Source organism: Lathyrus oleraceus, chromosome 3 (genome assembly GCF_024323335.1).
Source record: "Lathyrus oleraceus cultivar Zhongwan6 chromosome 3, CAAS_Psat_ZW6_1.0, whole genome shotgun sequence".
NCBI lineage: Eukaryota > Viridiplantae > Streptophyta > Magnoliopsida > Fabales > Fabaceae > Lathyrus > Lathyrus oleraceus.
This window is the reverse complement of record NC_066581.1, coordinates 68190761-68262849: the sequence shown is the minus strand read 5'-3', so window position 1 is coordinate 68262849 and position 72089 is coordinate 68190761. Positions and strand designations below refer to the sequence as shown.

Below are 72089 nucleotides of genomic sequence, written 5' to 3'. Positions count from 1 at the left end.
TTTTTCTTGCTGCCTAGCATTTTAGGGCTTTACTTGTGTAACCCTTTGTATATATGTTGCCATATCCATATACTTAGTCTAATGACCATGAAAATTGATAGGATAGTTCTTAACACATGTAGCTATCTTTTGGCTTTGGTCCTACTAATTTCCCATGTACCATTACTGTTTACCATTGGATTGAAGTTAATGTACATTTTGTAGCTTCATTTGATTGTGTTTTTGCATGCTTAGACATGTTGAATTAATTCCCATAGTTCCACTAATCCAAATTACTTGAAATTTGACATGTAGCTTGTTGAATGTCCTCTGTTTAGGATATAATTTTTGTGGAATTTACTGTGTTGTTTTGATATTTTTTGTGATGTGATCTTGCTGATTGCTCATATGTGGTTTAACATTGCTCACTTTGCCTTACATGTTGCATAAAATGAGATGTGTACATAGTTTGGATATGGGACCAATTGGGATCCCTTTGTTATTGAAATAGCTTGACTTTGATCATGAATTGGTTGCTGTTTTAGGATTTTTCCTTCTTTTGGACCCTAGGCTAGTCCTAGTGGTCATGTTACTTACATTTGAATGTGATTGTGGCCTTTTCAGGTTAAGAAGTTAAGGATTAAGGCATTTGTTTCACATTTGGGATTGTGTTGCTTGACCTATAAACTAATGTGTTTGTTTTGTAGGATGTTTGAGCCTTGAGCTTTGTGCTATGCACACCATTGTTTGATTATGATTGTACACTGTTGATCATTATATTGTTGTCTGATTGTGAAAGTAGATGCTGATTCTGTTTGACTTTTGTACAGGTACACTTAGTTGCTCAGTTCTCTTAAGAACTTGCATTGCTTTGCTTATAAGCAATTGGCATTGAGGTATAGAACCTTCTTCTTCATGTAGTCTGGAGACCCGGCTGTTACCGAGCCGGGCAAACTGTCTGAAGTCCTCCTTAAGAGGCAATGCTTGTGTATGTTTATATTTGTCCTAAGCAGGTGAAAAGTCCTTTACATAAGGCAATTGGTGGAAGGTAGGGATAAGCAATCTATCCCCCACTATTCTGTGAGTCTTCTCATTGCTCCCATTACATGGTTGTAGCATTGAGATCCAAGCCCAAGATCTTGTACATTGTACAGTCGAGTCTATGTCCTGAGCGTAGAAGGGTCCCCCCATTCTGGACCCACGCTCCCTTGTCTGATGCTCTCTCTGACCAGAGATAGAAGCAATGAGGCACGCCCCTCATCACCTTTCATCAGCTTCACCTTAGCCCCTCAATGGCAAGGTTAAGAGCTAACCTTACCCCGATACAAAGGCTTGTTTGTTGAGGTTGATATGACCCCTCGACTAAAGCCTAACCCTGATGTTTGAGCCCCTTGTTGGTGTGTTTATTTCATGCTGTATATGTTTGTGTGGTGTGATTGTATCCCCTAGGTTTGCTAGACTCCGCGTAGTCTCGTTTGCATGTCAATTAAGGTAGCACGGTTCCTTCGTATAGGACTTCCTTTCTTGCTTGAGCTTTCCTAAAACACAAACAAACATTATCCCTTCTTAAGGATACGTCAACTCCTTCTACTACAGGTGAGTAAGTCTCCAATGGTCGAGCATCAGGTAGATTGCGTAGTGACGTTGTCCACTTAAAAAAACACAAACCAACCGGAATAGTTTAGCCGAACTACGGCAACTCTGATTCTCATGTCCAGATGAGATACGTAGGCACGAGATGCGATGTCTTGCCGAGTTTGACTAACCACTAACACTAATTCTTTTCTCTCGCCCTCGTTGCGATTGAGACCTCCCCTTTCTCTTGCCCTGGTTGCAATCGAGACCCTTCTCCTTGTGTGTGTTTTGGTTCGGATGCCGACGTAAGTCCAGTGATTGGCAGTCGGGCTCCATGTTTGCCTTCTTGAGTGCGTTTTGGTTCGGATGCTGATGTAAGCCCAGTGATTGGCGTTCAGGCTCCACGTTTGCCTTTGCCTGTATTTGTTTGTGTGCGTGTTAGCCGAGCTACGAATGCTCTGATTCTCCTTCGTCCAAAGGAGATACGTATGCATAGGATGCGACATCCTAGCGAGCATGTGCCGTTTCCCCAGTCGAACTACTTAGACTCTGATGTCTATGCTTGATAGACTAAGTAGGCCCAGGATGCGATATCCTGCCGAGTCAGTTTCAGTCTGTTTCTTGTGTCTCTCTCAGCCAGTGTGAGTGTGTGTGAGTAGTGTTTTAGCAACCATTTTCCTTCCTATTGTGCGTGGATCCCGTCGAGTGCGACGGATGCGTAGGGGTGCTAATACCTTCCCTCCGCATAACCGACTCCCGATCCCATTCTCTTTGGTCGCGAGACCACGTCTTTTCCAGGTTTACTCTGAGCGTTTCCTTTCCCTCTTTTGGGATAAATAACGCACGGTGGCGGCTCTGTTGTTCTTTGTTTCCCGCCGGTTTTTCGCGTGATGCGACAGCTGGCGACTCTGCTGGGGACTATTAGAGAAGTTGACCTGTGCTGGTCCTTCTTCCCTAAGCGAGTCTCTCCTAGCGCTCTCTAGGTTAGGGCTTTGGTTGTTATTTGCTGCTTTATTTATTGCATTCATTGTTTATTGTTTGCATGTATTGTTTGCATTAATGTTTGCATCCATTCATATTCATCTGTTGTGCTGGCTGTATTTCTCTGATTGGGGGTGGGATTTACTCGAGGTAAAAGGCCCAATACCCAGGCTATGAGTGCAATCTAGGAAACCTAGGAATAGAGTGATTCATGGGAAGCGGGTGGTATGGCGCCACTTAGCGGAACATTGATATCACGAGCAGTTCAGACCCTGGTGGGATATTATCGGTGCATACATCGGGTGTGCACAGGATGATATTCTGCGAAAGGTTATTTATGCTGCGTTTCTCTCGACCTTACCCTGGCCTAGATGACACCCGTGAGTGGGAGGGAATGATTATTACAGGTACAGTTGCTGACTGGTTGGTGACTTGTTGGTGACTCTTGGTACTGATGGTGACTGTGAATTATGGACATTTATTTCTGGGACGCCGGAGTTCTGTCCGTGGTTTATCAGCGGGTTCCGTTTATTTCGGATCCCCGGGTTGAATTTGAAAGTACCGGTTCAGAGGATCTGGCTGTCATCCGTTCAATGGATGTTCCTGTGATAGTAATGTAATCTCCAGTTCCGTTTATTTCGGAACTCCCCAAGTCGGATTTATGGTGACTCAGTTGACTGTGACTGGTCCAGAGATTCGATGGGTCTTCATATGACTTGGTGGCACAGTGACCTGCATTCATGCATTCGCATTGGTCTCATTTCGCATTCATCTGCATTCAACTCATGTCTGTCCGTACTCAGGGTCCATTATTTTAACAGAGACTCAGGTTGAGAGACACCAAATGTCAGAATGTTGTTGATGAAATTTTATCTGTCTCGATGAAACCGGAATCCAAGGACAGAATATTCCTAGTACGGACAGACATTGCATGCGTGAGTCATACTAACCCATTTGCTATTTTGTAGGTGTCAACCGGTACACATAGCTCGTCTGCTCAGACATCCTGCTAGGGGTAACAAATCCAAACTGATGGATCCACTCAACACCGGTAAAGGCAGACATGTTCGGGATTGGTTATCCAGATCAAGAGTCGTCTAGACCAAACAGAGGACGTCGTCCACCGTACATCTTCGTCAGTGCAGAAATGCTGAATTCTGATCATGCCTGTTTAGTGGGTGAAGAGATCGACTGTGACCGCGAGCTCGAGTTGTGGATGAAGTCGTGCGTACCAGACAATTGGAAAGCCTCCAAAAGCATCACTGTCACTCATCCAGAAGTGTAGTATTTCTGTTTTTCAATTTTTGTTTGCATGAAAGCCATACGTTTTGCCCGAAACGTAATGGTCCATTGTAAGGGCCATCTCATGTGTTTCATTGTGCAACATTTTGCATCAGTAATAAATGGATGTTTTTGTGATCAAAAGCGGTGTTCCCTGTTTTTCATTTTTTGCAGTTTTAAAAAATAAAAATGGCAATGTCTTTCGTTTTTCTTTTAAACTTGTCTCGTTCCAACCACAAAAGTGATTATCCTCTTGATCTCATTGATAACAATTTGGTTACACCTCTGTATGACTTCGACAATCCAAGCTATCATGCCGAAGAAGAAGGCGAAGAAGATCGTGATCTGCTGAAAATAGCCAGGTTGTTGAAACAAGAGGAGAAGGTGATTCAACCACACGAGGAGCGAGTCAAGATGGTAATCCCAAGTACCGCCGAGGTCAGAAGGGAAATGAAAGTTGAGGCCGCTTCAGAGGCAAGTCAAGAACAGAATGGTAGCCCTGTCGAAAGAGCAGGTTGATATCTTCACCTGGTTGCATCAAGGTACACCAGGGTGGAATACCCATGTTGTGGGGCACGAGCTACCACGAGAGAAGACTATCCTCTAGTGAAGAAGAAGGCCGGTGCCACGAATCAAAGGGCTACGGTGACTTTGTTTCATGATATGACTCATCGTGAAAGCGAATGCCATGTTGATGACATGATGACAAAGTCCCAAGTAGAAGAGGGGCATCCGGTGGACTTGATCAAGTTGTTTGACCGGTCGGGATAACTCACACTGTTGAGTCAGAATCAGTGCACTTATGGAGTGCTGTCCGGTAAGCTGCCGAGGCTTATTACGAGCGGATAAGAGGAATCAAGGTCGATCCTGCGGAAAAAAAAAAAAACAGTGCAAGGAACGCCTGAACCAAAAACAAACAAAAAAAGAGAGAAAAGAAATCAAATGGTCAGGTGGAATGATGACTGCCAAGGGGCATGGAAAGAAAAAATGAGTAGCAGGAACCTCTGATTCTGATGCCTTCCTTGGAAGAAACAACTGTTAATCTGGTACTTGACAGCCCTCAAGGGGTCTACGAGGTGTGTATGTGTCAACATGACTAGTCTTGTCGAAAAGAGCATGCAATTTACCTAAGCAAAAAGTTTATCGACTGTGAAACAATACACTCACTGCTCGAGAAAACTTGATGTACTTTGGCATAGGCTGCTCGCCGACTGAGACAGTATGCTGGTTCATACCACCTTGTGGATGTCCAAAATGGATCTGATCAAGTATGTGCTTGAGGAGATAGCGTCGAACGGACGGGTTGCGAGAGGGAAAATGGCGTCAACTGAATACGATATTCAGTATACCTCCCAGAAAGCAATCAAGAAGAGGGTATTGTATGGTTATCTCGCCCAACAACCCATTGATGATTCTCAACCAAGGAAGGTTGAAGTCCCTGATGAGGACATCTCGAGGTACTCAAATCGAAAGATTGAGAGTGACCGATCCCGGAGGAGGGGCCTGACCCTGAATCCGAACGGATTCTGATGTCTGATGGGGAGAGTTTAAGGTGAATGAGCTAGTGCTTCCCCGATAACAGTTGAAAGCGCCAACGATGGTGGCTGAGTACGAAGTTGGTATCCTGAGTGTCGTACCTCGATACGTGCATCTACTGGGGCAGCGCCTTCCTCATTCAGTATGAGATGGAAGTGATATTGCCTGCTGGAGGCTAGATCTCATTGTGGAGAGTCCAGATGGATGAGAAGTTAGAAAAAGGCTGAGTGGATGAGGACTCGGTATGACGCGTTGAACCTGATTGAGAAAAGAGTTCGTCAGTTACTTGTCATGGGGAAGTTGTACCCAATAAATGAAGCGTGTTGTTAACCGAGGAGTGCGACCTCGTGGGTAGCATGGAAGAGATGTGGTGTTGAAAAGGATCCTTCCTCCACAAGACGAACGTGGGGCAAATGGATAAGCAGTTATGAATGTCCATTCGTGGTCAAAAAAAAAAAGTCTCCTCTGACAGAGCCTTGTTGCTGACGACCACGGATGATGAGGATTTTCCATCCCCTGCGGATGCGGACGCAGTTAAAAGATACTTCGTGAAAAATTGACCCGCTGGACAAAAAAGAAAGAGTCCAGGCAAAAAAGGGGCATCCCGGCGAACCAAAAAAAAAAAACAGAAAAGGTTCGGGCAAAAGTTAGGGATAACGAAAAAACTGTACACCCGGCAAGTCGAAAACCCCACAAGGGCGACTTGGGCAAAAAAGGGTATCCCGATGGACTGAAACCCGAAAGGGCGGTCCAGGCAAAAGAGGGATTGAAACGAACAACTGCGTCTAGCATGATCGTTTGTGCATTGGTTAAGACGTCTCAGCTAATCTCCGACAGAAATCGATTGGAAGCGTCTTGTTCAGAAGGCCGAAAGTGAGGAAAGTCTTGAGGACATATGAGGTGTAACCGAGTTGGAACCCGATGAGATCACGGTTCCACATTGCCATTAGGATAGGTTTTTCCTTTTGTGCGCGATCACCTCTTTCCAGGGTTTGCCTCCTGTGTGTTGCTCAATTCTGAGCCATCCTTTTTGTTTCAGTCAATAAATGCGTGTTCAGTCAAATAGTTTTGTTTTTGTTTTCATTACCGCTTTGATTACGAAAACATCCGTTTATTTTGATAAGAATATTTGCATGTTGAAACATAGAGATCCCTTCCGATGCATGCTTACAAGATTGAAATCTGGAAATCTTATTCGGAAGTTTGAGTGACCAAGATGTTGAAGTGCTGGCACGCCTGGGGCACGCTTTTATCTAACAATCTCTTGTGCAGGTGCTGTTAGATATCTTCATTCGCTGGCAAGTAGTGATATGAAGCCTTTTGACAAAAGATCCCCACAGAGTCCAACATGGGGCAAAGGATAGACGAACAATGAAAGGACGACGAAAGAAGGACGACGATCCTGGAAGGTTTAATCAAGAAGACTCTTCGAAGTCTGAGGACCGGGAAGTTTGCATGAATCCCAGGAGTTCGATCTTCGTGGGATGGATCAGAAAAGTCTAGACGAGTCTGGGAGTTCTCAAAAGTGGAAAGTCAACACTGTGGTAGGATGGTGAACACCAGTGTTCGACGAATCGAAGCGAGGCCCGTGTCCGATAGGTCGTATTTCCCCAATGGGTTTAAGAGTGTTATCTCCCTGGCAGATTCGAGATCGGTGCCTCCTCAGCAAGCCTGAAGGTTACCATATCCCCGAGCGGAGCGGGTTTCAATGAAATATTTCTCCGGCAGAGTTCATCCTACCTGTGGATTGGACGGGCTTCCGTAACAGATTGATGGTTGCATCCTCAGCTGAGTGTATCTACCTGTGGATTAGATGAGCTTCCCCAGCGGAGTAGTATTTATTTCCCAAAGCAGAGTTGATCCTACTTGTGGATTGGTTGGCTCTCCCCAGTGAAGTCGCCTGATTATCCCTAGCAAGTCGTCCCGCTACTCCCAGCAAGGTTTGTCTTTCCCTAGCAGGGTGGAAACTGACGTGGTAGTGGAATCTTCAGCGCAGTTCTTGGAGCTCCCCGATGTTGTCTCTGGAGGAGACGCGTGTTTTTATGCATTCATCATGTAGATAAGCATAACATACTGCATCATTAGTGCATAGCATTTCCATGATCATGGGGCATTACGCTAAAAAAAAAAACTCATGCATCTGCATTGCAAGCATATCCATTAGCCCTAGGTAGTGGTGAATTGACCAAGAATGGGTCGTTGGAAAGAGTTTGGCATCGCTTAGATCGACTTCAGAATTGGGTTCCCCAGCAGGGTTGAGAGAAGTGACCCCGCAAGTGAGTGGGTATCCCCAACATTGTTACTCCCCAATTGGTAGCATCTTGCCAGCTTGGATCCATTTCCCTAGTAGATGTGGGTGTGTCTGATCTCTCCATGTAGAGTTGACCCTTTAAGCAGAAAATGTCTGTCATTTCCTTCTGCGCTCCCCACGAGTTGTGTCCTCGTGGATGACGGTTGTTTCCGTTCCCTCCCCTTGGGATGGGTTTTCCCTAGTGAGTTCTTTCCTCATTAGGATGTCTTGGTTCAGTATGCCTTTTGGGATCGATCCTGAATTGGCCTCTTTGGGCTGTTTCTTGTCCTTCCCTGGGGCATAAATGAATAGTTGCTCACTAACAGGCACTCATTCATCTTATCCTCAGCGGAATTTGTGGGCCTCTACCTACAAACCGGTAGTTGTAAGTCCTATCGTCGTGGTTTTCTACCTACAAACCGGTAGTTGTAAAATCCCACTTTCATCCCCTCACAGAGGTAACCTTTGTGGTTCATTCTGTCGGTTGGCTTCTACCTACAACCCGGTAGTTGTAAGTCATATCTTTGTGGTTTTCTACCTATTAGCTGGTAGTTGTAAAATCCCACTTCATCCCCTTGGTGGAGTTAACCCTGTGTGCTCATCTTATCGATGACTGGTTACTTTTCCGTGGTTTTCTGCCTACAAACCGGTAGATGTAATCCCCTCTTTGTGGTTATCATTATCCCGTTTGCGGTATTGATATTCTTTTCCCCTCTGGATACTCGCCTGGATCAAGCAGTATTGTCCCCAGTGGGTCTCTCCTTCCTTTAGGATATTTGCTCCGAGTTAGCAACTTTATCCTTTTTTGATTGGTCATCTTTTGCATACCTGGTCCTGGTACCCGATGCCTTTCTTTTCGGTCGTTTATCCGTTTAACAACCTGCAATCCGGTTATGGGTAATCTGCCATGCGAGTGTATTATCTACGTTTCGACGGCTATAGATGATATATCTCATGCACTCTCTGGTCAGTCTCTTGATGGCTTTCTCCAGCAGAGTAAGATTCGTATTCCCTATGGAATCGAATGTCCATCCTCTAACAAGACTGCTTTTCTAGCCCTCTTTAGGATGTGAAGTGTTTTGGAGCACAAACCAATTCACGCTTTGGTCGGTCACCTGTTTCATACCTACAACCCGGTATCCTTGGTGTTCCTTCCTGTTTGCTCGCTGTCGTGACCTTGTTCCCCGGTGAGATCCCCTGCAAGTGTTCAGCCTTGCCCTGTCATCTTGTGTATGTCAGTATCCTGTCAGCACCCGCGTGTGTTGTTTCTTTGGTGTCGGTAAACACCATCTTTCGGTGATTTCCAGTCATGCGTGGTGTTTGGTCTTCTTTGGTGTCGGTAAACACCATCTTTCGGTGATTTCCCAGTCATGCGTAGTGTCTGGTCTTCTTTGATGTCAGTAAACATCATCTTTCGATGTTCGTAACGTCGTCCTTCTTCCCTAGTGAAGATTCCTCCTCTCCGTTGGTGTCGATAAACGTCGAGTTTTTCCTATGCGTCCGTTGGCGTATAGTTGATATCTTTCCCCACAGGGTCGTCCCCAGAAGAATCCTCCTCTCCGTTGGTGTCGATAAACGTCGAGTTTTTCCTAGCCGTCCGCTGACGTCTAGTTGTTTATTCCCCACAGATCATTTGGTAATGCCAGATGATTCCCCTCAGAGTCTCCTCCTCTCCGTTGGTGTCGATAAACGTCGAGTTTTTCCTATTCGTCCTATGGCGTATAGTTGTACCCTTCCCCAAGTGGATCTACCTCCCCGTTGGTTTCGATAAACGTTGTGTTTTTCTCATTCGTCCGCGAACGTCTGATTGTGTACCCTATTCCCATTCATTCATTAATGTCTGGTTGATTTCCCAGCCAGAATCCCCAGTAGACGTCCTATTTGGTGTCCGGTTGTGGTCTCCCTTTCGTCCTATGACGTCTGGCTGAGTTTTCTCCTTCTCCCTTTCGTCCGATGACGTCTGGTTGAGTCTCCCTTTCGTCCTATGACGTCTGGCTGAGTTTTCTCCTTCTCCCTTTCGTCCGATGACGTCTGGTTGAGTCTCCCTTTCGTCCTATGACGTCTGGCTGAGTTTTCTCCTTCTCCCTTTCGTCCTATGACGTCTGGCTGAGTTTTCTCCTTCTCCCTTTCGTCCGATGACGTCTGGTTGAGTCTCCCTTTCGTCCTATGACGTCTGGCTGAGTTTTCTCCTTCTCCCTTTCGTCCTATGACGTCTGGCTGAGTTTCCTCCTTCTCCGTTGGTGTCGATAAACGTTGAGTCTCCCTTGCGTCCTATGACGTCTGGCTGAGTTTTCTCCTCCTCCGTTGGTGTCGATAAACGTTGAGTCTCCCTTTCGTCCTATGACGTCTTGGCTGAGTTTCCTCCTTCTCCGTTGGTGTCGATAAACGTTGAGTCTCCCTTTCGTCCTATGACGTCTTGGCTGAGTTTTCTCCTCCTCCGTTGGTGTCGATAAACGTCGAGCTTCTCCCTTTCGTCCTATGACGTCTGGTCGAGTCTTCCCATTCATCCTATGATGTCTGGTTACCTCTCCGTTGGTCTTGGTAAACGCTGAGTTTTTCCCCATTACGTCCGCTGACGTATGGTTGTATCTCTCCTTCCATTCATTCATTAATGTCTGGTTACCTCTCCGTTGGTTTCGGTAAACGTTGAGTTTTTCCCCATTACGTCCGCTGACGTATGGTTGTATATCTCTTCCCATTCATCCTATGATGTCTGGTTACCTCTCCGTTGGTCTTGGTAAACGTGGAGTTTTTCCCATTACGTCCGCTGACGTATGGTTGTATCCTTTCCTGGTTATCCCCAGTAGAGTTGATTTACCTCTCCGTTGGTCTTGGTAAACGTTGAGTTTTTCCTAGTTGTCCGCTGGAATCTAGTTGAGATTTCTGATCCCAGTCATCGTGTGTCGATGTCTGGATGTGGTTGTGCTTTTGAAGAGAAGATAGAAAAGGAAAAGAAAACAAAAATATATACCCAGCAGTGTGCAAATTTCTACGGTACTTGGTATTCAATCCCTGTTTACCCTGAAAGTCTGACAGCCGTTGCTCTCATCCATTCGGGTTCCCAGTTGATTGAATAGGGGCAGCTGTAGCACCTCAAATTTGCACCCTACCATGTTGTACATTCATTTCATATTAGGTCATAGCATTAACAATGTCCACTGCATAACATTGCATTGTCCATTGGCCCAAGTGCAAGCTCAGTTGATGAATCAGGTCTAACTGATCAGGAGAATCAGTCAGTCAAACAAGCAAGTGCCATTTTCATTGAGACAAAGCCCTAGGGTTGAATTTTCAAGCTCATATGGTCCAAAGATCATTTTGAAGTGGTTTGGCCAAAGATTGGATGCTCAGAAGTCACCAGTCATTGTTCAGTCAACCAGAAACCCTAGAAAGTCAACTGTAGTCAACTGTGGTCAACTGTGCCCGATTTTATGGATTGGAAGGTGGGAAATGGTTTGAAAGGCCTCATTCATGTCCATGTAAGTCTCATTTGACATATCAAAGACCGAGGTTGAAAGAATTGAAGTCAAACAGAAAATTTCCCAAAATGGCAAGTGGACCTGCAATTTCAGCTGCCCAAAATGGAAACTTTTTCTCCTCAAAACAACTTCATCATACAAGCTTCAAATGGAATTTTGTCCAACATGAAAGTTGAAGATCTTGTTCTCACCATTCCAAAAAGTCCAAGAACTCAAAAATCCAATGTGTGGTTTGCAAAATATGGCTCAGTGAATTTCAGAAAAGACCCGTAATCAGGAGGCCATAACTACCACATGGATTGTCCAAATTGCAAGTTATTTATATGCACAAACTCCATTTAATGTGTACTTCAAGGGTGAATAATTGGATTTCTTGGAAAATGCTCAATGCAAAAGGCCATTTTTGAAGTGAACTATTTAGAGGGAGGGGCAAAATGGTCCAAAATAAGAAATAGGAGGAATTTGAAAATAAGGCCTATGCAACCAGCTTCCAAATGATATTTGTGATTGGTTCCAAGTGACAATTTTCTGCTACATTGCTTCTAAAGAGAAAAGAGCTTAAAGTCCAAAATGCATGACATAAGCTATTTGACTCTAATCTCATTTTCTTCACTAATTGGGATTAAGGAGGGATTAAGAAACCCATATATATTGTTAATCTAACAGAATTTTGGAGACTAATCATTTTTTACAAATCACAACAGAAAATCTGAAAAGAAAATTCTCTCATCTCTCTCATTTTGCTCAATTTTTTCTCACAACATTTTTTGATCAATCACCAAGATTCCTCCAATTTGGAACGAATTTTTCTGCAGATTTACATTGTGCAGGTATTGTGTGGCTTCTGTTGAAGAAGAACGAAGCCAATTGGTGACCGAATCGAGCCGTTGCAAAATCTGTGTTCTTCCACAACAGGTCACGAAATCGTTTGATTCGAGCGTGCTGGAGCTGCAAGAACATCATCAATAGCCTTCTGAAGCGATATCCTACATCTGTTTCGCGAATTCGAAGCTCAACCGCGGTTCCATCGCTACTGTCATCAAGAAAGGTTGGATTTCGATCATCGCCATTTGCTAAATCGCGTTAGGGATATTGTAGATTGTAGCTCGTAGATCATGTAGAAGTTTTTGGATTGTAAATTCGTTGAAGATTGAGTGAGATATTCGCGATTGAAATTTTTGTACCAAAACCTATTTCCTTCGATCCGCTCTGTGTAGTAATCTATAGACGAAATTGCTTCCATATTTGTACTCGCGATCAAAAACCGGTTCGACCGGTATATAGTTTATGCATTTTCGTTGACGTTTGCTCGAAACCTAAAATTCCAGCGAAGAACATTGATGAAGATGATGAACATTCGAAGATTTTCTGGAAAAAAGGCCTTTCGATCTGCTTCCATCCGTTTTCAATTCGTTTTAGTGTTTTTGGATTGCTAGAACCAATCAGAGCCTGCCACCACATTAAAACTAAACGCAGCGTTTTGGCTTGGATACAGTATTTACGTTTTGTGCCATTATCATTCAATTAATTAAATAAATCCTAAATAATTCTAAATAAATATTCAAATAATTATTCTAAAACTTCAAAAAATCATAAACTGATCAATAATAATCCAAATAAATTCAGGATTTTTTTTGTCGATCATCTTTTTTTCTCTATTATTTTATAAAAATCAAAAATAAGATTGTGATTGGTAGAAATTTGAATTGACATAGAGATTTCTCTAAGGTGTGCTATTTCCATATGTTGTACCGATTTAATTATAGAATCATCATACCATATCCAAATGATCTGAAAATTTAGATGTAGGTTCCTAACTCATCCCTGGAATTTTTGACATAGGTTTCATAATTTTGGGCCTATGGTTTATCATATATGATTTATTGAAATTGGATGTGAAAAATGTGACATAATTTGATATGCTATATTATCCGAATTTCTTGCCATGCTTCCCTCTGGCCAATGGCCTTAATTTTTTGCATGAAGCATCCTTAACATGTTAACATTCACTGTGAATTTTTGTGGATTTTTACAATCCATTTCCTAATTGATTAGGATTTTTTCTTGCTGCCTAGCATTTTAGGGCTTTACTTGTGTAACCCTTTGTATATATGTTGCCATATCCATATACTTAGTCTAATGACCATGAAAATTGATAGGATAGTTCTTAACACATGTAGCTATCTTTTGGCTTTGGTCCTACTAATTTCCCATGTACCATTACTGTTTACCATTGGATTGAAGTTAATGTACATTTTGTAGCTTCATTTGATTGTGTTTTTGCATGCTTAGACATGTTGAATTAATTCCCATAGTTCCACTAATCCAAATTACTTGAAATTTGACATGTAGCTTGTTGAATGTCCTCTGTTTAGGATATAATTTTTGTGGAATTTACTGTGTTGTTTTGATATTTTTTGTGATGTGATCTTGCTGATTGCTCATATGTGGTTTAACATTGCTCACTTTGCCTTACATGTTGCATAAAATGAGATGTGTACATAGTTTGGATATGGGACCAATTGGGATCCCTTTGTTATTGAAATAGCTTGACTTTGATCATGAATTGGTTGCTGTTTTAGGATTTTTCCTTCTTTTGGACCCTAGGCTAGTCCTAGTGGTCATGTTACTTACATTTGAATGTGATTGTGGCCTTTTCAGGTTAAGAAGTTAAGGATTAAGGCATTTGTTTCACATTTGGGATTGTGTTGCTTGACCTATAAACTAATGTGTTTGTTTTGTAGGATGTTTGAGCCTTGAGCTTTGTGCTATGCACACCATTGTTTGATTATGATTGTACACTGTTGATCATTATATTGTTGTCTGATTGTGAAAGTAGATGCTGATTCTGTTTGACTTTTGTACAGGTACACTTAGTTGCTCAGTTCTCTTAAGAACTTGCATTGCTTTGCTTATAAGCAATTGGCATTGAGGTATAGAACCTTCTTCTTCATGTAGTCTGGAGACCCGGCTGTTACCGAGCCGGGCAAACTGTCTGAAGTCCTCCTTAAGAGGCAATGCTTGTGTATGTTTATATTTGTCCCAAGCAGGTGAAAAGTCCTTTACATAAGGCAATTGGTGGAAGGTAGGGATAAGCAATTTATCCCCCACTATTCTGTGAGTCTTCTCATTGCTCCCATTACATGGTTGTAGCATTGAGATCCAAGCCCAAGATCTTGTACATTGTACAGTCGAGTCTATGTCCTGAGCGTAGAAGGGTCCCCCCATTCTGGACCCACGCTCCCTTGTCTGATGCTCTCTCTGACCAGAGATAGAAGCAATGAGGCACGCCCCTCATCACCTTTCATCAGCTTCACCTTAGCCCCTCAATGGCAAGGTTAAGAGCTAACCTTACCCCGATACAAAGGCTTGTTTGTTGAGGTTGATATGACCCCTCGACTAAAGCCTAACCCTGATGTTTGAGCCCCTTGTTGGTGTGTTTATTTCATGCTGTATATGTTTGTGTGGTGTGATTGTATCCCCTAGGTTTGCTAGACTCCGCGTAGTCTCGTTTGCATGTCAATTAAGGTAGCACGGTTCCTTCGTATAGGACTTCCTTTCTTGCTTGAGCTTTCCTAAAACACAAACAAACATTATCCCTTCTTAAGGATACGTCAACTCCTTCTACTACAGGTGAGTAAGTCTCCAATGGTCGAGCATCAGGTAGATTGCGTAGTGACGTTGTCCACTTAAAAAAACACAAACCAACCGGAATAGTTTAGCCGAACTACGGCAACTCTGATTCTCATGTCCAGATGAGATACGTAGGCACGAGATGCGATGTCTTGCCGAGTTTGACTAACCACTAACACTAATTCTTTTCTCTCGCCCTCGTTGCGATTGAGACCTCCCCTTTCTCTTGCCCTGGTTGCAATCGAGACCCTTCTCCTTGTGTGTGTTTTGGTTCGGATGCCGACGTAAGTCCAGTGATTGGCAGTCGGGCTCCATGTTTGCCTTCTTGAGTGCGTTTTGGTTCGGATGCTGATGTAAGCCCAGTGATTGGCGTTCAGGCTCCACGTTTGCCTTTGCCTGTATTTGTTTGTGTGCGTGTTAGCCGAGCTACGAATGCTCTGATTCTCCTTCGTCCAAAGGAGATACGTATGCATAGGATGCGACATCCTAGCGAGCATGTGCCGTTTCCCCAGTCGAACTACTTAGACTCTGATGTCTATGCTTGATAGACTAAGTAGGCCCAGGATGCGATATCCTGCCGAGTCAGTTTCAGTCTGTTTCTTGTGTCTCTCTCAGCCAGTGTGAGTGTGTGTGAGTAGTGTTTTAGCAACCATTTTCCTTCCTATTGTGCGTGGATCCCGTCGAGTACGACGGATGCGTAGGGGTGCTAATACCTTCCCTCCGCATAACCGACTCCCGATCCCATTCTCTTTGGTCGCGAGACCACGTCTTTTCCAGGTTTACTCTGAGCGTTTCCTTTCCCTCTTTTGGGATAAATAACGCACGGTGGCGGCTCTGTTGTTCTTTGTTTCCCGCCGGTTTTTCGCGTGATGCGACATAGGACATCTTCGAAAGCATGGACATTCATATCTTTTAGGAATTCTCGGGCCTTATTTACCAGAAACTTGGCAAGTAAACCCTTAATTCCACTTCTTGTTACCCAATTGGTTTCAATGTCGGACTTTGTCATGTGTAAAGCCGCGGCAACTTCTTCAGACTTCGGAATCTTTTCTAAACCACTGAAAGGTGTTTGATCAAGAATAGGTATCCCAAGCAGCCTGGAAAACTCTTCTAATGTGGGTACCAACTGATAATCTGGGAAAGTGAAGCAATGATGTTTAGGATCGAAGAACTGGAATAGAACTCTCATCATATCTTCTTTGAAACCAGTGGTAACCAAATTGAGGAGAGAACCATGTTTCTTGATGAACTGAGCCTGATCGGGAAGTTCTGACACTAAATCCTTGAGTTGAGGAGAGATGGCTACAAAATTGATCCGGATGGTCTTCCTGGGAGCCATAGCCTTACAAAACAGAGCAACGTTAAATCCCTAAGTCCTTGAAATGGCTAGTACAATGCCATGATGTTATGATGTTATGATGTTATGATGTTAAATAAGTAACAAGCACAAACAAGTCACACAACAATCATTCTTAGGTTTTAAGGCCTGCATGAGTTCCATAGGTAAGTACCCTCCCCACTGAAGTTTGGTTGGTTCCACCTGTCCTAGAATAGTAACCGGGTTCTAGAAGGATCTCAAATCATTGACCTTCCTTTAAGTCCACTTCAGTGCAACACCAAGTGGTTGACCGAAGCTTCCCTAAAGTCCAATCTCAAAGAGTGTAGTATCGAGTCTCAACCAACCCCAGTCGGAACCGAAGTCAGTTATCTCACTACTTTCTAATGGCTAGGATGAGTCAATTAGGGTTCTAAAGGTCTGGTTAATGCTTTGATGACACCACGCGGAAGCTAAATTTTTCCTCAAGTAAACATGAGGAACATCAGGACATCCAAAGTGTCACATTAACCGTAGCCATCATTTTGACCATTCCAGTATACGGTGGATAGTCGCGATGATCTTTTGCTACTTACCTAAGGTACACTAGATCCGGGTGTAGGATCTTTCACTCAAGCATAAAATACCCAAGCAATCCCTCAAAAGTAAATCAGACAATTTAAATAAGTGATCTTGTTTTTAAGGTAACCTCTCTTTAAGTGTCCCCAGCAGAGTCGCCAGTTCTGTCATCCGGTGAACTGACTTTGTGTGCTTTTGCCTTGGAAAGCAAATGTCGCGGATAGCAAGAGTCGCCACCGACTTTTCTTTTATCCAATAAGGAAAGGTGGAAAAGAACAGGAAAGACCTTAATTAGATTTTGGGTTCGGGAGGTACATTATACAAAGGGAAGGTGTTAGCACCCTTTGTATCCATGGTTATCCATGGGCTCTTAATTGCTGGATCACTTATGTTTGTCTGAAAAAGTGTTTGTGAATTGCTTAAAAAATGTTTTGAAAAGAGAGTTTAACTTTGTAATGATTCTTGTACGAATGTATACAAAGTGTTTATCTCGTTTAATTTTGAAAGCGGTTTAGAAAAATATAACTTGGCAATGATTCTAGTACGAATGTATACCAAGTGGTGATTTTCTAGTATTCGCACAGTGTGAGGTATGAAAAATGTTTTAGGTTGTGAGCCGGCAATTAAGAGTTATACCTACCCAAGGCCTTTATGGGCATTTCCTATCCTTATGAGGGTAAGATTGTCCTTACTATTGAGAAGTAAGTGGTTTTATCCTTTGGATGTAAACGGGACATCGTAGGGTCATCGATTGGTCATTGAAGGCAACATCTGTAAGGATACCTTAGCATTCGAAGGGACGATCATCATTTAACCGTAGGCTACAACGACGGGTCACCGAGGGACAAAATCATGTATTCGCAGGCAACATCCGAGGGACGATGATTTATTTTATAGGGACATGATGATTTAATCGAAGGGTCTTTGCTAAGTGTATCCCCACATTCGCGGGACATGACCATAATACCGTAATACCGTAAGGCAACAAAGAGAGGTCCAAGATCACATATTCAAAGGCAACATTTTACAATCAATTAGGTAGTTGTAATCAATTAGGTAATTAGGTCCACATTATAATCAATTAGGTAATTAGGGTGAATCTCCACAAGGGTATCCCACAAATAAAGTGGAATACCTAGCAAGCTACTTTCTCCGGGAGTATGTGAACCCTTATAAAATTCAGCAAACAGGTCAGAATACCAAATCAGGGTGCAATCGAGAATTACACCACAAAAGAAACACAGCGGTAGGAATGTCAGGAAAAATAAAGCATGGTTAGAATAAAACAGATCAGATAAGCATAGAACATAACAGAAAAATCAGCGACTGTCGCGTTCGCCCCTGCCTCGCCTAGCGAAGGCTTAGCGAATACTCGCTACATGCTCGCTTAGCGATGTGCTAGCGAGCGGCTGCGGATTCTGGTTTTGATAACAGTACAATTCCAGAAAGCTCCAAACCACATGGCATCCATTACAGAAATTACATGGTTAAACGTTCAAGATATTCATACATACTTAAATTCACATGCAAAAACTTAAGATATTTTTATAGATTCAATCATAATGCCACATGCAAGTTAAGAACATAAAGCGGTAATAGTAATGCAAACCTGTTTGCAACTGAATTGCAACCTTGAATTGGCAAGTCACTCTTAGGGTTGGCGCCGGATTGAGTTGGGCGGAGGTAACCTTGGTGCAGATGAGTTTCCTTCAGGGTTTCCTTTAGGGTTGCTCTGAATTCTCTGGGTTAGCCTCCAGGGTTTGCTGTGTTGCTTCTGTTAGGGTTTCCTTGCTAGGGTTTCTGTCCGTCTGCCTCTGTCTCCCTTTTTCTGAATGAAGCTCTGCTATTTATAATAATTTTTGTGACCTGATGGGCTCAGAATGAAGCCCAGAATTTTCTGGTATTCGCAAGCTTCGCTAGGCGAAGGAGTTGCTCGCCTAGCGAGCATGCCAGTTTGGGCCATTTTCTGGATTTGGCCACCTATGTGCTGGGTCTTTGTTCTTTTAAGATCAATGCCTTGAACAATGAGTTGGAGTGTCTTGAAAGATTAACGGGCAAATTTTGGGGTATGACAGAGTGTATATAAATTTAGGGATAACATGAAAAAGAAAACTTGGCCTTGATGATTCCACATGGCGGAATTCCACTTACTTGATGTTGGATGCTGTTGAGAAGTTCCAAGCAGCATTTGAAAAGTTAAAGGATGAGGATCCTAGCTACATGGAGTTTTTTTACCTTTCTGGTCCACCTTGTTCTACTGATTGGGAAAAAACTAGGGCTTTTGTAATTTTTTTGAAATCATTCTATGAAGCAACCAAATTGTTTTCATCTCCGCAAGAAGTGTCGCTACATTTAGCCTTTCATAACTTGTCTGCCATTTTGTGTAAGCTTCAAGAAGCGTCCTTGAACATGAATACCTATGTGGCTCCAATGGTTTCAAATATGAGAACCAAATATGATAAACATTTGGGGGATGTTGAAAAAGTGAATCATTTTCTCTATTTTGGAGTGATCTTTGGCCCTAGGTTTAAGTTCAGTTATGTTGAGTAGTTTTTCAATGACATGTATGAGGTTGGTAATGAACTTGTTAAGAAAAATGTTTAGTGTGTAAAAAAGTTTTATTTAAATTGTACAATTGGTATAAAGCTAAGCATGATAAGAATGTTGGGGTTGCTCTGTTAGATGCACCATCCGGGAGCACTTCCCATGGAAAAACATGTACTCAAACTAGAAAATCATCACTTTTTACAAGGGCTAGTGCTTTTAAACAACACTTGAAAGAGAAAGACACGGTTATAATCAAAATGAACTAGAGAAGTACTTAGGTGATCCATGTTTGGGAGATACTGAAAATTTTAACATTCTTAAATGGTGGAAGAAGAATTCCACTTGTTATCATATATTAGCTACTTTGGTTAAGGACTTGTTTCAAGCTTATCATCTGAAAGTGCTTTTAGCACTAGGGGAGGATTTTAGACATGTATAGAAGTTCTTTGAGTCCGACAATAATTGAGACTCTTATTTGTTCTCAAAACTGATTGATGCCTTTTGGCTAGAATGACTCAAAAGTCCTTGATCTACTCGAAGAATATGACATAACCGATTCAATTGTTTCAGGTATTTTGTGAAACAAAACTTTGTGTTTTTTAACATTATTTTAATAACTTAGCCTCATTAAATTTTGGGTATCTTGTAGAGTTTCATGTAGGTGTTATCCTTAGAGCAACTGCTCCTAAGCAGGCTAGGCCTGTTTAAATCACCTTTAGGTATATGCTGAATTTTTTCTATTGTATATGCAATTACTATATATATATATATATATCCAAAATTCTGTTGTATATGCAACCATTCAGAACATGTCTCCACCATTTAAGAATTCAACATTCTCTTGTATATGCAACCATACTAAACCATTTTTTCTCTTGTACTTGCAGCCACTTTTGAATTTTTTGGAGTCTTGAATGACTCATAATATTAAAGCCATTATAATTAGTAAGTTAGTTTTGAAGCCATGACTCATAACATTTTGGACAACCACTGTTGGTTTCATAGTAATTTAGTGTCAGAAGTTTGTTTTGGGTAAGGAATCAACGTTACAATTGCTTTACATGTAATTATGTTTTCTGTCATGAATTGCTTTAAAAAATATAACAATTCTCTTTCTTTTTTAAAGTTAACAATTGAATCTCTTAAACTGCTAATATTTGTTTAATGTATTTCTATTTGTAGCAAATCCAATTCATGATGAAATGAGGACACCTATGTATGATCGTGCTCAGAAGCCTTGTGCGCCAATGAATCATGCTAGGTATTTTCTAACATTTTCATTCTCTACTGAGCTTAATATGTGCTATGATTTAGCCCTTACTTTTAATCTTGTATTTTAGGTGCAAACATGTTTATTATATTTTCATTACTTGTTTTCTTCTCCAAATTAGGTACTGGTTTGCATCAACAATCTTGGATAACATGGTCTAATCTCACATGCCAGAGTGGTCTTGGACAAGCAATGATAGAGGTATCTTTTGGTAATTAGTGGAATGTTCCAACTCCAAGCAAAGCATGAAATTGAGTTATTATGAATCTATGTATGCTGCAGCAGAATCAACAGCTTCAAAAGAAGCTTCAGATTGTGAAGAGTCTTGAAAGTGGCCTTAGGAATGATGCTCCAGATTCTGCAATAGCCATGCGTCAAAAGGTGAGACTAATTTTATTCAATTATTTAGCAAAAGTTTAAGTATGGATAGTAATTTAATATTGAAAACTTTACATGTTATCTGCACTAATATATAACTTCTATGTTTTGACAGTGGCTGGAAATGGAATCATTGAGTAATGCTGAGATTTATGTAGGCTGGAAATAGAACCACTGAATTATGCATTGCATAGTTATGTTGGCTGAAAATGGAATCAATAAATTATGCAGTTTATTGTGATTAGATATATAAAATTGGCTTTTATTCGATTTATTTATGTTGTTAGTTGTATGAGCAAATATTTATATGCTCTAGAACTTGGATTTTAAAGCTGTAGTACATGTTCTTAAATGATGCAGATCTATAGATCTTTAATATATGTGTATGTGTGTTTATCACTACTCCAATTCACAACTAGTACGTACACCGGACATCTTCACGAAGCTCCCTCATTCAGTGGTAATTGGTATGTTTGAAAGGTGCAAGAGGCTCTAATTTCTCATGTTCGATTTGTTGCATATGCATGTATTTAGAAAGTTGTTCTTTTCGTGATAAAGTAATTTTGAAAAGAAAAAAATGTGTCGCCGAAGGGATGATTAAATTTAATCGCAAAACATTCACATGTATGCCAGTCAATTTGATGATATAAATAACCCTCGATCAATATATTATTACTTTACATTTTTCAATAATTTAAATGTCTCAACTATATTTTCTAAATATTCATACTAAATATCATTCAAAAACACCTTAAATATTAATTATATATTTTTTGTATTCAATTGAAATGAAAGATAAGATGAGTTTGCAGTGACAACAGTGTCAAGTTAAGACATATGGCTTTAAAAGATCAATTACCAATAACCCTATGATACAGTGGTGTTGATAAGTGTGAAGACACTCAAATTCAAAATATTTACTGATGTATGCTCTTAGGCCACATTAAAGAGACTATTTTCACCTTATAAATACTTTTAAAAAGTAAAAGTTAGCTGGTTGAAATTTTTTCAATTCACATCCACAAATACTTAGTGAAGATGCTTTAAGTGATCTAAACTTAATTGTCTACGATCCTATTCAAATTTAGTATTTTTCACAAATAGTTTGTTAAAATTTTCAGCTATCCACATCAAAACTATAAAAATACAATACTAAATTGATCCCACAATCAAATACTATTTAACATAGTCTTATTAACTATCAGCAACACAGCATGTGTGTAATACATTGTTTGTGCTTATATGTTGCAGACATACATGTAAAGTTTCTAAAAGCCGAAGTGCAAAATATACACAAAACAAACATCATAGTAATCAATTCACTAGGAAGAAATAGAATGGTAAGAGGACCACATTACAAATGCTATTATTTGGTTCTAACAGATGATAGATCAGTCAACCCACCAGCCATCCTCTCAGCCTTTTCAGCACGCTCACCTGAAAATTGGTTTGTAAAACTCGAGCATATATGCTGATTACATAAAAATGTACTAGTAATTTTTTTTCTTTCATTTTTAGACAACTTAGGGAAGCAAACAGTTACCTGTGCGAACTCTTATTACATCAGATACAGGCATCACTGCACAATTAAAGTTCCATTAAAAATACAATTCCAAATTATGCCATTATGAGAGCTTGGGCATTTAAGATAAGATAGATGAAATATGCATCTAGATTCATATTTTGGAGGATTAGGATACTAAGAAATAATTACTGTTGCCTATAAATAAGAAGAGCATGTGATAGGAATTTTGGCTCAGAACAGACCACAATGTATAATTCACTTGTATAACAGCTAAAAAAACAACTAAAAAAAAGTAGGTTTCAGCCTTACAGAAAATTTTGCCATCACCAATCTCCCCAGTCCTTGCTGACTCCAAAATTTTGTCGAGCACTGCCTCAACCTGAAGAAATACATGATACATATCAGAGATGCTGCAGAAAGTAACATTTTTTTTGTAATTTAAGTAGTTTGAAGTTTTATTCTGAGTTGTAACTAACTACTAAACACCACTGAACTGAAGATGTGTATTCTAACTACTCAGGCCATGTCATTTGTTGTCAAACAAAAGAAAACTGTTTTGTTTAGTCACTTGAAATTCAAACACTTTGAAACAGTGACTAATCATGTATGTGTTTAGAAGAGACTGAAAAGGCAAGAACCAATGGTGACGGGATTATCAAATATCCAAGAACCAATAGGCCTAGCCACAAGACCTGAGAAGACCCAAATCCGTAGACTTCTGACATTGTCATGTTCATTATTTATAATATTAGGCATTTAAAAGTAATGTTTTCAGAGGTGTCAGTGTTACATAAGTACACAACCAATTGTAGCTCATGAAGCTAGTGAAATTACAAACAAATGTAAACACACCTGGTTTTTCCTCACTACTATTTCCATTTTAACTTTGACAACAAAACTGTCTTCAGAAAATTCAGAGCCTGTGAAGAATACACCATTAATAAAAGACAATCATGTAAGTGTGCATGTGATCTTACAAGTAATATGCATAATAAAGAAAAGTGTACAACTCTAAAGGAAGGTAAATATGTATGTCCTGACTCTTAAAACACAGCTAAAGTTGGCTGGCCGCAGGCCTAAACTTGTGTGCTCACAGAAGTCTTAAAACACAGCTAGAGTATATTTTCAGTATTTTATTCAGTGATCTACTTACCTCCCTGCCTCTCTGTCGAACCACCCTGAGCACCAAACCCCTTGACATCAGATACAGTGACACCACGAATTCCCATTTTCAACAAAGCCTTCAAATAAATAAAAAATAAACTCAGTATCAGCACATGTCAGCAAGCTAGTAGGTATAATAGCAGTATTGGCTAAATCAGTTACTCGAGAGAGGTACAAACTCAACAAATGTAAAGCCATGATGAATCTCATCCCAAGAGAATAATGAGCTCGTTCTATAATGAAAAACTAATGCAGTACTTCCCCTTATTGCATTTGTAGCAACAACTTTATGTACTTACTGCTGGAAATCTACTGAGTAAAACCTTTTGGAAGTAGAAAAAAATGAGATACTGAATGAAATCAGATGAATGAATATCAGACAGAGATACATAATTTATATACACAACACGTGTGCTAACCAAATGCCAACTAATTAACCAAATTATTAACTCACTTTACAACTAATTAACTAACACTTATGTACATTAGCTGAGATGCATAACCAATCAACTCACTGAATAGTTTATCAACTCACAGAATAGTTTATTGACTCACAAAATGCGTGCTAACAGAATTAACCAAATCACAGAATAGTTAATCGACTTTGAAACTAATTTACTAAAACTATGCTAACAGAATTAACCAACTAACTAACTTTTTTGGAAAAACAGAACTAACTAACTAACTTTTTGGAAAACAGAACTAACTAACTAACTAACTAACTAACTTTTTTGGAAAAACAGAATTAACTAACTAACTAACTTTTTTGGGAAAAAAGAATTAAGTAACTAACTAACTTTTTTGGAAAAACAGAATTAACTAACTAACTAACTAACTTTTTTGGAAAAACTGACTTAACTTTTTTTTGGACATACTAATTAACAGAATAGCTAACCAAATGCTAACTAACTAATTAACAGAATTCAATTGAAAAATAGTAACAGAATTCAATTGAAAAATAGTAACAGAATTCAATTAAAAAATAATAACAGATTTCAATTATAAAATAATAGTAACAGATTTCAATTAAAAAATAATAACAGATTTCAATTAAAAAATAATAACAGATTTCAATTAAAAATGATTCAGTATAAAAAAACAACAGAATAGTTAACTGACTTCTTAACAAATTAACCAACACTTTTATACTGTAAAAATCTACTACATGCATAACTCAAATTCAAGAGAGCGTAGGTATCAAAGACGAAGCATCCAATTCAGTAAAAATAACAAGAATCGCATCCAATTCAATGAATATAACAAGAATCGCATCCGATTTAGTGAAAATAACAAGAATCGCATCCAATTTCACACATGCAAAAAAAAATCAATGAAAAATGAAAACGCATTACCGAAGAAACATGAGGAATTCTCCATGGCCTGTTCATCGTTCAAAAAAGAGATTAAAAAAAAAGCGAAAACATAAATAAGCATCAAGAACAATCTGGATTCAACTGATTCCACAGTAAACATGAAAGAAAAGTGCTATAACCTGAGAATCGCTTCAATTTTGTAAAACTTGGAATCTGGAACATAGTCTGAGATCAAACGAAAAAGATTTAGCAACGGTATTTCAAGAATGAATACGATGAACATAGAAAACGCATTCGCACCAGGAAGATTCTGAGCTCTGACTTTGGGAAGAATCGGTGCAGTTCTTCTGCTACTTAGAAGCACATTGCGGTTAGGACAATCTCCGAAACGCTTGCGAATGACGCTGAAAGTTGAAAAAGGAATTTCAGTTTGTTTGAGCTGAAAACTCGCAAAATTGAACACGTTCGTACTCGAGATCAAAGCCATTATTTCTCTCACTCGCTCGCTCGCTCACTATACAGTCAACTTTAATGGAATTTCCTTTTCAAGATATGATATTATATAGTAACATTTTGCACAGGGATCGGTGAAAAGGAATCCCAAACTCCAGGCCCAAACCCAAGGCCCAAACCCAAGGCCCAAATTCCAGGCCCAACTCCATTATCATTTTTTTCTGTAATAATAACTCAGAACTACTAGCAAATTAAGTATGATTTGTTAATAAAGTAGTATAAGGAGTAGGAGTATTTTGTAGTTTGAATGGATTTGTGGAGTTTAGGGGTGTTCAAAATCAAATTAATTTAAATAAAAATTTAAATCAAAATAAGCCCTTATCCACAATTTTAAAAAATATTTATTCTTTTGAATTTTTACTAATTTATGCTAATTTTTAAGAAAAATCAAATTTTATTTTTTATAATAGAAATTAACACTTCTGTTCCAGAAAAAAAGGGAAATTTAGGGCATGTTTGAATTGATTTCCAAAAACTGTATTTTAGTTTTCAAAAATTATAAAATTAAAAATTTGTTTGATAATACTTTTCTATCATAAAGTTTTCAAAATTAATTTTAGTATTTTGTTTTTAAAAACTAAAAAGTGAAAACATCTTTTAGATGTTTTTCTTTTCTATTTGATGTTTTGAAAATATTCGAAAAATAATAATTTTTTATTAATGGCATTACTATAAATATGTTAAATTTTTTGTTTTTTATTTTGTTTTTGCAAGTTTGTGAATTTTTTTAATACAGCATCACGATAACAATGTTCTGTGTTTTTCTAATTTTGTTTTAAAATATTTGTGAGTTTTTTTTTACTGTATCATATGTTTTATCCATTTTTAATCGTAGAAAAAAATCAACTTTAATATAGAACTCTCTCAATTTATTATTTTTAATCAAAAGTAAAATTTATAATAATATATTTAAATTGGTAAAGTTTATCTTTTTTAATATAGTCCATATTTGATGACTCATGAAAATTATTATATCTTTTATTTGGCATTATTTATTTAAAGTCTTAATTATATTTAAATTTTATTTTAGATCCCTTAATTTTTATTGGTTCTATGTTGCTCCGTTATATTACAATACCAAATACTTTAGTACTTTAATTTTTATTTTGATATTTTATTTATTTTAAAAATTACTGTAGATTCTAAAATAAATTAAATAATATTGATTTGAATGTTATAAAAAAATTAAATTAATTATAAATAAATATATTATATATGAGTTTGCTAAGATAGAGCCATTTAATTTTTAACGAGTATATATATATATATAAATATATATATATATATATAAAAATATATATATATATATATATATATATATATATATATATATATATATATATATATATATATATATTCAAATGATTAATAAAATATTAAAATAGAAAATCTTAAATATTCCAATTGTTTATTAACTTATCTTTTGATAAAATTATATATAGTTTTGATTTGTATCAGAGTTATTTTACTACTAAAACTTAAAAGATTAGATTTTAGGATCTTTAAGATATTCATTTTTAAAAAAAATTAGAAACCAAAAACAATTTCTCCAAACAAGTTTTTAAGTTTTTAATTTTTAAAACGATTTTTAAAAACAAAGCTATCAAACAGATTTTATTCCATTAGTTTTTTTAAAACTGATTTATAAAATTATTTTTAAAAATAGAAAATCAAAACTCAATCAAACGAGCCCTTAATTATTTTTGTACGTTTTTCATATATATATTTTCCTTTTATAAAGATATAATGTGATATAGTCAATACCAACTATTAACATATTATTCCCACCTTGAATTTTAAATAAATAAATAAAATATTTTTTTATGCTTATTAAAATAATAGTTAAGTATATTTAACTTTTTTCAATTTCGTACAAAAGAAATAATACAATTATTCATCTACTTTAACTAAATTGTTATCCATTAATAATATTAAGTAACTAATGTAATGATAATTTTTTAATAAAGATATTAAAGATGTTTGAATTTATTGACATTTGTTCATATTTAAAATTTAAAAAAAACAAAATATTTTTGTTTATAAATAAAATCGGAGAAAATATACGTTAAATTTACTCAAATAGTAAAGAGTAACTTGTATATTGAAGAATAAAAAGTGTGAGTCTCTATTTTTATGTCATGGCACTAATTGTAAAACACCTTCACAAAAATGATTTTTTTAATTGATATTATATTATAATAAAATGATATTGAATTTTTAAGACTAAATTATAATTTTGATCATCTATTTTAGTCAATTCACAAAACCAATCCATCTATTTTATTTTTTGAATAAATTTGTTTTCCTTTCTCATTTTTAGTAAAAAAAAGTCACGATATGTCTATTCTTTTTAATACGTCTCACGCACTTAGACTGATGTGGACATTGTTTTTGATATGTCATTTATATTTATTTATTTATTTATTTATATAACTAACATTTATTTTTAAAATAACAAATTGAGAAAATATACAAAATAATAAAATAGAAAAATGTGTTATATTAATTAGGTTTTTCTTCCTCAATTACTCATCGTCATAGACACTTTCTCATTCACATCAATCTCCTTTTTCTAGTTGATTTCAACAACATTTATCATCATCACTTTCTTCTTTGAATGATTCATCTTCTTTAATCGAATTTGACTTTAATTTCATATTCTTCGACTGTGAGGAAAATGGTTTGGTTGATATGATTTGGGGGTGGGATGAGGAGGAACACAAAATTTTGAGTTCTTCGACCACGAAGGAAAGGGTTTAGTTTATTTGAGTTGGGGTTGAGTGGCGTGAGTGAGGAGGAACACAAAATTCTTCGATTGTGAAGGAAATGGTTTGATTAATTTGATTTGGGGGTGGGGTGAGAAGGAACACAAATTTTCAGGTGAGGAGGAAAATAGCTAAGAAAATTGGAATTCTTCATGTATTAGAACACCAATTACAATCCTTTATATAGGAAGGAAGATGCTAATAATTAATTATCATATGTTGTTTTCTATCATAGCAAATCCTTTAACTAACTCTAACTACTTTGTTAACTATGGTAACAGTTATACATGGTCATGGCTAATATGTGCATGTATCATTGTTACTTGGCTCACGAGTAACCCCGTCATTTTGTAATATCCGCCACTAGTTGAGGGTGGGTAGTAGGGATGGCAAAAATGATAGTCTGCCCCCGCCCCTCTTTAAGTCCGCAAAAAAAATGGAGAGGGCAAGTTTGCCAAGTTAAATTGGATTTAAAAATCTAGTATGCCCCGCTAAGAAGAGATTTCACCAAGAAATTAGAAAGCATAAAATGGTAACTAAAAGTCTAAAATCATCAAGAAATTTCACCTAAAATAGAACAATTAAGAAGAGTTCAAAAACTATACTTCAAGTATTAACCTTCAATCAACCAAATTAAATATTTTGAGTGCTTGATAACTAGAATTAACCACCAAGCAACCAAAGTTTAATTTCAACCAACCAAAACCATAATAAGTATGAAGTGCAACACTAAAGTTTAAGTTCAACCAACCAAAATCATAATAAGTATTAAGTACAACACCAAAGTTAAGTGATTCAAATTACATAACATTGTCTAAAAAATAAGAGTGAAGCATTCTAAAATCTAAATCCTAATCATCAAGGTCAATAATATTATATGCACTTTTAGAACAAGTTGAACTCACTTTTTCATCTTCATTGTCATCATCATTTCCATCTACATTACAAAACAATGAAATAAATTCAATGGTTAGTAAAAAATATAACAAAAAATAGTAGATAACTATACTCATACTAAAAATAATTACCATCAACATTTTCAGACAATAGCCAGTTTTTATACTTGTTCAGAACTCTAGAACCAATACTAAAGGAAGATTCTGATGCAACAGTGGTAATATGAATGCTTAACAAGTCTCGAGCATTTACTGAAAGTTCGAGAAATTTTTGTCTAGTATTCTTCCACCATTATAGTACATCCAAATATTATGTGTAATCAAGATCCAACACTGGTTCTTCCAAATACATGTCAAGTTGACTTTGACCATTTCTTTTAGTCGTACTAGATTGTTGTCTACCCAATATAATTTCCTAAAATTATGACAATTGAATAACAATATAAAGTTAAATGAAACCAATTATTAAATTACACTTTCATATTACTTGGAAGAAACTAATTACTAAATCATGAACAAAAAACTTACATCAAATAGGCTTGGCTTAGTTGACATGGTTGAAGAGGTAGGAGTCCTTGAAGCATTGGAAGAAGAAATAGAATATTCTGCAAACAACTTATACAATTTTTGCTTTATGTTTTCCAACTTCAATTCCTAATTTAGTGGATCAATCACTTTATAACAATAGTCCAATGGGTCCAACTTCATTCTTGGATCTAAGACATCCCCAAATGCAAGAACAATAATATATTCATCCCAATACTTATCAAATTTCAAAATCATGCTAGTAGTCATGCTATTTATAACTCCATCTACATATTTTTAGTTGTCTATCAAAAGACAGTGATTTTTCTAAATTTGTAAGAAGTGCAAATTGGAAGTGGGATAGCTTGTTTTGGACATCAAATTGATAATTTTATAAAATGGCAACAAGAACCTGGTCATTTTTTTCAAGTCTCACCAGCTCTTCCTTTGAAAGATTACTTATATAATTTGCATCATAACAATGAAGGTTTCCAAATGCACATTGATACTTAAGAACATTTTTAAGCATCAAATGTGTTGAATTCCATCTTTGTAGATATATCTATAATCAATCCACTTCATACATCAATGTTACAAACCATATCAATACATTACTTAAATTTTACCATCCTACTCTCCGAACCCTTCACATGTTTGATGTTTTCCCTAATCTTTTACAAAGCACCTGAAGCTACTTTATGTCCCTCATACACATTAGATTTAAGATATGTGCAGAACAATGGACATGAAAGAACTCCCATTTACATAACAACAAATTTTGCAAGACTAGTTAACTCTTCAAAGTTTGCTGCATGACATCATTTGCAGAAGCATTGTCCAAAGTAATGCTAAAATATTCTTCTCTACTCCCCAATCAGTCAAAAACTCAGATGTTCTTTTACACGACTCAAAACCAGTTTGAGGAGGAGGCATGTGACAAAAGTTGAGGATTTTACTATTTAACTTTCAATTTTTATCAATATAATGAGCAATTAAAGTAGTATAGCCATCAATATTAAGTGATGTCCATAAATCAGAAGTTAAAGAAATCCTACAATGAGTGTTGGTCATTTCTATCTTAATCTTTTTCTTTTCCCTATTGTATATTCTAGCAACATAAGCCTTGGCGGTATTTTTAGTGATAAGAATGTAATCAGGATTCAAGTACTGAAGTCAAGTTGTAAGCTCATCAAACTCAGCAATATATAAAAGAAAGATCCTGCTTGATAATTAGTCGAGCACACATTCACGAGATATCAAATTATTAACCTTTAATGATTTTAACTTTCCTTACATGTCTAACATCATCTGACCAACATATCCAAAATTAACTTTCTTACAAACATCAAGATGACATTTTAGAGAAGTTGTCCCATATCGTTTTCCTTCACATACATATGATGAAACCACATGCATTGCCTTTTGCTATTTGCCTTCCCTCACTATCCAATCCTTCTATAATAGTAAAATACTTCCACATCTATGATATGATTAGGGATGTGCAAAAAAACCGGTTTACAAGAACCATTTAATAAAATCCGTAAACCAGTTTTAAATAATCCAAATTATTTTTTACAAAACTCAACCATTACCATTTTTCATGTTAAAGTAGTATATGGGTATTTAGTTTTTAAAACCAGTAAAAACCCAAAAAGTCCATATTTATAAAGTTACTTTAAGTTAACTTGTGTGGGCTTGTACCATTATAATTACCTTTTCTTTTAAATTTGTATATGGTTATGTTATAAGTATTGTCCCGCTATCAGACTAATATACAAATTTATAAATTTATTTTATTAAAATTTAAAATTAATTCCATAAAAGAGAAATTTATAAATAAAGATAAAAAGATAAAAAAAAAGAGTACATATTTTACTATTTATTTATTTTTAATTTAAGTTACTTAGTAAATTTAAATTTATGAATTTTTTACAAAACACTTTCTTTTTAAACGTATATAAAACTAATACTTTTAAAAAAAAATTATTTCTTCACCAATTTATTTTTAAGAAAAACTATTACTCCAACCATCCATCTTTGTAATACCGATAGATATGAATTTTATTTAAAACATTAATAATAATAAAATGTAAAGGAGAGTATATTCATTAGATTGAAATTTATTTATGACGCATGTATGTGAGGTATGTGATGTGGAAAAAAATATAATATAATTGAGGTAAGGTGCCAACATAAAATTGAAATCCATTGATAAAAATGTTAAACTTTGAATGTACAAGTAAACAATTGATATTAAGAAGTAATATATCAAATAACAATATTTCTAGAAGAAGAAATATTATTGATATTGAAAAGAAATCCATTCATTTATTGTTAATTTTTTTTTTTACATTACAATATCTTTTTATTGATTTGAGATATATTTTAGTTTTATTAAAAAAAATTGTTTTGATTCATTTAAAGTATTCAATTTATATTGAATCACACCACAATCACACTAAAAAATAATTGTTTCCTCTAAAAATACAAAAATAAATGAATTTTATGAAGAATCCTTTGAAAAACTGATTTATAATTAAAACTGGTTTATGGTTAAAACTGATTTTAAACTGGTTTTGAACCGACTTGGAACCACTTTCAATTATTAAATTGGTTTTTCCTATAAATGATTTGGTTTATAAACCTAAATCATAAAATAAGGTTGGTTCACATGATTTGGTGAACCATGCACACCCCTATATGTGATTTCAGTTTTCTCTTAATGTTTTTTATTTTACTAGGTTTCCCTAATATATTATTATTAGGTTCCACCGATTCACAGTTTTATTCAACAATTAGGTCTAAATCTACACCCTCATCAATTGGAGCTAAGAAATCCATATACAAACTAAGTCCTAAAACACAATAAATTTCACCAATAATATATAATTTCAAGATTTCAAACATATGCATACTTATCAAACAAAAAATATGCAAACTGATAAAAAATATACAAACTAATCAAACTAACCAAACTTTGAAATCAAACATGTCGAAATTGATATATATATATATATATATATATATATATATATATATATATATATTATATATATATATATATATATATATATATATATATATATATATATATATATATATATATATATATATATATATATATATATATATATATATATATATAAACTTTTGATGAGGATGTGCAAAATACAAATTGAAAATAACATTGAAATCATAAACTGATATGCAAACTAACCGAACTTTGAAATCAAAACTAATATGCAAACTAACCAAACTTTGGATTTCAACATATATTTTCACAATGCAGGCTGAAAAAATAAACAAATATTAATAGACATCAACACTTTAAATAAATAAAAAATCTCAAGAATATAAAAGACAAGAAGAACTACATCATAAGGCTTTTGATTTATTTGTGTTTTCAGCCACAAATGATGTTTATATGCAAGGAATTGAATCCATCAAGTTAAATAGAAAAAGAGGTATCTCGAGACTGAGAGAGAGTCGTTGAACACTGAAAAGGAATAAGAGTTTCGTTGTGTGTGATTTTGTCTTGCGTGGTGGCGCCGTCGTGCATAACTTCGTCGTGTTTTGTCTGATTTTATTTGAGAGTGACCATCACGAGCAAGACGTATGCAAGAGTGAATGGACATTGTGAGCAAGACGTCCCCAAGGAGTGAGAGAGAATGAGAGATAGGTCATTGGTTTTTTAATGGATATTGGGCTATTTGTTTTTTTTAAACTTGTCATGGACCATTTTTAAAAAATTATGGACTAAGATGGAAAAGTATTTAAATAATTATAACGAGAATATGAAGTTACAAGTCAAAAATATTAAATAATAATAGAAAAAATTCACTATTGATTCTAATATTTTTTTAAATAATGTCAAAACAAAAATAATATTTATATAAAAATATATATATGATTGATTCAAATATTTTTATATTTGAAAAGAATTATAGGCATTGATTTATTATCTCTTTTAAAAATAATAACCTTTTTTGGTTGAACAATTCAATTTTTTAATTTCATTTTTATTATATTTCGGAAAAAATGACTGTATCATATCCGTGTGAAAGCACGGGTATTCCACTAGTTTTTTTTTTATATTTTTAAATATATTTTTCAATATCTTTAATAAAAAATAATTTGGCTTAATTGCAAATTTAGTCCCCCTATTTTGTCTTTTTTAGTTTTGATCACTTTATTTTAAAAAACACGAATTTTAATTCTTTTTTAATTTTGGGATGAATTTCAGCCCCCTCTCCAATTTGAAATTTAATTTTAATGATGTGGCGCTATGTTTGCTGACGTGTCAATGTCATGTCATTTTCATTAATAATGATTATGCCACATGTATAATTTTTTTTTTAATAATATTATTATTATTTTAAATTTTAAAAAAATTACTTAAATTGAACTACATGAAACAACACCAAATCAAAATCAATTTTCATCTCTTCTATTTTCAGTTCTTTCTTAATTCAAACCTACTCAAAATTAAATCCTCCAACACCTGTAGATTTGTACAAAAAAACCCATTGATTTCTCTTCATCCCACTTTACCCAATTTTTTTTAGATTCTTGTAGTTGTATGATTCTTGATTGGGTTTAGCTTCTTGTTTCCATTGTCTGAAATGAAGAAGAGGGAAAAAGGGTTTATCATGGTGGAACTACAATTGTGTGGGTGGTATCGGAAAGTGAAAGGGAAATCGAAATCTAACCCTACTCCCTCCGCTTCAGATCAAAGAACACCCACATAATGGCGGTGTACGGTGGTGATGGCTATGTGCGTGGTTGAGGAACTTGTGGTGTCCGATTTCACGGTGTTGTTGTGTGGTTGTGCGGCAATCCGATTTTGTGATGGTGTTGTGCAACTGCGCGGTGGCCCGGTTTTACGGTGGTGTTGTGTCGCCGCTGAGGTAAATCAACTTTTATAGAAAGATTCTTGAAACCCAACAAAGGGTTTTTGTTCTAGTTTTTTGATGTAATGTTTCTTCATATTTGGTTGTTACCGTATGTTATTTGAGTCTAAGAAGAAATCATTGAGATGATTTGTATTTCTTTTTGATACTTGTTTTGTTCTCTTGTTTTTCTCCTCTTTATATTTTGTTTGAGATGGTGTGTGTTGTTGATTTGAGATTTTTTATTTTTTTAGATGTGATTGAATTGATGAGGAGGAAGAGAGTAATAATGATGGAGCTGCCATTATATAAATACTATGTGTTTTCTTTGTAGCAACATATGATAGAAAGAATGTACTCCCCTTTCCTCCTTCACATTCCACTTTGTGAAAAAATCAAGGGATTGAAGATTTGATTTATGAAGATTTGTGTAAAAATTTTGGAAAAATAAAGGGATGTGTTGGAAATCCACCATAACCTATGGAGAATTTCTATCAATCTTATTGAACAAGATTGTTATCACCCACACAATGACAATGAAAAGAAAAGAACGATTGAGAAAGAAAAAAAACGTTGGAGAATAATAATATTTCTACAGAGTTTCTCTCTGCCCACCAAAAACTGCAAAATTCTGTGAATACAATGTTATGAGTTTTCTTTTCTCTTCATATAAGAATAAGGGTTACTCCCTCTATTTATAGGTTTATGTTAGCTTACTCCCTAAGTCAAAGCCCAAAACTATTAAAGTCCAAAATAGATAACACTACTAAAAAAATGGCCTAAGTCAAAATCATACATGAAGCAACATGCTTCGACACTTCGACACACTAATACAACTCGACATACTAGGTGATTCGACACTTACTTGCTTCTGTTGAGCAACCTACTTTAAAACAAGGAGTTATAATTCAATACACCACCTAATTCATTGTGTCTAATCTATCTACATTCACCATAGCTCTTAGTCTTCTGAGCACTTTGACTTGTACTCCCTTCGTCATGATGTCTGTAATCCGACTCTTAGTTCTACAGTGTTATAAAATCATCTTCTCATCTGCTACCCGTTCTCGAAGATAATTGAACCTCATTTCGATGTGATTGCTTCGACCATGTGCTATCGGATTCTTCGCTAGATTGATAACTGACATGCTGTCGATCTTCATGGTAATTGCTCCATGACTCATTGTTGTTATCTCTTCGACCAGATTCACCATCCATGTTGCTTTACATGCACAAATGGAAGCAACTATGTATTCTGCTTCGCACGACGATAATGCCACTACTGATTTCTTTCTCGAACTCCAAGAAACTGGTGCACCACCTAGCATAAACACATAGCCAGTTGTGGATTTTCGATCCTCAGCATCACTACACCAACTTGAGTTGATGTATCCCACTAGTTTGCATTCTTTTCCTTCATCAGCTACAGGAAACAAAATGCCATAATCGAGAGTTCCTTTCATATACCTTAGTATCCTCTTCCTCGCTGCTAGATGTGATACCTTTGGCTTCAGCATGAATCTACTCACCATACCTACATTGTATGATAAGTCAAGCCTTGTGTGGCAAAGGTATCGAAATTACCCATTAAGTCTTCTATATTGGGTTAGGTCGACATCATCTGAATATGAATCTTTTGACAGTTGTAATCTGGGCTCAGCTGGAGTCGAAGTTGGGTTGTAATCTAGCATCTCAAATCTCTTGAGTATTTTTCCTGCATACCTTCTTTGATGCATCATCAAACCTCTACCACTCTTGTAGAATTCGATACCAAGGAAATATGAGATGTCACCCAAATCTGACATTTCGAATTCCTTATTGAGATCACCTTTGAAATCTTCGATCTCCTTCTTGCAGCTACCTATTATCAACAAGTCATCGACATGGAGACATAGTATAAGCAATTCACTCTTGTTTCTTCTTACATATACTCCATATTCAGTTGTGCACTTCACAAATTCCTTCTCCCTTAGAAATCCGTCTATCTTCTTGTTCCAAGCTCTTGGAGCTTTTTTAAGTCCGTACAGGATTTTATGGAGCCTGTACACCTTTCTTTCTTCACCTTGTTTCACAAACCCACCTGGTTGTTCAACATAAAATTCTTCTTTTAAGGAGCCATTTAAGAATACACATTTCACATCCATATGACACAGCTGTCAGTTGTTCATATTTGCTAGACTAACAACCAACTTGATTGTTTTAATCCTAGCAACAGGTGCAAAAACTTCGTCGAAGTCGATTCCTTCTTTCTGAAGAATTCCTTTCATCACAAGTCTTGCCTTGTGTTGAGACACTTCTCCTTTGGGATTCAACTTCACCTTGTATACCCACTTCACATTGATTGCCTTCTTGTCTTGGGGCGATTCAACAAATGACCAAGTGTTATTGACTTCGATTGACTTCAGTTCTTCATTCATTACTTTCACCCACTTCGAAACTTTCAATGCCTCAACTGCATTGACCGGTTCGACATCTGGGTAGAAAGCATAGTGTACCAACCCACCTTTTTCATTGACCATATCATCTGATGTAATCACACATTCTTGTAACCTTGAAGTCCCGTGTCTTATTCTTTGAGGTCTGATTATGCCTACTTCACCTCTCACTTCTTGTCGAACTTCTCTTTCGACTTCACTAGCTGGTTCATCATATAAGATTCTCACTGAATCCTTCTTAACATTCCCAGTTCAATCTCATTCCTTAAGCTCATCTATGATCACGTCCCTGCTAATCACCACTTGCTTGTTCACTAGGCCGAACAACTTGTATCCTCTAGTCGAATGATATACTATCAGGATCATCCGACTCGACTTGTCATCAAGTTTTCTTCTCAAATGATCTGACACATGTCTATGTGTTATAGATCCAAACACCTTCAGATGACTCAAGCTAGGCTTGACACCAAACCAACATTCTTCTGGCGTGATTCCTTTTAGCTTCTTCGTTGAACATCTGTTCAGGATATATGTTGCAGTCGACACAACTTCTCCCCATAATTCTTTGGGTAGATGTTTTCCTTTCAACATACTTATCACCATATTCATGATGGTTCTATTCTTCCTTTTTGCGACTCCATTTTGCTGTGAAGTGTAGGGTGACACCACCTCATGCACAATCCATTCTTTCACACATAATGCGTCGAAGTATTTCGACACATATTCTCCACCACCATCAGTCCTCAGAATCTTGAGCTTTTGACTGCTTTGTCTTTCGACTATAAATTTAAACTTGGCAAATACCTCGATCACTTCACTTTTCTTCTTGATCAGGTAAGCCCACAGTTTCCGACTGAAATCATCTATGCATGTAACAAAGTATTTTTCACCTCAAATCGAATCCACCTGGATAAGACCACATACATCAGAGTATATGACTTCAAGATTTGCCTTTGAACTGCTTCCTGCATCCTTACTGAAGTTGTTCTTGTGCTGCTTCGCCTGTACACATTCTTCACACACTTCGTTTGGAATGTCTATTTTTGGTAATCCTGAAACCATATTTCTCCTCTTCAAATCTCTGATGTCTTTGAAATTGAGATGACTAAGTCTATAATGTCATATCCATTCATCTCTATTGGCTGCTGTTGCAAGGAACTTATGTTCCATCACATTTAGCTCAATCTTGAAGGTTCTATTATGAGACATTGGAGCCTTCAAGATCAACATTCCATTTGATTCGAAAACTCTCATCAGCTTGTCTTCGATCGACACCTTGTAATTCTTTTCGACTTACTGCCTTATGTTAAGAAAATTACTTTTCATGCCTGGTATGCACAACACATTTGAAATTACTGACCTCTTGCAATTTTTCCTCATAATCAGAACATCACCAATACCTAGATGTGTGCAAAAAAAACGGTTATTCATAACCAAATTGGTATTCAAATTGTTCCACTTTGAAAAAACCAAACCAAATGCTAAATTTGGATATTCATTTTGTTATCCAAATATAAACTGGTACCCATTATAAAAATTTGGTTTTGTTATTGAATATCTAAATTTTACTATTCGTTAAATTTTTATATTTGTCTATTTTCATGTTTTATCACATTATAAATTAATTTTATATTTTAAAACTTTTTAAATTTCATAAAAAAAATATTTTAAAAATAAAATTCAGAATTTTATTTTTCTTTTCACGAAAATATTATATTCGGAAAAATTATATTTGATATTTTTTTTTCAAATAAAATTATTATTTTCTTCTAAATAAATAAAAAAATTATCAAAAATATTTTGTATTTTTTTCAGTAAAAAAATTTATTTTTGGATAATTTTTTTAATTTTCAAAAAGGTTATTTTTTCAAATTTTCAGAATAAATTTTTTATTTATTTTCAGAAAAAAAAATTATAATTTCATAATAGTAATTATTTTTTACTTTCAAAATTTTTTTATTTTCAATTATTTATTTTTTTTAAATAAATTTTTTTCAGTTATTTTTTATTTTTCGGAATAATTTGTTTTTTAAGATATTTTTTTCATTTTCAGAATATAATTTGATTATTTTCAATTTTTATATATATATATATATTTGAATATTTTTTATTTTTTTTCTTAAAAAAATTATTTTTTGTATGTTTTTTAAATTTTAAAAGAAAAAATATTTTAAAACCTCATAAAATTTGTTTATATTTTTAAATTTAAAAATTAATATTAATTTAAAGAAAATAAAAATTTAAATTAAATTAAATAATTTTGATTAAAATCAATTCCCATTTGAAACCGGTTTTAAACCGGTTCGGAACCAATTTAGAATCGATTTGGAATTTTAAATTGGTTTTTGTGAGAAGTGGTTTGGTTTATAAACCATAACCATAAAAATGGATTGGTTCATATTAAATGGAATCCATGCACATCCCTACCAATACCTTCAACTGCTAGAGTATTGTCATTTGCAAATTTCACTATGTTCTTCATTGAGGGTTTTATGTTGACAAACCAGTCTTTTCTTCTAGACATGTGTGATGAGCATCTTGAGTCCAAGTACCATTGGTCCTTGAATCTTTCTTCATCTCTTACTGTAACCATTAACAACATCTCTTCTTCTTCATGTTTCGTAAGCGTCACATAAGTTTCTTGACTCTTCTGCTTTTCTGGACAATCACTAGAATATTGACCATGCTTATGACAATTGTAATACTGAATGTGACTCTTGTATGACTTTTGACCACCACCTTTTCCTCTACCTACAACACCACCTTTTTGGTTGCCTTGGTTCTAGGGTTTTCTATGATTCAACCAGTTTCCTTCTTGCTGATTTTGACTAGTCGAATTGTTGTAGTCTCCTCTACCTTTGTTGTCATTCCAACTTCCTTTGCTTTTCCTTTCTTTTGTTGATTGCGCCTGAAAAACCATATCACTATACTTTCTTGCAACTCTTTACGCCATTATTTGTTCATGAGATTTAAACGTCCCTCGAAGCTCTTCCTTTGTCAGTTTTGACAAATCTTTTGACTCATCTATATCTACTACCACATGGTCGAACTTTGGAGCCAACGACCTCAAGATCTTTCCAACAATAGATCTTGATGTCAACACTTCTCCACATACCTTGATTTGATTCACCAATTTCGTAACCTTAGTGAATAAATCAATTATGCTTTCATTGTCTTCCATCTGAAGCAATTCATACGTTCTTTTGTGAGTTTCTTTCACCTTCTCCGCACCTCCAAAGGAATTACCCAGAATTTCCCATGCTTCTTTTGTTGACTCTACATCACTAACATTTTCAAAGTTATCTGAATCCACACATTGATGGATTATAAAGAGAGGTTTATAATTTTTTTTCAATTCTTTATGTGCAACCCTTTCTTGATCCTTTACATTTTTTGCAAGCGTTGTTACTCCTTCCTTCACAAGATCCCAAAGATCTTGATAACATAACACAACCTTCATCTGCTTGCACCAATTCTCATAATTATTTTTCTCGAGAATCGAAAGATTCGCTGGAAAATGTTTGTTTGGATGATTCATTGACATCGTGACTTTCTTCCCACAAATCGCTTAAACCGGAGCTCTTGATATCAGATGTTGGAAATCCACTACAACCTATGGAGAATTTCTATCAATCTTGATGAACAAGATTATTATCATCCACACAATGACAATGAAAAGAAAAGAACGATTCAAAAAGAAAGAAAAAAATGTTAAAGAAGAAAAATATTTTCTACAAAGTTTCTCTCTGCCCACAACCTATGAAAATCTTCTTTATTCACTTTGCAACTGCAAAATTCTATGAATACAATATTATGAGTTCTCTATTCTCTTCATACAAGAATAAATCTATTTATAAATTTAGGTTAACTTACTCCCTAAGCCAAAACCCAAAACTATAAAAGTCCAAAATAGTTAATAATACTAAAAAATAAGTCTAAATCGAAATCCTGTGTGAAGTAACATGCTTCGCCACTTCGACACATTAATACAACTTAATACATTAGGTGATTCTACACTTCTTTGTTTCTGTCGAGCAACCTATTTCAACACAAAGAATTACAATTCAACGGGATGAAATATATGAAAAATTGATTTATGAAAATAAAGATATGAAGATTTAATTTATTTATTTAAATTTTTTATATATTATTTAAATAAAAAATAATTATTGATAATGTGAAAATTGTTTTTTTCTATTAATCGATTCATATGTTATGTCATGGAAATTGACACTTATATAGGATGGGGATTAAAATTGAAAAGAAAACTTAAAAAAAAAAAACTAAAGTTTTCAGATTTTAAAAAAAAATCTAAATTGAAAAAAAGAGAAAATAGGAGGACTAAAGGTGTATTAATCCAAATAATTTTCACACTTTATTTTTCTTTGTTCGATATGAAATGTTAAAAAAAAGAAGTAAAAATGATAACTTTGGTGACTTGTTGGGCGAACGTATACTTGTTAAAAATTTGTGGCGTTGTGGAAGATGAGTGATTTCGTGTACAGAATCAGCGTCGCTAAGGAGTGGGAGGAATTGCAGAGAAATGGTTCCACTTTCGGCAGGGAGCTTGACAAGTCTTCTCGATTCATCCATCTCAGCAAACTCCATCAGGTTAATTTCATGTTTTTGAAGCATTTCGATTTCACTGTTTTTCCCGATTCAATTGAGATTCTGAATTGTGAATTTCTTCAATCATTTTTGTGTTTTGATTGCTGCTATGCTAATATCATACGATTCTATCATAACGATTATAACAATATTGCAGGTTCGATCAACACTGGATCGTTTTTTCTTGAATTCTAAAGATGAACTCTACCTGCTTCAAATCGATCCTAACAAGGTTTTTGCAATTACTTTGTTTCAACTCATAAAATCACATTTAGTGAAACTTAGTGCGTATGAAATTTCAATTGTTCATATAATCATTATATAGGCTGGTTCAGCAACTTCGGGCTTCTTTGGATAAACAACTTATCTGCGGCTTATAGCACAAGTGCTTATTAAAATAAGCGCGTTCGCATAAGCTATTCTTATATAGAAAGATAAAATAAATTTAAATTGTTTTTTATACGTTATAAGCTGTTTATAAAATTTTTTTTGAAACAATTTATGAAAAATGTTGTAAGCTGTTTTGATTAATTCTCTCTAATGGCAGTGCAATGGGAACAAGTAAAATAGTAGCAAGGAAGGCTGAGTATGGATAGTGAAATTGAAATATGAATTCCACTGTAAATCTGAGCAGGAAGAAATACAATGGGTAAAAGAGAAATAACGGAAATAGTACAATATTCCAAATGTGTGGTGAATCATACAGATAAGAGAGAGAGAATGTTCTCATACAAATTCACACCACTCTAATAGCTACCCCACTATTAATATTATCTCAATTCCTAACAAACTGGGTCCACATTGGATGCTCTCCCTCGCTTCTCTTGCTGCGTCTCACTGCCTTCTCCTTTGCCACGTCATCATTCCATTCTTCATTCACCTCACTTGTATCAATTGGACTTGTCTCATTCATAACATTACCCTCCCCTTCAAGAGCAATCTTGTCCTCAAGATTGAAGTTCGGGTAACTCTGCAGCATATCTTCTTTGTCTTCCCAAGTTGCTTCATGACTTGGCATATCACTCCATTTCACCAACAATTGTTCCACCACTTGGGCACCTTTAAGAATGCTTCTAGTACTCAACACAACTGCAGGTTGAATGACGGGACCTTCTTCCACTGTAGTTAAGGGTAATGGCAAGTATGGTACAGCAGTGAGTCCTTTGAACACTTTCAATTGCGAGACATGAAAGATAGGATGAATACGGGCTGTCTCAGGTAGTTGAAGTTTATAAGCAACCGCACCAATTTTGTCAATGATGCTGAATGGACCAAAGTACCTCATCCCTAGCTTATTGTTCTTCCGCAATGCTACAGAAGACTGCCTATAGGGTTGCAACTTAACCAAAACTTGATCACCAATCTCCAAAGAAACATTGCTTCGTTTCTTATCAGCATTGACCTTCATCACCTGTTGAGCTCCCCCAAATTCTCTTTCAATTCAGCTAAAATTCTATCTCTTTCCAATAACTGTTGCTGCAGCTCCATTGGATCAACATTGGTAGTGTTGTAACGAGTTAGCCTAGGAGGTTCCCGCCCGTATAAAGCTTTGAATGGAGACATCCCTAAGCTTGAATGCAACGCCGTATTATACCGCAGTTCCGCCCACGTGAGAGCTTTTGACCATGCCTTTGGATTCTTGAAAGAAAAACACCTCAAATATATTTCTAAGCACTTATTGACAGCTTCGGATTGTCCATCCGTTTGGGGGTGATAAGCGGAACTCATCGCTAAAGTTGTGCCCTGTAATTGAAAGAGATGCTGCAAAAATTTACTAGTGAATACCTTATTTCTGTCAGACACTATTGACTTAGGCATTCCATGTAGTTTAACCACATTATGCATAAATGCCTCAGCAACTGTTTTACTAGGGTAATCAGATTTCAAGGGCATGAAATGAGCATACTTACTTAATCTGTCCACTACTACCATGATCAAGACGGAGGTAAGCCCGTAATAAAATCCATTGCGATATCTTCCCAAACCTGTTCAGGAATTGGCAATGGTTGCAACAGGCCTGCATAAGGAGTATTAACAGACTTAGCTTGTTGACAGATGATACAAGCTTCAATGGATTTCTGCACATGTTGTCGCATATTAGGCCAATAAAACTGAGACGCCACCCTTGCAAGAGTTCTGGTCACTCCCGCGTGTCCCCCTATAGGTGTGTCATGATACTCTTTGAGAATGTTTTGAATCAAGCTACTCTCAACAGGAATTACCAATCTGTGTTTCCAATACAATAATCCATCTTTCACCGAATAGTTATCATTGATCACCGAATTATCAAGGCATTGTTGTACTATTAACGGTAAATGTTCATCCTCAGCAATTTCTTGCTTTAATTCCTCTAAAAACTCACACTCCGGTGCTGATAAGGATAACGACATCATTCTGGATAATGCATCAGCTGCTTGATTATCCTTGCCTGGCCTATATTCGATGCGGAAATCAAATCCAATGAATTTATGAAGCCAAGCTTGCTGCTCAGGAGTTTGGAGGGATGGATCTAACAAACTTTTCAAGCTCTTTTGGTCTGTTCGCAGGATGAATTTATGACCCAGTAAATAGTGCCGGAACTTAGCTAATGCTACTGTAATAGCATAAAATTCACGTGTATAGGCTGATTGAAGCTGCATTCGTGAAGTCAATTTCTTCGAAAAGAAGGCGATGGGATGTCCTTTTTGGCTTAGTACTGCTCCCACCCCTGTACCCGAAGCATCTGTCTCAAGGATAAACTCTTGGGAGAAATCTGGTAACACTAACACAGGTGCGGAAGTGATTGCCGTTTTTAATTGCTCAAAAGCTCTTTGAATGTTTTCATCCCACCTAAAGGCGTCTTTCTTTAACAGATTAGTGAGGGGACCGACTATGGTTGCATAAGACTTGATAAATCTTCGATAATAACCGGTGAGGCCAAGAAATCCGCGCAACTGTTTCAAGTTTGTTGGAATAAGCCAATCTAGCACAACTTGATCCTTTGTGCTAACCATTGATACACCAGCCCCAGAAACGATGTGACCGAGGTATTCCACTTCGAATAAACCAAATGAGCATTTGGATAACTTGGCGAACAGCATATTCTGACTTAGAATTTGGAACACAATTTCTACATGTTGCAAATGTGACTGCCATGAAGGGCTATACACTAGAATATCGTCAAAGAAAACGAGAACGCATTTTCTTAACAACGGTTGGAATAGCTGATTCATAAGTCTTTGGAATGTAGCTGGTGTGTTTGTGAGTCCGAAAGGCATCACTAACCACTCGTAATGGCCTTGATGATTTCTAAAAGCCGTTTTCTGCCTGTCCTCTTGCTTGAGAAGAATCTGATGATAACCCGAACGAAGATCAAGTTTCGAAAAAAACTTTGCTCCGTGTAACTCATCAAGTAGTTCATCCATAGTAGGCATGGGAAAACCGTCCTTGATAGTTATGGCATTTAAAGCTCTATAATCCGTACAACATCTCCAAGTGCCATCTTTCTTTTTCACTAAGATAATTGGAGATGAAAATGGACTTAGACTTGGTTGGATTATGCCTTCTTCAAGCATGTCTTGCACCAGTTTTTCAATTTGTTGTTTCTGACTATGAGGATATCTATATGGTCTTACCTTCACAGGTTGTGCTCCCTCTTTCAATAATATGTCATGAGTCAATTCTCTCTTGGGAGGTAATCCTTTAGGTATTTGAAAAATCTCCTTGTATGTATGCAACAATGTACTCATTTCAGGTTCAAGATTAATTGTTCTGTCATTCCAATTGTCCCCTAAAACCGCTGGATCGATCTTTTGAATAGTGAACAACTCACTAATTGCATCCATCTGGTGTAATCTCTTGAAGAGATTCAGCTGAGTTACTATCGGTTTGTTGCTCTCTTCACCTTGCAATGTGACAAACTTCCCATCTAAATAAAATTTTAACATAGATGTAGCATAGTCAGCTACATGCGGTCCTAATAAAGCCAACCATGGTGCTCCTAATATGACATCAGCCCCTGCTATCGGCAAGAGATATGCAGGCACAGTAATCTCAATGCCCTGTATCTTCATAGACAGGCTCTTGACCACACCTTCAGTCTTCATATTTTGTCCATTACCCACCAGGACCTTGCACCCTTTAGTTGGTTCCACAGCTAGATTTAAGCAATGTACAATACGTGGCTGAATAAAGCTGTCGGAACTTCCTCCATCAAGCAAGATAGAAACACTAATAGGACCAATATAACCTTTAAATCTGATAACACCCATTCCTGTAGCTCCATGTAAAGCATTAAGAGATAAATGATGCTCTGTCATTTCTTCATTATCTGCTGTAAGATTTATGGCTGCTGAGCTAGTTGAAATAAGGGTATCGGGATCATCATGCAGCTCTAATAACATCAATTGTTTGTTTGGGCACTTATGTGAGAAAGAGAATTTATCATCGCAAAAGTAACACAAACCTTTCTCTCTTCTTAACTGCATCTCAGCTGGAGAAATCCTTTTGATTGCAGGATTCTTTTGGAGTTGGCTCATAGGTCTAGTAGGAGGTGTTGGAAGTAAGGGTGGGTTGGGGGCTTTTTCGGTAGCTTGTGTTTGGTCATTTCTTGTTGGATTGAAGTGAGTTCTATTTTGGTGGTAAGATGATTTTTGTGGAACAGACACAATATTCTTAGCAGCCAATTTTTCCTCAAATAACTTGGCAATAGACACAGCTTTCACAATTGAAATAGGACAATGCAGCATAACATCTCTACGAATTTCCTCTTTCAATCCACTTACAAACCAATCAATTAATGCATCATTACTTAAGCCATAAACACGATTGGACAATGCAGTAAATTCCAGATAATAATCATTAACAGCTTTTGTTTGTTGCAATTTAAACAAAGATGCTCTCGGACAATCATAAATTGAGGGCCCAAAGTCCAATTCAAGAGCTCTTGTAAAATCGTTCCATGATTGAAATGGTTGAGATCTAGTAACCATTTGGAACCACGGAACAACTTCGTGTTCAAGATGAACTGAAGCAATAATCAATCTCTCCGGGTCTGGGGTATGATAATAGCCAAAAAAATTGTTCAGCCTTGAAAATCCAATCTAAAACATTCTTACCATTAAACCTTGGAAACTCCAGCTTGATGTTGCAAACATGAAAAGGAGGTGGTGTATAAGCATTCCCCGACGATGATAAATGAGTCCCTGAGTTCGTGCTTCCATGGGTGACGACTATAGCTTGCATTTGTTTCAGCATCATCTCCATCGATGTGGATAGCTCTGCAAATCGTGACTCCGATGCCTGCTGCATCGTCTCCATTCGCTCAAAACGAGCAGCATTGATGCTTTCGTTCTGCTCCAGGACTTCACCTTGGCGTCGTACCTCAGCTGCAAGCTCCTTCATTCTGGTGTTGTCGGCCATGGATTCAATGAAAGCACCAGTGTAATGGCAGTGCAATGGGAACAAGTAAAATAGCAGCAAGGAAGGCTGAGTATGGATAGTGAAATTGAAATATGAATTCCACTGCAAATCTGAGCAGGGAAGAAATACAATGGGTAAAAGGGAAATAACGGAAATAGTACAATATTCCAAATGTGTGGTGAATCAGAGAGATAAGAGAGAGAGAATGTTCTCATACAAATTCACACCACTCTAATAGCTACCCCACTATTAATATTATCTCAATTCCTAACAAACTGGGTCCACATTGGATGCTCTCCCTTGCTTCTCTTGCTGCGTCTCACTGCCTTCTCCTTTGCCAAGTCATCATTCCATTCTTCATTCACCTCACTTGTATCAATTGGACTTGTCTCACTCATAACATTCTCCCAACCAGTGTCACAAAACTTATGGAAGTAGATAAGCTTAATTAAGTTCATCCAAACAAACCTTAATGAAGAAACAATTCTAACAATCTATAACAGAAAACGGATTACAGTTGGATTTTCTAATAAAAATTGAAGACGAGTGTTATGGGTGAGAATGAGGAATTGGATGATGACGTGGCAAAGGATAAGAAAATAAGGCGCAGCAATAGAATAAAAAAGAAGCATCCAATGTGGACCCAGTTTGTTAGTGAGTGAGAGCATATTAGTAGTGGGTAGCTCTAAGTGTGTGGGTGTGAATTTGTATGAGATATTCTTTCCCTCTCTCTCTTATTCACCACATGCAAACCCTTCTCTTACCCATTGTATTTCTTTCCCTTTAAGAAAACTTATATGAATCGTACTGCATCTCTTTCTCTATCCATCCATTTTGATATTATTCTCTGACTACTGTTACCTAGATTTTACTGCCATTACACTGGTGCTTTCATTCCATCCATGGCCGACAACACCTGCATGAAGGAGCTTGCAGCTGAGGTTAAACGCCAAGGCAAAGTTCTGGAGAAGAACGAACAATCAAATGCAGCTCGCTTTGCGAGAATGGAGACGATGCAGTTATCATCGGAGTCACGTTTTGCGGAGCTGTCAAAATCAATGGAAATGATGCTGAAACAGATGTAAGCTCTCAATGGTTACCCATGGAAGCACGAACTCAGCGTCTCAGACATCAACCATCTCTCACTCATCATCATCGAGAACTGCTGCTCCACCACCTCCATTTCATGTTCGCAACATCAAGCTGGAATTTCCAAGGCTTAATGGTAAGAATGTACTCGATTGGATTTTTAAGGCTGAACAATTTTTTGGTTATTATCATACTCCAGATCCAGAGAGATTGATTATCGCTTCTGTTCACCTAGAACAAGAAGTTGTTCCGTGGTTCCAAATGGTTACGAGATCTCAACCATTTCAATCATGGCATGATTTTACACGAGCTCTTGAACTAGATTTTGGTCCCTCAATTTATGATTGCCCAAGAGCATCGCTGTTTAAACTGCAACAAACAAAATCTGTTAATGATTATTACCTTGAATTCACTGCTTTGTCCAATCGTGTTTATGGATTAAGTAATGATGCATTAATTGATTGTTTTGTAAGTGGATTGAAAGAGGAAATTCGCAGAGATGTTATGTTGCATTGTCCTATTTCAATTGTGAAGGCCGTGTCTATTGCCAAGTTATTTGAGAAAAAATTGTCTGTTCAGAAATCTGTATCTGCTCCACAGAAATCAGTTTATACCCAAAATAGAACTCACTTCAATCCAACCAGAAATGACCAAACACAAATTACCGAAAAAGCAACCAATCCACCATTACTTCCCCCACCACCTACTAGACCTATGAGCCAATTCCAAAAGAACCCTGCAATCAAAAGAATTTCTCCAGCAGAAATGCAATTGAGAAGGGAGAAAGGATTGTGCTACTTTTGCGATGACAAATTCTCTTTTTCACATAAGTGCCCAAACAAGCATTTGATGTTATTGGAGTTGCATGATGATACTGAATATCTCAATTCATCTTCCTCAGAAGATATAACTAATACAACCGAGTCGGAAGAGGTGACAGAGCATCACTTATCTTTTAATGCTTTCCATGGAGCTACAGGAATGAGTGTTATCCGATTTAAGGGCTATATTGGTCTTATCTGTGTCTCGATTCTGCTTGATGGAGGAAGTTCAGACAACTTTATTCAACCACGTATTGTTAAGTGCTTAAATTTAGATGTGGAACCAACTAAAGGGTGCAAGGTTCTGGTTGGAAATGGACAGAACATGCAGACCGAAGGTGTGGTCAAGAAACTGCCTCTGAAGATACAGGGCATTGAGGTTCCTGTTCCTGCTTATCTCTTGCCTGTAGCAGGGGCGGATGTCATCTTAGGTGCCCCATGGTTAGCTTCATTGGGACCTCATGTAGCTGACTATGCTACATCTATGTTAAAATTTTACCTTGATGGAAAGTTTGTCACATTGCAAGGTGAAATTGGGAACAAACCGGTCATGGCACAACTGCATATTTTCAAGAGACTAAACCAGATGAATGCAATTAGTGAGTTATTTACTATCCAAAAGATCGATCCTGTTGTTATAGAGGATAATTGGGATGGCAGAACCGTTGATCTGGATTCTGAAATGAGTACACTGTTGCATACATACCGAGAGATATTTCAAATACCTAAAGGACTACCTCCCACGAGAGGATTGAGTCATGAGATATTATTGAAAGAGGGAGCACAACCTGTTAAGGTGAGACCCTATAGATATCCACATAGTCAAAAACAACAAATTGAACAGATGATGCAGGACATGCTTGAAGAAGGTATCATCCAACCAAGTCTTAGTCCCTTTTCATCCCCAATTATCCTAGTGAAGAAGAAAGATGGCACTTGGAGATGTTGTACAAATTATAGGGCTTTGAATGCTATAACTATCAAGGACAGTTTTCCCATGCCTACTGTGGATGAATTACTTGATGAGTTATATGGAGCAAAATATTTTTCTAAGCTGGATCTTCGTTCTGGTTATCATCAGATACTTCTTAAGCAAGAGGACAGACAGAAAACAGCTTTTAGAACGCATCAAGGCCATTATGAGTGGTTAGTGATGCCGTTCGGGCTTACCAACGCCCCAGCTACATTCCAAAGGCTTATGAATCAGCTTTTCCAACCATTGTTAAGGAAGTGTGTTCTTGTTTTCTTTGATGACATCCTAATATATAGCCCTCCATGGCATGCACATTTGCAACGTGTAGAAACCGTGTTTCAGATCTTAAGTCAAAATGTGTTCTATGCAAAACTCTCCAAATGTTCATTTGACTTAACTGAAGTAGAGTATCTTGGTCACATAGTTTCTGGTGCTGGAGTATCAATGGATAGAACAAAGGTCCAAGCGGTGTTAGATTGGATGATACCAACAAATTTGAAACAGCTACGAGGTTTCCTTGGGCTCACCGGATATTATAGACGATTTATTAAGTCTTATGCGACCATAGCCGGCCCTCTCACTAATCTTTTGAAGAAGGATGCTTTTATGTGGGATGAAAATACACAAAAAGCTTTTGAGCAGTTAAAAAGAGCAATCACCTCAGCTCCTTAATTAGTGTTGCCATATTTTTCGCAAGTGTTTATCCTTGAGACAGATGCTTCTGGTACAGGAGTGGGAGCAGTCCTAAGTCAAGGAGGGCATCCCATAGCTTTCTTTTCTAAGAAGATGAATCCGCGAATGCAGCTACAATCGGCGTTCGCGAGAATTTTATGCTATCACAGCGGCATTAGCTAAGTTCCGACACTATCTTCTAGGTCACAAATTCATCCTGCGAACAGACCAGAAGAGCTTGAAAAGTCTGTTAGATCAATCTCTTCAAACCCCTGAGCAGCAAGCTTGGCTTCATAAATTCATTGGCTTTGACTTCCAAATCGAATACAAGCCAGGGAAGGATAATCAAGCTGCAGATGCTTTATCTAGAATGATGTCCTTGTCATTATCATCACCACAATGTGAGTTTTTTGATGAATTAAAGAAAGCAATTGTGGAAGATGAGCATTTGCAATTAATTGTTCAACAATGCCTTAACAATACTGTGAACAATGGTAATTATGCGGTGAAAGATGGTTTATTGTATTGGAAACACATATTGGTAGTCCCGGTTGAGAGTAGTTTGATTCACAAAATTCTCACAGAATATCATGACACACCTATAGGGGGACACGCAGGAGTGACCAGAACTCTTGCAAGAGTTGTATCTCAGTTTTATTGGCCTAATATGCGACAACATGTGCAGAAATTCATTGCAGCTTGTATCATCTGTCAACAGGCGAAGTCTGTCAATAAGCCTTATGCTGGTCTGTTGCAACCATTGCCGATTCCGGAACAAGTTTGGGAAGATATCGCAATGGATTTTATTACCGGCTTACCTCCTTCTTCTGGTTTTACTGTTATAATGATGGTAGTTGACAGACGAAGTAAGTATGCTAATTTCATACCCTTGAAATCAGATTATTCTAGTAAGACGGTTGCTGAGACATTTATGCATAATGTGGTTAAATTACATGGAATGCCTAAATCAATAGTGTCTGACAGAGATAAAGTATTCACTAGTCAATTTTGGCAGCAATTATTCCAATTACAGGGCACGACATTAGCGATGAGCTCCGCGTATCATCCTCAAACGGATGGACAATCCGAGGCTGTCAATAAGTGTTTAGAAATGTATTTGTGGTGTTTTTCGTTCAAGAATCCAAAGACATGGTCCAAAGCTCTCTCTTGGGCGGAACTGTGGTATAATACGGCGTTGCATTCAAGTTTAGGAATCTCTCCATTCAAAGCTTTATATGGGAGAGATCCTCCTATGCTAATTCGTTACACCGTTAACACTGCTGATCCGGTAGACCTGCAACAACAGTTAATTGAAAGGGACAAAATTCTACTTGAGTTGAAAGAGAATTTGAGGAGAGCTCAACAGGTGATGAAAGTCAATGCTGATAAGAAAAGAAGCAATGTTTCTTTGGAGATTGGTGATCAAGTTTTAGTCAAGTTGCAACCATATCGACAATCCTCGGTAGCTTTACGAAAGAACAATAAGTTAGGGATGCGGTATTTTGGCCCCTTTACTATCATTGCCAAAATTGGTGCTGTAGCTTATAAGCTCCAATTGCCCGAGACAGCTCGTATACATCCGGTATTTCATGTATCCCAATTGAAAGTGTTCAAAGGCCTCACTGCTGTACCATACTTGCCGTTGCCATTAATTACAGTGGAAGAAGGACCGGTGATTCAACCAGAGGCTGTGTTGCGTACTCGAAGCATTCATAAAGGAGTACAAGTGGTGGACCAAGTGTTGGTGAAATGGAAAGATATTCCAAAGCAGGAAGCAACTTGGGAAGATAGTGAAGAAATGCTACAGAGCTACCCGAACCTCAATCTTGAGGACAAGATTGCTCTTGAAGGGGAGGGTAATGTTATGGGTGAGAATGAGGAATTGGATGATGACGTGGCAAAGGATAAGAAAATAAGGCGCAGCAATAGAATAAAAAAGAAGCATCCAATGTGGACCCAGTTTGTTAGTGAGTGAGAGCATATTAGTAGTGGGTAGCTCTAAGTGTGTGAGTGTGAATTTGTATGAGATATTCTCTCCCTCTCTCTCTTATTCACCTCTTATTCACCACATGCAAACCCTTCTCTTACCCATTGTATTTCTTTCCCTTTAAGAAAACTTATATGAATCGTACTGCATCTATTTCTCTATCCATCCATTTTGATATTATTCTCTGACTACTGTTACCTAGATTTTACTGTCATTACAACGAGGTACCGTGATTATTTGTAGGAAGATATAAATCATAAATTGGTTGGTGGATAATTGTTCTGAGGTGATTATCTAGAAGTGTATATTTTTTTGGTTGTCGCTTGCTACAAGAATCTGATCTGATTAGTAATTACCGTTGGAAAATTGAGGTTTTTTGATGAAAGTACTTTCATTAGTAATTCAATGAAATAGAATCAAATAAATAAACAAAGCATAGTTATTTATTATGAGGTAACTCTATTGTCTTGCTAATAGTAAAGTAATATTTTTTCTTCTGCTTTGATATTTCCTCAGCTTGGCGATGGTTTGGTGTATGAAGTTGTTGACGGTTCAAATAGCTTCCCTCATTTTTATGGACCATCTCGAAGCTTCATCCCTCTGCCTCTAGACATGGTCACAAAAGCGGAGAAGCTATCTCTCTCAAATGGCCGGTTCAGCTGTAGTTTGCTTGATTAAGTATTCTGTTGATCAGCTGTCTGTCATTTTCTTGTTATTTCTTATACTTCTTTGTAACGTGTGTCTGTGGAGTGCCGATTATCTCTGTAATGGCAAACAATGATCATCCTTTCTTAATGAAGGAGGTGGAATGTTGAGTTGTTGACATGCTACTGTTGGAATTTGAAGTATCTTCTCAACCAATGATTATGTTGTAACATTTTTACATATCTCAAATTCTCAATCAACATGTAACTCTTGTTTATACCCTTTCCTACAACACAAATTTCATTGCTTGCAAAAGTGAAGATTTTGACCCTCAAACCATACCATGTTTGGCACTTCAATGACAGGGTGAAGAGTAGTTGGGTACTGCGATATCCTGCCACGATGGTTGCTATCACAAGAGCATTCCTCCGGTGGCAGTTTATTTGTTAAATTGCTAGCACTTTGAATCAAGATTCTCTGTTCAACACGCGCAGGGAATGAAAAGCAGAAATCACCAGGTTCCTATTCTTTTTCTTGGTCTTTATAGGGAGCTTTTCATATAAAACTGTTTCCGGCTACTTTTTCCAAGCATCATGTACTGTCTCCTTGGTTTGCTTGATTGAAAAAAAAACACCATCACTGCAAAGCAATTACACAGAAAATGGTGTTATCATCGAGAGTTTTATTTTCCCTTGTAGAGTTTTTGGATGTAAAAATACTTGTCACATAAGTAGTTGATAGCGACGTGCAAGAATTTTGTACATACACACACAATACTGTATAGAAACATTTTTTTTACTCGACTACACATGCACATAGTCACAATGTTTTTGTATGAAGGAATTAAATTTTGTTTGAGTTATTTTTTATTTAAGAAATTAAACCAGGAAATTTTGTTTAACATTGAGTTGATATGTTAAACAGTATCACAAAAATATTAGTAACTCAATAGAGGGAGGGAAAGAAAGTAAGAAACTAATATTCCCTTTGCCGATAAGAACTATAGGTTTATATATGTTTCCTAGCCTTGGCATTGTTTAATATAACATCCAATTCATTAATTAGAACAAAATAGCAGCACCAGCTCTTTCGTTCTCTTATAAACGGGGACACTGCTATTAACCACCGAAGCATGACAGGTTTGGATTATTAATGCTTCACGATTTCCACTTTTAAAACTCAAAACACATCAATTCGTTAGTATAAGAGTAGCTCATGTTGTGTAAAACTAAAATACAGTCTTTGAGAATTTATTTGCTTGGGGCAAAAAATCTTGATAACTTAACAATCATTTCATGATTTGAACTAGGTTGCAGAACAACAAAATAAATTATCACCAAATAGTGAGGAAAAGTTTTTTTTACCTTACAAAAAGGAGGGAGGCAATAGGCTATGGAGTTTTCAAAAAGTTACTGCCTATCATTAATGTGAAACATAAATGCAAAGAATAAACAATGACAAAACTGAAATTTTCTTTTCAAAGAACACTGCGGAGCATACAAAAAGGCAACTGGTTCATGCTTCTAGTTTCAAGGAAACAAAAGATCTTGGAGAGTACCTTGGAATCCCTTTATCGGGCAGATCGCCTATGAGAGGAGATTATCAATACATTATTGATCAGGTTAAGGCAAAGTTGGAAGCCTGGAAAAGTGATCATCAGTCATTTGCTGGGAGAGTCACTCTAGCTAAAACAGTTATCGAAGCCACCCCCACTTATTCTATGATGACCAGTACCCTGCCAAAAGATAGTCTGAAAGAGATTCAGAAGATTCAAAGGTCCTTTATTTGGGGAGATTTTGAAGCCGATAAGAAAGCTCATACAGTTAGCTGGGACAATATTACTAAGCCTAAGAATATGGGAGGATTAGAAATAAGAAACCTTACTGACATGAACAAGGCGCGTCTCTTCAAACTTGGATGGAGTTTAAGAAGTGGTGATAATTCTGTGTGGTGCCAAGTCCTGCAGGGAAAATATGGAAGAAAAGATGGAAGTCTCATTGATCTGGCAACCAAGGCCTATGATTCTAGCTTATGGAAATCAATAGAAAATATCTGGCCTGAGGTGAACAATATGGTGCAGTGGAGAGTTGGAAACGGACAGAGAGTCAATGTTTGAAAGGATGCTTGGATTCCAACCGAAAATACGTTGGAAGTGTTTGAAACAAGCAACACCGAGGATAACCACATGGAGCATGTTAAGGATCTCCTTGATGATAGGCGTGATTGGAACTTGGAAATGCTTAACAGAACTTTCCCTCAAAATATAGTAGATGTTATCTTGACTGAAAAGCCTCCTAATCAGGAGAGAGGTGTTGATATCTGCATTTGGAAAGGGAACCATTCAAGTTTGTTCTCCATCACAAGTGCTTATGAGTTAATAAGATGTAAAGACCTTGGTGATAACTCAGGATTGGATTAAAATCTGGAAGCTGGATGTTCCTGAGAGAGTTAGAACCTTTGTTTGGTTGGTGAAAAACAATAGCTTAATAACCAACCAATGGCTCTATATAAGGAACTTAAATTCGCAATTCTGCAATGATTGTTATGGTGAAGAGGAATCCGTTATTCACGTGCTTCGTGACATGTGAAAACCATCTGGTGTGAACTAGTGGAGGATCAATACTTGCAAATATTTTTCAACTGTAACCTGCAGGATTGGATTTTTATCAACCTTTCAGGCATAACAGATAAATATTGGAGCAGCCATAAGTTTTGGTACCAGAAGAATCAGAGGAAACACAATAAAGACTATGTAATGCCTTACAACTTGAAGAACAACATCTGTAGAGAAGTGGCTCGGTACAAAGAGAGTTGTTCTCTGTTAAAGAAGGTTACTCAACTGCGGAAAGTCATACAAATGATCAAGTGGACACCTCCCAACGAAGCATGGTTTACGCTGAATACTAATGGAGTTGTCAAGAAGAACAAGGAAGCAGGGTGCAGGGGCTTAACTCAGGAGCTTGGCGTGGAGGTTTTTCCCACAGAATGGGAATAGCTTCAACTCTTGAGTCTGAGCTGAAAGCAATACAAATTGGTCTTCACCTGCCTATGATAGTGGATACTGAAAAATTCACTTGCAAATTGATAACAAGGATGTTTATCATGCTCTCACTAGGAATAAGCCGATCACCATGTTTAACAAAAATATGCTAGTGAACATGGAGCAGAAGCTGAGCAGAGATTGGGATATAAGAGTATCCCATGTTTACAGGGAGGCAAACAAAACTGCGGATGCTTAGCCAACCTAAGTTTCAACCATGACACCGGAATCTTTTTGTATGACAGCTGTCCTATGGAGGTGACTCCGTCCTTTTTGTTGGATTTGGTAGGGGAGGTCTCTCCCCGGGTCGTTCGTGTGTAGTTTCTCTTTGTTCTGGACTTTTATCCCTCCCTTTTATCAAAAAAAGAAATAAATCAAAACACGTACAAAGTATAACTTAACAACTTATGATATCTACGGTTTCTATAGTAATAGAACATTTCTTAACGCACCCTATATGTTTCTACTGCACCATGCAAAATTTAAAAAATGTTCCCAGTTTCTGGAGATGCATCTCCGGACGCATCCAATGCATACAATTCATTCGTTTTTAAATCAAACCCCAATTTTATGGATAAATTAATTTCAGAAATGTATTTTCGGAAAATTTCCGAAAATATATTTCCGAAAATAGCAATGTTAACTTTTTGCACTTGCAAACGAAGCTTGGCAATCCTAGCATTGGAGCTTCTCTTAGACACTACTACTGATGGGAAAATTATCTTCCAAGCCAAATTTAAACGCTCCAATAAACTCATATTAACAGCATCAAGGAGAAAGTTCTCGGCTTTTTGGCTAACTCCACGCATATTGCTTCGTACAATGGCCATGGTAGAATGTTTTGGAGTGAATTCAGATCTGCTGGATCCTCCAGTTAAGAAACAATGAAAATTAAGAGATGAACAGGACGCCATTTTCAAACATTTTATAAATCTTGTAAGGATTTTTATTTGCGAAAACATGAACATTTATCAACAGTGTAACATTTAAGAAGTCAAGCCTCAACTAACTAAAACAATTTCAGCTATAAATATAATTGAATAACATTATATAGAACCTTTTTCACCTATACAAAATATCAGAAAGGAAAACATATGTATTGCATTCTCTTTTAGCAACTGAAGTAAATAGCACAAAATGGCAAAATAGCAAAGTGTAGGTAGAAAGTTAACATTGCTGCTTCCGGAAATATATTTTTGGAAATTTTTCGAAGATGCATTTCTGGAATAAATTTATCCATAAAATTGGGGTTTTATTTAAAAACGAATGAATTGTGTGTCTTGGGTGTGTCCGAAAATGTATCTTCAAAAATTGAGGGTATTTTTGGAAATTCGCGTGATGCAGTAGAAACATATAGGGTGCGTAAAGAAATACTCTAACAGTATACGCAAATAGAGACATAATGGAGGCCCAATCATAACACTCTTTCTTAGTATAGTAGTAAGAAAAGTTTTAAGGGGGTGGCAGGAGTAATAGAAACTGAGAGTAGTGTAGAAAATATAACAGAAAGAGAGAGAAAACGAGGGAAAATGTAATCTCTATATATTTTGTATATTTCATCAAATGTGAGTTAGTTACATAATGCTGAGGAATGAGTATTTTTTTTCCGTGGTTTAATTATTATTTAGTTGTTCGTTTTGTTGCAATTCACAAAGATTCATTCTGCTTTGTAATTTGAAAAATCACAGAAACTACTTTTCTCTTGATTCTGGAATTTGACAGAATAATAAAATAGATCCAACTTTATGAGGCTTATACTTTGCAGCTTTTCCAACCGGATCTGCTTCATTACATTTCAATGGAATCTTAGACAGTTAATGACCCTTTATGTCATTTTAAAGTAAATACATTTCTTCACAAAGAAGCATGAACACTTCACATGGGATCAAGAAACGGATGCATATCTTTGTGATATCATATTCTTGATTCTTAATTTATACATTAAACATTTGACTTTGAATAGGTCATATGTAACCTCCCATACAGTAAGTCAATGTATGCCAGCACATAGCTTCTATTTGTCTGCAAGTTTTATCACCCAACATTGTAGGGTATAGACATGAAAGTTAAGATATGTCAAACAAGTATGCACAGGCCCTGCCCCGCAAAAGTTTGCAAAAAAACGGGGTGGGACGAGATGGACATATTAGAGAGTGCAGATCTAAAACTTTGGTCCGTCCTGTAAAAAAGTTCGGATAAAATAGATATGTCTAACAGGCTGAGTCCATTTTATCACCCTAATAAGGAGTATCTTTTATACAAACATTTCTCCGTCCTCTTAACTAATCAACCACTTACATTCACTTATAGAAAAAGTTATTGACAATTAATGTTAAAAGTTGCATTTGGTCAATGCTCAATAGCAAGTTCTTCTTTGATGAGTTTTAGCTCTTTTTGTAGTCCAATAATTTTGTCTGTTGTTTTAAGTGGAGAATCATATCACCATGAATGAGGCCAAAGTCAATTGGATTGATGGTTCAAATCAATGCACTAGAAGTGAAAGATGATTACTGTGAGTGTGAAGTGCCCTTATCGGCATTACCTTAGTTCATGGAAGGAATATTGATTTGCTACTTCTCAATGTGAATTCTCTTTTCCCTACATAATCATTAGTGGCACTTTTCTCTTTATTACTTGCAATTTAAGCCACACAAACCGTTGCTAAAGCATTTTCATGTGCTAATATGATTAGTTACCATTGTTCTTTTTTACCACATATTTTTTAGGAGGAAGTTGATTCATTTAATTTGAGATTTATTTTGGTTCAGAATTGTTGGCCAATCTAATCACAGATAATGAGAAAGTCGGAAAGGTAAAACAAATTCATGTATATTCGAATATCCATTTTGTTCACATATCACTTCTAGTAGTTGACTCATGCAGGTAGCATGATTATAAATTTCCGTGTGCAAATTTAAATTTGAGCCACAACTTTGAAGTTTTGGAGGTACTCCAAGTGTAAGTTTGGAGTCAAAAACAATTTTGAAAGTGTAAAATTAATTTTGATAGTTTTGAGATGTATGGTTATTCTCTGCCACTAGAATTATTCTATTTGAAATTAGAATTTATAATTTCTAAGTTTAAACATGATTTTTATATTGGAATTTAGTGTTCAACTCAGTTTTGTATAATATTATCAAAACATAAATCACTTTATATTCAACTCAATTTTGCATAATGCTATCCAAACATAAATCACTTTACCTTCAATTCACTTTTAACCATAATCAATTTTATAGAAACAATTCACTCAAAATTAATTTTTTCCACCCTATGAGGTGTGTCCCACACTTCTGAATGAGGTGTGTCTCACACTTTTGAAAACTCGAAAATACATTTCACGTGTCTCGAGATGCATCCAAGGATGTACGTAAAATCAAATCAACCCTCGTAATTCAGTCACACGCCTTAGTTTTGCAAAATCTTGATACAAAGACGCATCTCTGTAAATTTTTTGGAATGAATACGGAGATACAATTCCGTAACCCTCTGAATTTATTTTAAATTATTGGAAGCGCGTTTATTGTATATAACAGAGGATATTTCGTAAATTATTGGAAGCGCGTTTATTGTATATAACAGAGGATATTTCGGAGATACATCTCAGTATATTCTCATGAGTGCATTCTAGGCAACAACGTTGTCTAAAATTTATCATTTTTTAGGCCAATTTATATTTTAGGTAATTTTAAGTCATAAATTAGAAAATTCATACATTAATTGATTAAAATATGTTACACATACATTTTAAAAGTCATTCATTAGTCAAAGTAAATTCACAATGTGTCGACCATACATAACTTGATTCGAAAATACAAAAAAAAATACAATCAAACATAAACTACTCAGTATGTCTAACCCCCCGGTTTCTCCCCCTATACTACAAGGCATTTTGTATCTCGACAATAATGCCTTCTACGAGGGTCAATTGGGGGTTGCCTTCCTAAAAAAGTCCAACCTCTATGCTCAATCTCGCCAAATCATAATATGTCGACAAACACTGCTTACGTCCCGGGTGTGGTCATCTTTATCCTATAGTACCTCTTAATTAGAAGGCCTATGTGGTCTTCTAAGAGCGTCTGATGTCATGATAGGAAGTGACACCATATAGAACCATGTCATGTAGTCGTCTACATTAGCACAATGTGCAAGAGCTGGCACTCTACGATAGTCCTATGGTACCAATGATTATCGAAATCCTCAAGTATGACATCAACCTCTTTGCGATGGACGATGGGAGGTGCAGACTCTGAGAGGTGTCTCAGAATAATCTACAAATACACAAATTGGCGTATCACTCACTTGGGAAGATACATATATATCAGAGCTGACCCGCAAGCCGGTTATTCAGAGTATAATAAAATGACGTAAATCTGACGCGTCTCGCGGTGACCACTGTATGGGTAGCAATGTCAACTGCTACATGTAGGTCAAGATACACCCATAATGGCACAAATATGAACATGTCAACCAGGAACAAGAGGTAACACCTCATTGCATATTGTCGGTGGTACTCAACCCGCATATCATCATTGCCGGCATCCAAAATCATCTATAAATGGTCTTTATACAATTCTGTCAAGAACTTAAATCTAGCATGAGCACCTCTGGTGTCATCTACCTCATTCGTGATCTCAGTTGGGTAAACTCCCAAATGGGTGACCATCATCTTGACGACTTCGTCTCGACTGATCCTTCAATGGTCCAATATTTTCCTCATATGGGAAGATGCAGGAGGCATGAGACGTCATCCAAGGTGATGATCATCTCACCAATTGGAAGGTGGAAAAACGACGTCTCTGAATTCCATCTCTCTACAAATTCCGTCTGCATGCCATGGTTTATGGTAGTGTACGCAAAAACACATAAGTCGGTAAGCACATAGTAGCGGATAACATCTTAAAGCAGTCAGCGTCGGTCTGTTCCACTTCCAAAATCTTTCTTTAGTGGTTTACAAATTTTAAACATGGACACTATTGTAAATATATATATATATATATATATATATATATATATCACCATCAGTCGTGATTAAATTAGTTTAAAACCGATGTAATGCAAAATTAAATAAATATACCTCTCCTTTCTAGAAATTACCTAGCAGCATGGTCTCCATAGAGATGAAGTAAGAAGGTGTCAAATGGACCTCCTGGATAACTATCTATATGAGCATTAGCAGCAGGTTCCTCATAGGCTTCAAGGGTGTCCCGTGAAGCTGATTCTTGAGACCGACAACTACGGGAAGTAAAACCAGATGGTTGTGGACCTCGACCTTGTAAACCATCAAATGAGGTATCATCGACTCGTGGCCCTGCCCATGGCCCTTTCACGTAGATACACATTTTGGGACACACGACCGAGCCTAATTCGGTCTTGGTTGTTTCCAACCATTACACCTGTAATGAAACTAAAAAAATCACATCAAATTGTAACCAAAATGCAGCCAATCTAAATCCTGAGATATATCTTCGAAAACAGTCCATAAAAATTTAGGAGACGCATCTCCGGATGAACTCATAATTTTCAGCAATGGAAGAAACCCCATTGATGCCCTAAATTCCAACCAAATGAAAATGCATGTCTATACCAGCTACCTATTTAAAATGTGCTACTATCTAATGCATCTTAAAGAACCTATGTTATCTATAATTTCATTCAAATCTAAAAAAAAAGATATGAAATGATAAAGTTACCAAATTAGAGTTGTGGATAAGAAATTTGAATGAACCGGGTGACTTTGCAACAAACCAAGTAGAATGGAGTGAGTGAACTTGAAGAATCTTCAAGGAACTTTCTCAAATGGGGTTTGTAAATGACTTTGGATAAAATAAGCTCAAATGAGGATTTTTAGTGTTTGCACAAAATAAAGGAGGAAGAGGGAAAGATCTAACGCGAGGATATGAAACAAATGCGTCCAAAGATGCATCTTTAAAAAATTATTGAATTTTGAATTAAGAGATTTTACGAAGATGCATCTCCGAACTCACCCTATTGTTGAAACGAAGATGCATCTCTGGATTAAATGTTGACAAAATAAGGGTGCCTCACTAATCTGCGTTGATGATTGTGTTAGAAAGGGTGCATCCGGAGATGTCAAGGGAAATTATAACTTTTCACGATGGTAGAGGAGCACCCCATGGGATAGGAAAAGTATTGTTCAAATTATAATTGTGGTAAAGGAGTCTTAGTGATGTTTGTGGTGTTGTTTCAGTTGATTTTAAAGATTTTTTTAATCATATCTAAAAATAAAATTACTCGCTGTTATGAATGATTAATTAAAAAATCGATCTATTCAATATAATTTTATGTAACTTAATTAAAATTAGTTGTTAAATATTTAAATTACAAATTATAATTTATTAATATTTATATTATAAAAATGTATCAAATTATAGATTTGAAGTAATATGTAACATATAATATATTAAAAAATTGGCTGTGTAAGGATAAAAAATAATGATAACTAAAATAAATAGTTTTTAGCAAAAATAATTTCTATATATTAATCTAATTTGGCATAATAAAATAAAAGATAAGAAATACAATAATTTGTTTATCCAGTTCGATCAAACGATTTATTATGGAAAAAATAGTAATTCTCCGATTCACTTTATAAATAAAATAATCATCCAAAATTTTAAAAGAAATTCTATTTTTTACTCAAGTGTTTGACAAACTTTCAAACAATTTATATAAGAATCACACAAATTCAAAAAATTTAGAAGTGTTTTACGATCTACGTAGATATATATTCCAAGGATTTTTCAAATTCCAATAACACACTCTTATGAGTTTATCCTTGTCCACTATCAAACATTTATCTCTATCTTCAACTCTAAAATTTTTAAGGTTGTGAATACAAAGAATATAGAAATACATTTATAATCGATGGAAGTCAATGATTCTATAACAAGTCAAAAACATAACTCATTAACGAATGGATTCACGAACCAAATCAATGAAATCCAATACATTAACGAATGGATTCACGAACCAAATCAATGAAATCCAATACACGCGGATCGAGAAAGCTCGACATGGGCTCTGACAGATCAAACCGAACTGCATCGTCAGACCTAGACCCATTATCGGGTCGCCGCCACCGGCTGCGCCATTATGTAGGCTCCATTGTCGGTCTCCCCGCAGCTGTGCCGTCTTGGTCGACATTCAGATTGATACCTGATTTTTACAATCTCAAAACATATTTTATTTTTATTTTTATTTTTCTTTATCACATGCTTAAAGAATACATTTTGTTTGAAATCTGATTTAATGTTCTAACAATGTTTGAAATATGATTTAATGTTCTAACAAATAAAATGACAAATTCTAACTACCATTTCTTTATTCATAAGGGAAAAAGTGTCAATGAAACTTCATTGTCAACAACACATATTGCATTTTTTTAGAGGTTATATCTAGTAACCTGTTTTTAAACTATCAAGATTAAAAGATAAGAAAGGATAAATTTATACTTTCAACATTAAGGTGAGGCACATAAATTAAGAAAGGATAGTACTAGTATACCCCATCTACCCAATCATTGTCTCCATACAATGCATAAGCCAAGCATAAAAAGGAATATGGTGAGCACTAACCAACCTTTTGCTTGCAATTGGTCGAAGTTTTGACATGTTTATAAATTTTCTAGTTTGTTTTAGACGCATGCTATGTATTGTTCATTCATCAATTCTTTCTTGAGTTTTGTTCCAATTTCTCTAAGTATTTTTATACCTTTCTTTTATTTAATAATATTTTTAGAGTGTGATAATTGATATATTAAAATGTTATAGTTTGTTATGTGTTTGTTACTTTTATACTTTTAAAAAAAAATTGTTTTAAAAATTATAGAATATTCAAGTAACATGCAGCAAGCCAACCTGGCTTTGCAAGGACTTAATAATAAGTCCAAAACTCAATTAAGCTGCCATTCGTGTGGATACATGCCAGTGCCCATCAAACAAAAACTTCAAAGCTTGACTTGTTTGACCATTGAGAGATTAATTCAAAATTTATTTGGTTATTTCGATTGTTTTGGTATAATTTGTCTCTAACCATTCTCGAAAATAGAGCAAATAGTATTAATATATATTGTTGAAAATGACTTTTTATTGAAAATTTTCTTTCGGTTCATTCATTGTGGTCCATCAGGAGTAGAGTAAGACACTTCTTGATGACAACATGAATCCACCAGGCTCATAGATAACAAATGCTATCAGAATAAAGGATAATTTGACACATTTTTTAAGGAATAAAATTCCTTTTACATACATACATACATACATATATATATATATATATATATATATATATATATATATATATATATATATATATATATATATATATATATATATATATATATATATATATATATATATATATATATATATATATATATATAAACCCCACTATCCATTTTGAATGTTAAAGTCAACTATATCTATTACTGTAATTTATAGGACACTATATTAATATTGTTATGGATGGTATTTTAGACTCTTCGTAAAATTAAAACGGTCAAAGACAATAAATATGAATTTATATGGATTGTCAGAACATATTTTTTCATTTTTAACTTCTTGAAGTGGTATTAAAGACGGTTTGTCTCATAGTAAAACGTCTAGACCTCGGTTCCACCAATGGAGAAATCTCAATCAAGTTCACACGCATATGTTTTTCTTCTATCCAACCATATAAAAGAATATTTGTTGACCTAAGCGTCGATCTCCTCTTCTGTGCATCAAAAAATTCACATGCACCTTCTTCTTAACATATAATTATATCTTCCAAAATATATAAAATAATACATCCTAATAAATTCATGTCGGCACTTTAAGTCTCTAAGCTCCTTAAAATGAATAATGTGTTTCTCAAATGTACCCAAATACGTCTTACGACAAAATGACAAACCTCGTCCATAGGAAATAAGGGAATCATAGGACAATATCTAAGGATTTTACGATACTCTACCGATGACATGTGTTGACGTAACCCACCAATAGGAATAGCAAAGGAAAAATCCCGAGCATGTGCGGCTTGCACATAACCAACATCTCCTTTCTATCTTGGAGTCATATCAAACTTTACGTCTATATCTTGAATACTTTTACTAAAAAACACTCGCCAAAATATGTTTTGTTTTAGGAGAGTTGGTGTCTTGCTAATAAAATAGCTAATATCAAAATTTATGGCCTATTTGGATAAACATCATATTTGCAGCTTATAACACAAGTGCTTAGCAAAGTAAGTGCTTATGAATACACTCGCCTAAGTTATTTTTTTAACAAAAGATAAAATAATTTTAAAATGTTTTTATATATTTTATAAGTTGTTTTTATTATCTATCTTGAAGAATTTATAAAAATAAATTAAAGAAAATTATGAAAAATGTCATAAGCTATTTTGATTAAGTCTTCCAAATAGTGTCATAAAATTTATGATAGTAGATAGGCTCAAATAAGCCTATCCAAATAGATCATAATGTTGATAATGTATCAAGTGTGAGTAGTGTGGATAATAATCCTACATTGGTTGAAAATGTGGAGACTTGAGCATTTATAAGTAAGAGAATCCACTCACCTATCACCTTAAGATTTTGGGTGAATATATGGTATGTCTCTCACAAAGGTGTTGCTCTAAGAAAAAGAAGTCTCACAATGTTCAATGCTCCCTAGTGAAAACCCCCCCAACAAATGGGGTATCAGAGCTCCGGTTTAAACGGTTTGTGGAAAGAAAATCACCATGGCAGCGAATCATCCAAATCATCCAAACAGTCATTTTCCAGCAAATCTCTGATTCTCAAGAACAACAATTATGAGAATTGGTGCAAGCAGATAAAAGTTGTGTTCTGTTATCAAGATCTTTGGGATCTTGTGAAGGAAGGAGTAGCAACGCTTGCAGAAGCCGCGACAGATCAAGAAAAGTCTGCACATAAAGAATTGAAGAAGAAAGATTATAAAGCTCTCTTTATAATCCATCAATCTGTTGATGCAGATAACTTTGAAAAAGTTAGTGATGCAGAGTCAGCGAAAGAAACATGGGAAATTATGGAGAAATCGTTTGGAGGCGCGGAAAAGGTGAAAGAGGTGAGGTTACAAACTCACAAAAGAACGTATGAATTGTTTCAGATGGAAGACAATGAAAGCATAAGTGATTTTTTCACCAAGGTTATGAAACTGAACGTATGAATTGTTTCAGATGGAAGACAATGAAAGCATAACTGATTTTTTCACCAAGGTTATGAAACTGAACGTATGAATTGTTTCAGATGGAAGACAATGAAAGCATAACTGATTTTTTCACCAAGGTTATGAAACTGGTGAATCAAATCAAGGTATGTGGAGAAGTGTTGACATCAAGATCCGTTGTTGGAAAGATCTTGAGGTCGTTGACTCCAAAGTTTGACCACGTGGTAGTATCCAGAGAAGAGTCGAAAGATTTGTCAAAACAAAGGAAGAGCTTCAAGGGACGCTTGAATCTCATGAACAAAGAATGGCTGAAAAAGCTGCAGGAAAGTCGAAGACTGATATGACTTTGCAGGCTCAATCAAAAAAAGAAAGAAAAGGAAAAGGAAGTTGGAATGACAACAAAGGTAGAGGAGGTTACAACAATTCTACTGGTCAAAATCAGCAAGAAGGAAACTGGTCAAATCAGAGAAAATCCTGGAACCAAGGCAACCAAAGAGGTGGTGTTGTAGGTAGAGGAAGAGGTGGTGGTTAAAATCCAGACAAGAGTCACATTCAGTGTTACAATTGTCAAAGGTATGGTCACTATTCTAGTGATTGTCCAAAAAAGCAGAAGAATCAAGAAACTTATGCAAAGCTGGCGAAACATGAAGAAGAAGAGACATTGTTGATGGTTACAACAAGAGATGAAGAGAGATTCAAGGACCAATGGTACTTGGACTCAGGATGCTCATCGCACATGTCTGGAAGGAAAGATTGGTTTATCAACATAGATCCCTCAATGAAGAACATGGAAAATTTGCAAATGACAATACTCTAACAGCTGAAGGTGTTGGTGATGTTCTGATTATGAGGAAAGATGGCAAGAAGTCAATAATTTCAAATGTGTTGTACATACCAGGCATGAAGAGCAATTTGCTCAGCATAGGACAGTTATTCGAAAATAACTACAAGGTGTCAATCGAAGACAAGATGATGGGAGTTCTCGACTCAAATGGAAGGTTAATCTTGAAGGCTCCAATGTCTCAGAATAGAAACTTAAAGATTTAGCTTAATGTGATGGAGCATAAGTGCCTTACAACAGCAGTCATCAGATATGAATGGATATGGCATTATACACTTGGTCATCTCTATTTCAAAGACATCAGATATTTGAAGAGAAGAAATATAGTTTCAGGATTACCAGAAATCGATATTCCAAACAAAGTGTGTGAAGAATGTTTGCAGGCGAAGCATCACAAGAACAACTTCAGTAAGGATGCAAGAAGCAGGTCGAAGGAAATTCTTGAAGTCATATACTCTGATGTATGTGGTCCTCTCCAGGTGGATTAGATTGGAGGTAACAAATACTTTGTTATATTCATAGATGATTTCAGTTGAAAACTGTGGTCTTACCTGACTAAGAAGAAAAGTGAAGTGATCGAGGTATTTGCCAAGTTTAAATCTATGGTCGAAAGATCAAGATTTTAAGGACTGATGGTGGTGGAGAATATGTCTCGAAATACTTCAATGCGTTATGTGTGAATGAAGGGATTGTGCATGACGTGGTGCCACCCTACACTCCACAACATAATGGAGTCGCATAAAGGAAGAATATAACCATTATGAATATGGTTAGAAGTATGTTAAAAGACAAGCATTTATCCAAAGAATTATGGGGAGAAGCTGTGTCGATTGTGACATATATCCTGAACAGATGTCCGACGAAGAAGCTAGAAGGAATCACGCCAGAAGAATGTTGGTCTGGTGTCAAGCCTAACTTGAGTCATCTGAAGGTGTTTGGATCTATAGCACATAGACATGTGCCAGATTAGTTGAGAATAAAACTTGATGACAAGTCGAATCAGATGATCCTGATAGGATATCATTCGTCTGGAGGATACAAGTTGTTCGACCCAATGAATAAGCAAGTGGTGATCAGTAGGGACATGATCATAGATGAGCTTAAGGAGTGAGATTGGACTGAGAATGTCAAGAAAGATTCAGTGAGAATCTTTTGTGATGAACTAGCTAGTGAAGTCGAAAGAGAAGTTCGACAGGAAGAAGTCAGAGGTGAAGCATGCCCAAGCAGACCTCAAAGAACAAGACATATGCCTGCAAGGTTGCAATAATGTGTGATTACATCAGATGATATGGTCAACGAAGAAGGTGAGCTGGTACACTATGCTTTCTATGCATATGTTGAACCAATCAATGCAGCTGAGGCATTGAAAGATTCAAATTAGATGAAAGCAATGGACGAAGATTTGAAGTGAATCGAAGTCAACAACACTTGGTCACTTATCGAATTTCCCCAAGACAAGAAGGTAATCAATGTGAAGTGGGTATATAAGGTGCAATTGAATCCCAGAGGAGAAGTGAATCGACACAAAGCAAGACTTGTGGAGAAAGGATTTCTTCAGAAAGAAGGAATCGACTTCGATTAAGTTTTTGCACCTATTGCTAGGATCGAAACAATCAGGTTGGTTGTTGGTCTAGCAAATATGAACAACTGGCAGATGTCTCAGATGGATGTGAAATGTGCATTTCTTAATGGCCCATTAAAAGGAGAAGTTTATGTTGCACGACCAGCCGGGTTTGTGAAACAAGGCGAAGAATAAAAGGTGTACAGGCTGCATAAAGCCCTGTACGGACTTAAACAAGCTCCAAGAGCTTGGAACAAGAAGATAGATGACTTTCTAAGGAAGATGGAATTCGTGAAGTGCAAATCTGAACATTGAGTATATGTAAGAAGAAGCAAGAGTGAATTGCTTATACTATATCTCCATGTCGATGACCTGTTGATAACAGGTTGTTGTAAGAAAGAGATCGAAGACTTCAAAGGTGATATCAACAAGGAATTTGAAATGTCAGATTTGGGTGACATTTCATATTTCCTTGTCATCGAATTATACAAGAGTGGTATAGGTTTGATGATGCATCCAAGAAGGTATGCAAGCGAAATACTTAAGAGATTTAAGATGCAAGATTGCAACCTAACTTCGACTCCATCTGAGCCCAGATTACAACTATCAAAAGATTCAGATTCAGATGATGTCGATCCAACCCAATATAGAAGACTTATTGGGTCACTTTGATACCTTTGTCATACAAGGCATGACTTAGCATACAATGTAGGTATGATGAGGAGGTTCATGCAGAAGCCAAAGGTATCACATGTAGCAGCGACAAAGAGGATACTAAGGTATCTGAAAGGAACTCTCGACTATGGTATTTTGTTTCCTGCAGCTAATGAAGGAAAATAATGCAAACTAGTGGAATACACTGGCTTAAGTTGGTGTAGTGATGCTGAGGATCGAAAATCCACAGCGGGCTATGTGTTTATGCTAGGTGGTGCACCAGCTGCTTGGAGTTCGAGAAAGCAGCCAATAATGGAATTATCATCATGCGAAGCAGAATATATAGTTTCTTCTCTTTGTGCATGTCAAACAACATGGATGGTGAATCTGGTCGAAGAGATAACAACGAAGAGTCATGGAGCAATTACCATGAAGATCGACAACATGTCAGCTATCAATCTGGCGAGGAATCCGATAGCACATGGTCGAAGCAAGCACATCAAGATGAGTTTCCATTATCTTCAAGAGCAGGTAACAAATGGGAAGATGAATGTGGAACACTACAAAACTGAGAATCAGATTGCAGACATCATGACGAAGGGAGTGCAAGTCGAAGTGTTCAGAAGACAAAGAGCTATGATGAATGTAGATAGCTTAGACACAATGAATTAAGTGGTGTGTTGAATTGTAATTCCTTGTGTCGAAGCAGGTTACTCGACAGAAGCAAGGAAATATCGAACCACCTAGTGTGTTGAGTTGTGTTAGTGTGTCGAAGTGTCAAAGCATGTTGCTTCGCACAAGATTTCGACCTAGGCCTATTTTAGTAGTGTTAACTATTTCACGCTTTTATAGTTTTGGGCTTTGGCTTGAGGTCCAAGTTAACCTAAATTTATAAATAGAGGGAGTAACCCTTACTCTTGTAATGAAGTGAATAGAGTATTCATAACATTGTATTCACAGTATTTTGCAGTTGCAAAGTGAATAAGAAGTTTTCCATAATTTGTGGACAGAGAGAAACTCTGTAGAATTTTAATCTTCATCAAGATTGATTGAAATTCTCCATTGTTTTTGGGTGAATATGTGATGTGTCTCTCACAAAGGCGTTTCTCTAAAAAAAAGGAAGTCCCACAATGTTCAATGCTCTCTAGTGAAAAAACTCCCCCAACAAATGGTATCATGAGCATTTGGTTCGAGAAATGGACCGACTTACTTGTATTAAAAATCAATGGTGCCAGTGTGGTGAATAAGAAATGTTCTGTGCGGTACAAGAGTTTGTAGAAGTAAGAAGAACTTTCACTTGATGGAGAGCATTATGGACTCACACTTGAGGGGGAGTGTTGAGAATGTATCAAGTGTGAGTAGTGTGGATAATAGTCCCACATTAGTTAAAAATATGGAGACTCAAGCATTTATAAGTAAGAGAGCCCACCCACCTATCGCCTTAAGATTTTGGATGAATATGTGGTGTGTCTCTCACAAAGAGGTTGCTCTAAGAAAAAGAAGTCTCACAATGTTCAATGCTCCCTAGTGAAAAACTCCCCCAACACATAAGACCATTCAAAGCATTGTCGAAATCAGAGTTTATACCATATATTCCACTATTTCTCAATATATGATATAATAACATCTAATATTGAGTTCTAGAAAAAAAAAGCGTATGAGACATCCTCTAACAACTGACTACAAACCCAATCCCTCATTCTAATGAGTAAAGAAACCACCTTCTATTAAAGGCCTCTGAAGAAAGGACCTTTGTCAACCACAATGTCTTCAACCGCTTTTTGCAACTCTTGATCAAACTAAATAGTTGATTTCTCCATATGATTAGATTGACACATTCTTAGATTGAAAAATAGTTTATCGATACCCATACAAAATCGAAATAGAACAAACTTATTATGAAAATCTCTTAGTTGTGGCAGAAGATACATTAACTTAATAGTCCTAATAATTCTCTTCATAAAAAATCCTTCAATAAAACCTATATCTCGACTAACATGTCATTCAAACAACTTCATCTTAAATATGATTATATAATAAATAAGAATAAGATATAAACTAATTTCCTCACTTTTCCAATTCTAGACAGCTAAAAAGACATGGAAAATTTGCTTTAGAAAAGGCTTCTTAATAAATAACAAATTGAAAACTCAAAAATAAAGATGTAAAGTGAATAAACCATTACATAGTTGAATACGGACCTACCAACCACTATGTCAATGGTTATGAACTTAACATTAAAAAGGGTGCTATCCCTTTATTAGCAGGTATTTTATGTATCTTATTTGCCTTTCAAATCTTCAATCATGACTAAGAATAATGTTTTGTGCTCGACAAAATCATTCTAAGTCTAGCAACATTTTTAATGGAGAAAAACTACTTTGAATAACAAGTTTTGTGTTCATATGAACCTTTCCTAAATACAATGTTTGGTGTGAAAATGAAACAATGATGGAATGCGATTTATCATCTTTAATCATATAGATGAGCTTTAAAATGTATGAACTACAATTAGTTTGAGGAATATAATACTATTGTGGAGGAAAATAATATTTGGGCTTGCATTTTTTATTGCTTTACTAGATGTTCATTATTGCTTCTATTATGTGGTTTTGAAAATATTAAAATCATTCCTTCTTTTTATTTTCATTTTTTAGTTTTTCTTTTGTGCCTATCAAATGCATATTAATCATAGCTATAATTCGGTGTTGGATATCATCTAACGGTTTCTCGTACGTCA

General features: G+C 36.3%; 2 protein-coding genes and 1 long non-coding RNA gene across 3 annotated transcripts; 2 read left to right on the top strand and 1 right to left on the bottom strand.

Moving 5' to 3' along the window:
- Window positions 1-22017: 22017 nt before the first annotated feature.
- Window positions 22018-25407, bottom strand: LOC127132584 (nitrogen regulatory protein P-II homolog). The gene is made up of 8 exons (XM_051061540.1): window positions 25146-25407; window positions 25025-25070; window positions 24885-24912; window positions 23522-23609; window positions 23221-23288; window positions 22678-22747; window positions 22387-22422; window positions 22018-22280 (listed from the first exon to the last, which is right to left on the bottom strand). Exons 1-8 carry the CDS (start codon window positions 25330-25332, stop codon window positions 22210-22212), a joined length of 594 nt encoding a protein of 197 aa, XP_050917497.1. The 5' UTR covers window positions 25333-25407; the 3' UTR covers window positions 22018-22209.
- Window positions 25408-33897: 8490 nt separating this feature from the next.
- LOC127132583 (uncharacterized) lies at window positions 33898-35032 on the top strand. Its single transcript, XR_007806781.1, has 2 exons — window positions 33898-34451; window positions 34688-35032. It is a non-coding gene; the product is annotated as an uncharacterized LOC127132583 (long non-coding RNA).
- Window positions 35033-41263: 6231 nt separating this feature from the next.
- LOC127132582 (uncharacterized) lies at window positions 41264-53340 on the top strand. The gene is made up of 3 exons (XM_051061539.1): window positions 41264-41479; window positions 41634-41708; window positions 52935-53340. The coding sequence occupies exons 1-3, from the start codon at window positions 41354-41356 to the stop codon at window positions 53094-53096; spliced, it is 363 nt and encodes a 120-aa protein (XP_050917496.1). The 5' UTR covers window positions 41264-41353; the 3' UTR covers window positions 53097-53340.
- The last annotated feature ends 18749 nt before the right edge of the window (window positions 53341-72089 follow it).

Excerpts from the sequence above, each read along its gene's own strand:
- LOC127132584 (XM_051061540.1), bottom strand. The coding sequence starts at position 25,332 with ATGGCTTTGATCTCGAGTACGAACGTGTTCAATTTTGCGAGTTTTCAG. Across the intron at positions 24,913-25,024 it reads AAAATTGAAGCGATTCTCAG|GCCATGGAGAATTCCTCATG; the intron begins GTTATAGCACTT and ends AACGATGAACAG. Across the intron at positions 23,289-23,521 it reads TTCGACAGAGAGGCAGGGAG|GCTCTGAATTTTCTGAAGAC; the intron begins GTAAGTAGATCA and ends TATTCTTCACAG.
- LOC127132582 (XM_051061539.1), top strand. The coding sequence starts at position 41,354 with ATGAGTGATTTCGTGTACAGAATCAGCGTCGCTAAGGAGTGGGAGGAA. Across the intron at positions 41,480-41,633 it reads ATCTCAGCAAACTCCATCAG|GTTCGATCAACACTGGATCG; the intron begins GTTAATTTCATG and ends ACAATATTGCAG. Across the intron at positions 41,709-52,934 it reads TTCAAATCGATCCTAACAAG|CTTGGCGATGGTTTGGTGTA; the intron begins GTTTTTGCAATT and ends ATATTTCCTCAG.